We start from the raw sequence: 72,089 nt of genomic DNA, 5'->3' as shown, positions 1-72,089 counted from the left end.
GGTCCAGGTTAAGACACTACACTCCAAAAGCTGGGGGCCCACGGTTCAATCCCTGGTCAGGGAACTAGATCCCACATGCTGCAACTAAGAATCTACATTGTAAAAGAGCCCTTGTGCCTCAACTAAGACCAGAAGAAACCAAAATAAATAAACAAATATTAAAATACACACACACAATTCTAGATACTGTATCAACATAGTAACAATGCAAATGCATTGCATCTACCTGAAAATTAGCCTGCAGTCTGTCTCCAACCTCCCCTCTCACAGTCGCCCTTCTCCTGCTCTGCACTCTCACCCATCTAGCATCTCACTTTGGTGCACTGTCCTGGGGATAACAATTCAAGAATACATTCTTTCTGAGGAAGAGTCCTATAATAGCAAATCAGAGAGAAATTCAGCAAGAAATCTTAAACAAGGCAGCATTTTTATTGTCATCAAGGATACATATGGGCTTCCCTTGTGGCTCAGTTGGTAAAGAATCCGCCTGCAATGTGGGAGACCTGGGTTCAATCCCTCAGTCGGGAAAATCCCCTGGAGGAGGGCATGGCAACCCACTCCAGTATTCTTGCCTGAATAATGCCCATGGACAGAAGGAGCCTGGAGGGCTGCAGTCCATGGGGTGGCAAAAAGTCAGACATGACTGAGTGAATAAGCATGGCACACTTAGGCTACGTATAAATGCAGGGCTCAGAATTCAGTTTAAAATTCAAATGTGAAGTGGCTATCTATCAGAAGGATACATATTATTAACAGCATTATTTGAATTGAAAAATTACAGACTTCTTCTAACAGAAAGATTGATTTCCCTAACCGATTTTCCAGTGAGGATCAACTTTACCAATTAGTTCATATGGCAAACATCTTCCAAAACTTAAGTGAGCTTAATCTGCAGCCCTAAGATTTTGACAAAAATATAAAGTATGTATTCATTATATAATACACCAAAAATTATAAACCTTACAACTATTTATGAGAAAAAAATTTAATATCACTTTTAAGATGTATGACAATAACAATTTTTCAAAATCATTTTAAGGTTATTCTAGTAAAAAACAAGAATGTCAAGATAACTGGCTTACAAGATTAACTGAAGAGTATCTGCTAAGTGCATGGGGTATAGTGGTATGGAATAAGAAGTCCAAAGTGATTCCTAGATTTATAACCAGGAAATATAAATTTGAGATTAACCCAAAATTCATGTATGTTCACATAGAGAATTGACAACAATGCAAATAACTGCTGATGAGGGAAATTAACTTCGTCTTGTGTCTTCGCTATTGTCTTGTGTATTTGTAGTAATTTGCAATTACTGCCTTGTGAATTTATATTTGTAGTAACAAATGCATTTTAGTGTATCTGAGTATACATTTATATATTTTCTCTTTGAATTCTACTTTAAAATTGTTATATATCTTATTGTTTCCCTCATTATATAATAAGTATAATAATAAAAAGTGCATGTATGTTCATGGTTCATTAAGATACCTCTTAAATATTTTCCATTATACTTTATTAATTTTTTTTTTTTTCTGGCCACACCAGGAGGCTTGTGGGATCTTAGTTCTCCAACCAGGGATCAAACTCTAGGCCCCCAGCAGTAAGGACACTAAGTCCTAACCACTGAACCACCAGGAACTCCCTACTTTATTAAATTTTGGAGGAGATGGTATATATGGTTTAGAGGTGAAAAACTTTTCCCGTCTTCCTTTCTGGCTAACCTAATAATTAAATTGACATAAAGCAGATTAACAGGAGAGAAACAAATTTCATACATAAGGGAGCCCCAAAGATATGAAACACAAAGATAGTCAAGCAATTGAGGCTTATACACCACCCTCAGCTAAGGAGAAGGGGGAAGGGTCTGGGGTTTCAAAAGGGAGGGAGACAATTCCCAGGAAGATGAGAAGAGCAAGTGCTTGGTAAGCAACTGTTTGCCATACCATGTAGCTAAGTCTCTCTGATAAAAAGTTATCTTTGGTATTAGCTCTTTTTCTGCCATCAATCTAAATTCTTTTAGGCAGTTAAAGGGAAGGTAAACAGCTCTTTCAGAGTTTGTTGGGCCTTATCAACTCAAAATAATTCACATGCCAAAGTGATGTATTTTGGAGTCACTTATTCTGCTCCTCCTCAATGGTGATATTGGAAATTTTGGAGATCTGTGAAGGTCTTAAAATTTAACTTTCAAGAATATCTAAGGTCCACTATAGCTTACACGTTCACATTAATTCTGACTTCTGTTTTATAAAGAGGTCTAAGTTGCAGTTTTTATGTAATATCAAAGTTAACCAGAGAGGGAGAAAAAAAGTTTACCAGGAAATAAGGCATCCAGTCTTAAGTTAAAAATTAAAGGACTGGCTTGTGGTCCAAGATGCAATTTGTTACCTGGATTTACCCTTTCACCTTAAAGAACTCTGACCCTACTTCATTCCCTACAAAAATCACCACCAACCACCACACAAAATATATGGAACAACAATTTTCAAGATACTGGACATCCGCCAGTGAAGAACAGTGATCCCTGAGAGACTGGAAGCAATAAAGAGAGCTGTGCAATTAAATTCAGAGGGTTCCCAGGCTACTGCCCAGGGGAGGGAACTCAGGGGAAGCTGTCGGAGTCCCTGAGTTGAGGAAGTACTGAGAGTATGTGGGACAGAGTGCTAGAGGAGAGACCTGTACAGAGAAAGAGCTCTGGAGATCTGCGGAGGGTATTCAGAGTATTGGTTGGTGCCTTTGTGTGAGGAAGCTATCCCACAAATGCTGGGGAGAGAACTATCGAGAGAATGAGAGTAAGCAGCAATCAGCACTCCCAGAGAGCTGGGAAGACAGCCTGTTCCCAACAGCTTATATTGGGAAACCTCATGATTCACAGGGCACTGGGTAAAGTATTCAACAGTCTTTCTTCAGTAATGGGAGATAATTAGCCCTTGACTAATGGTTCTCAGGGAGGGGAAATTGTGCTCCATTCCCCCAGGGAACAATGTCTATAATATCTAGAGACGTTTTTGATTTGTAAGGACTAGGGGCAAGGTGCTACTAGCATTTAGTGGGGAGCCAAGGATGCTACTAAATATCTTGCCGTGACCAGGACAGCCCCCCTGATAACAAAGTATCACTTGGTCCAAAATATCAATAGTGCTGAGGCTGAGAAACCTTACTGTAGACTCAGCACTGCTCTTGTCCTTCCTAAGAAACCTTAAAAGCAAGACTCAAAAGGATCATACTGTTTCCAAGTAAATTAGCTGCATCCCAGAGCAAAGCTCAAGCTTTATAGGAATACAAAACTGTGGTACTTGACAGTGTAAAATTCACAGTGTCTGGTATTCAGTTCTTCCTCATTTAACAAAGATTACCAGGCATGCAGAGGTGCAGGAGAAAAACAGCCGATCGAAACCAATCGGAACTGACACAGACATAAGAAGTGGCATAAAATGACATTAAAAGTTAATACACCTAAATTCTATAAATTCAATAGGTTAAGCAGAGATATGGCAGATATAAAAAAAGACCCAAATCAAAATTTTAGAGATAAAAGTTACAATCTCTTAGATGAAAAATACACTGGATGGGACTTAATAGCAGATTACATATTTCAGAAGAAAAGATTCATTAGCTTGAAAGTATAGCAATATAAACTATCCAAAATGAAACAGAGATAAGAGAATTTTTAATGACACTCAAAAAGAAAAATACATCAGTGAGCTGTGAGACCATGTTAAATGACCTAATATCTAAGTACTTGGAGTCCTTAAAAGAAAGGGCAGAGAGGAGAGTACTGAAAATATAGCTGAAGAAATTACAGTCAAAAATTTTCCAGATTTGATGAAAACTATTAATCCACAGATCTAAGAATCCCAATGAATCCCCAAACACCGGAAATACTAAAAATATATCAAGGCACATCATAACCAGATTGTTTTTTTTTAAAGACAAGAAGAAAATCTTAGAAGCATCCAGAGGAAAAAAGATATCTCATATATAGACATAAATAAGGATGACATCAGATCTCTCATTGGGAATAATGCAAGCAATGCTTAATATTATGTGGCAGTCTGGATGGGAGGGTAGTTTGGGGAAGAATGTATACATGTATATATATGGCTGAGTCCCTTCGATGTTCACCTGAAACTATCAAAACATTCTTAAAAAGCTATGTGAGTGCTGCTTGCTCATCATGTCCAACTCCTTGTGACTCCATGCACTGTAGACTGCCGGGCTCCTCTGTCCATTCAGTTCAGTTCAGTTCAGTGGCTCAGTCATGTCTGACTCTTTGCGACCCCATGAATCGCAGCACGCCAGGCCTCCCTGTCCATCACCAACTCCCGGAGTTCACTCAGACTCACGTCCATCGAGTCCGTGATGCCATCCAGCCATCTCATCCTCTGTCGTCCCCTTCTCCTCCTGTCCCCCATCCCTCCCAGCATCAGAGTCTTCCAATGAGTCAACTCTTCGCATGAGGTGGCCAAAGCACTGGAGTTTCAGCTTTAGCATCATTCCTTCCAAAGAAATCCCAGGGCTGATCTCCTTCGGAATGGACTGGTTGGATGTCCTTGCAGTCCAAGGGACTCTCAAGAGTCTTCTCCAACACCACACTTCAAAATCATCAATTCTTCGGCACTCAGCCTTCTTCACAGTCCAACTCTCACATTCATACACAACTACTGGAAAAACCATAGCCTTGACTAGATGGACCTTAGTCCGCAAAGTAATGTCTCTGCTTTTCAATATGCTATCTAGGTTGGTTATAACTTTTCTTCCAAGGAGTAAGTGTCTTTTGATTTCATGGCTGCAATCACCATCTGCAGTGATTTTGGAGCCCCCCAAAATAAAGTCTGACACTGTTTCCACTGTTTCCCCATCTATTTCCCATGAAGTGATAGGACCGGATGCCACGATCTTCGTTTTCTGAATGTTGAGCTTTAACCAACTTGTTCACTCTCCTCTTTCACTTTCATCAAGAGGCTTTTGAGTTCCTCTTCACTTTCTGCCATAAGGGTGGTGTCATCTGCATATCTGAGGTTATTGACATTTCTCCCAGGATTCTCCAAACAAGAACACTGGAGTGGGTTGCCATTTCCTTCTCCAAGGGATCTTCCCAACCCAGGGATCAAACCTACATCTCCTAAGTCTCCTGCAATGGCAGGCAGATTCTTTATCCAATACAAAATTAAAAGTTTTTTTTTTTTTAAAGAAATTATGCAAGTGAGAATATAGTAGAGCAGTACCTTAAAAATACTGGGCAGGGCGGCGGGGGCGGGGGTGGGTACTGCAAATGCAGAATTCCATACTCAGCAAAAATTTTTCAAAAGTAACAGCAAAATAAAGGCATATTCAAACACATGAAAGCTGAAAGAATTCATCACCAAAGTACCCACTAGAAGACCCCCACACTACATACATAGATACATAGTACAAGAATATAAAGGAAGTCCTCAGGCAGACGAAAATGATACCAGATGGAAATCTGGATCTTCACAAATGAATGAAGAACCCTGGAAATGACAACTACATGGGTAAATTAATAAGATTTTTTTCTTATTTGAATTCTTTGAAAAATAAATGGCTGCCTAAACAAAATAGTCGCAATGTAATGTGAGGGGTTTTAATACCTAAAAAGGTAAAATGCATGATAAAAAGAGCATAAATGTCATGAGAGAAGAAACAACACTATTGCAAGGCTCTTACAGTAGGAATGGTCCTGCATCTATCAAAGAAACTGAATGTGTATAGTTGAAAACCCTCCCACAAAGTAAATGCCATGCCCAGGAGGCTTCACTAGTGAATTATGCCCAACATTTTTAAAGTCAATCAAGGTAATTCACAATAATAAACAAATTTAAAAAGAAAAAACACATGATCCTCTTAATAGATGCAGAAAAAACATTTGATTAAATCCAACATCCATTCCTAATAAAAACTCAGCACACAAGGAACTTTAGGTAGGATTTCTCCTTATGTTAATAAGCATCTACAACAAACACATAGCTAACATCATCTTTAATGGTGAAAGACTGAATACTTTCCCCCTAAGATCAGCAACAAGACAAGCATATCTGCTTTCATCATTCAACATTGTAGTGGAAGTTCTAGACAGTGCAATAAAGAAAAAAAAAAAAATAGAGCTGTCCAGATAGTAAAAGATGAAGTAAAACTCAGATAACATGATCATCTTTGTAAAAAACCTAACTGAAAATGAAAGTGAAGTCGCTCAGTCGTGTCCGACTCTTTCTGACCCCTTGGACTGTAGCCCACCAGGCTCCTACGTCCATGGGATTCTCCAGGCAAGAATACTGGAGTGGGTTGCTGTTTCCTTCTCCAGGGGATCTTCCCGACCTAGGGATCGAACCCAGGTCTCCTGCATTGCAGGCAGACACTTTAACCTCTGAGCCACCAGGGAAGCCCATAAAAAAAAATATAAGGAATCTATTAAAAACTTACTAGAACTAGTAAATGAATTTAAAGTTTACAGATATAAGATCAATATATTAAAAAGTAAGTGTATTTCTATATACAAGCAATGAACAATTAGGTATTGAAATTTTAAATGTTCTTACTAGCATCAATATATATAAACTTCCTAAACATATAAATATGACAAAAGATGTATAAAACCTGCACTACAAATTGCAGCTGAGGGAAATTACAGAAGATTTAAATAAATGAAGAAAAATAACTTGTTCATAAGAAAACTTGTTTAAAGACATAATTTGTTCATAAGAAGACTCAATTTGCTAAGATATCAATTCAAAACCCCAGCAGGTTTTTTGTAGATATTAACAAAATTATTCTAAAATTTATATGGAAATGCAAAATATCTAGAATAGTCAAAATAAAATTGATAAAGAACAAAGTTGAAAATAATTTCAAGACTAGTCACAACACTTCAGGAATCAAGATGGTATGATGTTAGTATTAAGAAAGGTAACTAGATCAAAGGTACAGAATAGAGAATGTAGACCAATACACAAAAGTGGATAACCAAAGAAGTCCCTGGCAGTCCACTGGTTAGGATCCCATGCTTTTACTGTAGAGGGCAAGGGTACAATCCCTGGTCAGGGATCTAAGATTCCATAAATCTTCTGGTGTGGTGAAAAAAAAAAAAAGGATAATCAAGTTTTTGATCCAGGAACAAGGACAACTGAATTGAGAAAAGAATGCATTTATTCATATAAAGACTTGTGCTCAGAGCAGTTTTATTTGTAATAGAGAAACACTGGAAACTACCTAAATGGTCATTGACAAGTGAATGGGAAAATTGTGGTACATCCAGACAATGAAATACTAATCAATAAAAAGGAACAAATTATTGATACAAACAACAACATGGATGAATCTCAAAAAAAAAAGAGTATATACTATATGATTCTATTTAAAACTTGAGAAAATGCAAGTTTTAAAGTGACAGCAGATCGGTGTTCACTTAGAGGGTAGGAGGAAGTTTACAAAGGACATGAGGGGAAAACTTGTGGGTGCAAGATAGGCTCATTATCTTGACTGCAGTGATGGTTCCATAGGTGTATGTGTTCATACATGTTAAGTCTCTTCAGTCATGTCAGACTCATGCGTGACCGTATGGACCATAGCCCGCCAGGCTCCTCTGCCCATGGGATTCCCTAGGCAAGAATACTGAAGTGGGTTGCCATACTCTCCTCCAAGGAATCTTCCCAACCAGGGATTGAACCCATGTCTCTTATGTCTCCTGCATCAGCAGGTGGGTTCTTTACCACTAGGGCCACCTGGGAAGCCCTCATAGGTGTATATGTGTATCAAAATTTACCAACTTGTATACTTTAAACCCTCATAGGTGTATATGTGTATCAAAATTTACCAGCTTGTATACTTTAAATACATGGGGTTTATTATAGGTCCCCATTTAACCTCAATAAAGCTGTTTACAATATTAAAGGAGAATGGTGAAAATACTATTGAGTTTCATACAGTTGACTTATTTTGTTATAGTTCTATCAAAAACGAGGAAGAAAAATTTATTCTTTATGTAAGCCACACAAACACCAAAGAAAAACTTTTCCATATCCACAGGCTACCAATTCTATTGCTAGATTGTCACTTTCCCCATCTCCCTCCAAACTTGGCCAGACATTTCATATGTGCTGTCAACATGAATAGCTCGGAAAAATACCTGGTGAAGGCTCTGGGTCAGAATGTGGGTGACTGGGCCATTGCTACTATCTGACACACGCGGAAGTTATACTGAGTATATCTGATCTAGGAGAGCTGTTGGTACCTTTACAATCTTAGCAGAGCTGGAGTCTACTTAGGGGTTTTGATGGATTCTAAGAGTACATCATGAGAAACACTGGGCTGGAAGAAACACATGCTGGAATAAAGATGGCTGGGAGAAATATCAATAACCTCAGATATGCAGATGACACCACCCTTATGGCAGAAAGTCAAGAGGAACTAAAAAGTCTCTTGATGAAAGTGAAAGAGGAGAGTGAAAAGTTGGCTTAAACTCAACATTCAGAAAGTGAAGATCATGGCATCCGGTTCCATCATTTCATGGGAAATAGATGGGAAACAGTAGAAACAGTGTCAGACTATTTTTGGGGGCTCCAAAATCACTGCAGATGGTGACTGCAGCCATGCAATTAAAAGACACTTACTTCTTGGAAGAAAAGTTATGACCAACAGAGATAGCATATTGAAAAGCAGAGACATTACTTTGCCAACAAAGGTCTGCCTAGTCAAGACTATGGTTTTTCCAGTGGTCATGTATGGATACGAGAGTTGGACTGTGAAGAAAGCTGAGCACCTAAGAATTGATGCTTTTGAAGTGTGGTGTTGGAGAAGACTCTTGAGAGTCCCTTGGACTGCAAGGAGATCCAACCAGTCCCTTCTGAAGGAGATCAGCCCTGGGTGTTCTTTGCAAGGAATGATGCTAAAGCCAAAACTCCAATACTTTGACCACCTCATGCAAAGAGTTGACTCATTGGAAAAGACTGATGCTGGGAGGGATTGGGGGCAGGAGGAAGAGAGCACAACAGAAGATGAGATGGCTGGATGGCATCACTGACTCGATGGATGTGAGTTTGAGTGAACTCCGGGAGTTGGTGATGGACAGGGAGGCCTGGTGTGCTGCGATTCATGAGGTAGAAAAAAGTCAGACACGACTGAGCGACTGAACTGAACTACATTGTAATTTTTACATATATACACTTTTAAGTTATCTGTATAAACTATCTTCTTATTTATTAACAGAAGTCATCTTGATGTATGGATTTGATTTATAATGTGCCACTTTCTGCACGCACCACGCGGAAAGACAATAGGATACTTTGGGCTCTTGCTGCCAAACAAGTATTGAAACAATTTGTGTGGGTTGTTAAAAGAAGTACTACAATTAACAGGACAATTTGGCACCATCCATGCCCCCAGGAAACTGGAGTACTGTATTGGAAAGGAGACAACTTAGGCAAACTGCTAAAATTACAGAACATCAACAGCCACCTCTTATGCCAAATCATCTTCAGTCTGAGTCATTCTTGCACACTTCATTTCTCAAATTCTGTCTGTCTCAGAATGGTATACCTTTACCCCCCAGTTAATGTTGTGGGTTTAAAGTACTGAGCTTTCTTTCCTACTGACAAACTGATGGAGAAGTTCATATAATCAAGGAAAACTGTTGTTGTTAAGTCACTCAGTCATGTTCAGCTCTTTTGTGACCCCATGGACTGTAGCCCGCCTGGCTCCTCTGACCATGGGATTTCCCAGGCAAGAATACCGGAGTGGGTTGTCATTTCCTTCAGGGGATCGTCACAACCCAGGGACTGAACCCTAGTCTCCTGCATTGGCAGGCAGATTCTTTATCACTGAGCCACCTGAGAAGCCCCAATCAAGCAAAATATCTGATTTTTATATAAAGATATTTTAAATAAAAATACTAATTGCTCACAAAAAAAAGTAGACTGAGGATCTCTGAACTTAGACCCAAACCCAAAGCCAAGTTTGTTTATCTCCGATAAATCTCTCCTGATGATTCCTCCAGTCCCACCTTTACTGTGTGAGTAGTTACAGAGCTGTGTTGGCAGAAAAACTTTGTGTACGGATGTTCTGGGGGTAAGCAATTCTAGTAACCCTTAAGACTTAAAACTAAGACTGTGGTATATTGGTGAATATTTAATAAGGTAAGAAAGGAAAGCCCTCAGTTGCAGTATCTGAATGAATACTCCCAGTCAGTCAGTTTTAAGCCACCACTGTGATGTGACCAAATGCAATATTTGGAAGGGGTGCCTAGTATTCCCACCATACAAATGTGACAGAGATAAATAACCTCAAGAGCACATACAACAGCAAAATATAATAAAAATAATTAAGCATTTTTTTTTACATTCTAAAAGAACTAATAATTTATTACAAAGCATAAATCAAACTATTGTTGGTATTTCATTATATTCCTAAAGAAATATTTAGTTTTGTACACCAGAATTAAAACAGCACTTATAATTATTTGTGGCTATGAAAAGGCAATCAACTTTCACTTAAAACTGTAATCAGTGATGAAATATACTTCAAGAACATAAACAGTTTTTAGTATCTAATACTGTCACCAGCGAAGCCCACAAACAATTCCCAGGAAATAAAATCTGGGTAGTAAAATAAAATCTAACCTTTCTCTTTTCCTTTGTGCTTAGTCTAGTTTCAGTTGCTCACACAGTGCCCCTCTGCAGAGATTTTACACCAGGCCCTTCAGACCAGAGTTCCTAGTGCAAAAAGGCTGTGCCCCTCACACCTCAGCTCCAGGAACCATATTTTTTTTTTTTTTTCCAGGAACCATATTTAGAAGCGCTGCAAGCAATATTGCAATTCAAGATAGCTATCAGGCCCAGGGGAGGTATGCTGCCCCTCCCCCACATCGCCTTCTGAAAGCCTGAGCTGCAAAAGTTGCGGGAGGTGCTTGCCAAGAACTCGCCCCCTCCCTGCTGACAAGAACCCTATGAAGCAGCCAGGCCAAACGCCTATGAGGAAGACCCAAGTACTCTAGAGCTGGAGCTCACACCTCCTTTTTTTATTTCCTTTGATTCTGAACCAGACTTGATCTCCTACTGGCTCCAAGATACCAGGCAGAAGAACCTTTATTGGGGACTGACTCAGGGGTGTTATAACAATACTTTCATTTTTAAAATATAACTTATTAACTGTAAGTTTATATAACTTACATTTTAAATAATGGAAGTGTTTGAGAACTGGCTAGCCAAATTCTTACCATTTTAACGAGTCTGTACAAGCCCCATTTCAACACATTACTAGCCTGGGGTCATTTTCTTTGCGAGCAAGATACAAGGTAACCTCAAATAACTTCTAATTAAGTGACTCCTACTGAAAGAGAAGTTCCTGGTGACAAGTAAAATTTGATATATTCTTTTTAATACAACAATGAAGAAATAAGAGGACAGGTACAGTTTAAAAGCATACAGTGTTACAGGGCTCCTCCCTTGGCTTAGTGGGTAAAGAATCCACCTGTAATACAGGGGACACAGGAGACCCAGCTGGATCCCTGGGTCAAGAAGATCCCCTGGAGGAGGAAATGGCAACCCACTCCAGTATTCTTGCCTGGAAAATTTCATGAACAGAGGGGCCCGGCAGGCAACAGTCTTCAGGGGTCACAAGGAGTCAGATAAGACTGAGTCACTAAGCACAAACCCACCCGCGGTGTTAGGTGGTGCCCTGGACTGGAGCTCAGTCATGTCTCCAGAGCTAAGAGGTGACTGCATCCTTCAGGTGTTGCTACAACTTCTATTTTTGAAAAAGTCAGACTTAAAGACTTTAATAGCTCTGCTCCCTTAAAGATGTGTGTGCAGGGGTGTGTGTGGGGGGCAGGGGGGGTGGTCTCCAAGAAAAATATTCTATTCCTACAATCTTCTGTGTGCACTCCTACCCGCCTGAGGGCTTAAGTCAGCTGCCGGCAGTGCAGTGCTAAGTCTCTTCAGTTCAGTTCAGTTCAGTTCAGTCTCTCAGTCATGTCCGACTCTCTGCGACCCCATGAATCACAGCACGCCAGGCCTCCCTGTCCATCACCAACTCCCGGAATTCACTCAGACTCATGTCCATTGAGTCAGTGATGCCATCCAGCCATCTCATCCTCTGTCATCCCCTTCTCCTCCTGCCCCCAATCCCTCCCAGCATCAGAGTCTTTTCCAGTGAGTCAACTCTTCGCATGAGGTGGCCAAAGTATTGGAGTTTCAGCTTTAGCATCATTCCTTCCAAAGAAATCCCAGGGTTGATCTCCTTCAGAATGAACTGGTTGGATCTCCCTGCAGTCCAAGGGACTCTCAAGAGTCTTCTCCAACACCACAGTTCAAAAGCATCAATTCTTTGGCGCTCAGCTTTCTTCACAGTTCAACTCTCACATCCATACATGACCACTGGAAAAACCATAGCCTTGACTAGATGGACCTTAGTCGGCAAAGTAATGTCTCTGCTTTTGAACATGCTATCTAGGTTGGTCATAACTTTTCTTCCAAGGAGTAAGCTTCTCTTAATTTCATGGCTGCAGTCACCATCTGCAGTGATTTTGGAGCCCCCAAAAATAAAGTCTGACACTGTTTCTACTGTTTCCCCATCTATTTCCCATGAAGTGATGGGACCAGATGCCATGATCTTCGTTTTCTGAATGTTGAGCTTTAAGCCAACTTTTTCACTCTCCACTTTCACTTTCATCAAGAGGCTTTTTAGTTCTTCACTTTCTGCCATAAGGGTGGTGTCATCTGCATATCTGAGGTTATTGATATTTCTCCCAGCAATCTTGATTCCAGCTTGTGTTTCTTCCAGTCCAGCGTTTCTCATGATGTATTCTGCATATAAGTTAAATAAGCAGGGTGACAATATGCAGCCTTTACGTACTCCTTTTCCTATTTGAAACCAGTCTGTTGTTCCATGTCCACTTCTAACTGTTGCTTCTTGACCTGCATACAGATTTCTCAAGAGGCAGGTCAGGTGGTCTGGTATTCCCATCTCTCTCAGAATTTTCCACAGTTTATTGTGATCCACACAGTCAAAGGCTTTGGCATAGTCAATAAAGCAGAAATAGATGTTTTTCTGGAAATCTCTTGCTTTTTCCATGATCCAGCGGATGTTGGCAACTTGATCTCTGGTTCCTCTTGCCTTTTTTAAAACCAGCTTGAACATCAGGAATTCATGGTTCATGTATTGCTGAAGACTGGCTTGGAGAATTTTGAGCATTACTTTACTAGCATGTGAGATGAGTGCAATTGTGCGGTAGTTTGAGCATTCTTTGGCATTGTCTTTCTTTGAGATTGGAATGAAAACTGACCTTTTCCATTCCTGTGTCCACTGCTGAGTTTTCCAAATGTGCTGGCATATTGAGTGCAGCACTTTCACAGCATCATCTTTCAGGATTTGAAGTAGCTGAACTGGAATGTCATCACCTCCACTACCTTTGTTCGTAGTGATGCTTTCTAAGGCCCACTTGACTTCACATTCAGGATGTCTGGCTCTAGATGAGTGATCACACCATCGTGATTATCTGGGTCATGAAGATCTTTTTTTTACAATTCTGTTGTGTATTCTTGCCACCTCTTCTTAATATCTTCTGCTTCTGTTAGGTCCATGCCATTTCTGTCCTTTATCGAGCCCATCTTTGCATGAAAAGTTCCCTTGGTATCTCTAATTTTCTTGAAGAGATCTCTAGTCTTTCCCAGTCTCTTCAGTCGTGTCCAACTCTTTTGCGCCCCCATGGACTGTAGCCCACCAGGCTCCTCTGCCCATGGGATTCTTTCTCCAGGCAAGAATACTGGAGTGGGTTGCCTTGCCCTCCTTCAGGGGATCTTCCCAATCCAAGGATGGAACCTGCGTCTCACGTTTCCTGCATTGGCGGGCGGGCTCTTTACCACTAGCGCCACCAGCGGCGGGAGGGAGAACTATTAGGAAACAGCCCAGAATTTGGCCCTCTAGCAAGAGATGGGGAAAAGACCAGGGAATCCTCACCAGCAGCGCTTAGGTGCCGGGGCTTGAGGGCTGAGCCATAGCCGCGGACCCGCACATCTGGCGTCCTCGCCCTCCCCAGGCCGCGCGGCCGCTGTTGCCGCTCTCCCCTCGGTCCAGTGGCCTTCACAAGTCTTCACAGTTTCCCCAGAAAAGGTTCAGGCGCGGCAGGACGGCTAAAGGGTTTACCCGACGCGGCGCCTGCCTTCAGGCCCCTCCCTCCCACTGCCCCTCCGAGACACGTGTCCCCTCCCCCCGGCGCGCCAGGCCCCGCCCTCACCTCGCCTCAGTTAAAGAGGAAGAGCAGCGGGTGGGTAGCTGCGTGAGTCAGCTTTTACCTCAGCCGGCGCGAGCCAGCTCCCTCGCTTCTGAGAGCCATGCTGAGGAGCTGCACCGCGGGACTTCGCTCGCTCTGGGCCCTGCGCGGCCGGCGGGAAGGCGCGGCCCGGCTATCGGCGGATCTGCAACCCGCGCGGGTGAGTCCAGGTTAGCCCGGCAGCGAAAATGGGCAGAAAGATAGAACTTCTTCGTCAGGAACTTAGCCTGTGATAAAGGGTATGCTGCTGCTACTGCTGCTAAGTCACTTCAGTCGTGTCCGACTCTGTGCGACCACATAGACAGCAGCCCAGTAGGCTCCTCTCTGCCTGGGATTCTCCAGGCAAGAATACTGGAGTGGGTTGCCATTTCCTTCTCCAATGCAGGAAAGTGAAAAGTGAAAGTGAAGTCGCTCAGTCGTGCCCGACTCTTAGCCACCCCCATGGACTGCAGCCTACCAGGCTCCTCCATCCATGGGATTTTCCAGGCAAGAGTGCTGGAGTGGGGTGCCATTGCCTTCTCCGAATAAGGAGTAATGTTCAGCTGTTTATCCCTTTCCTCAGCCAACTGACCTCAGAATGAAAGCTAACATTAGCTCCAAAGGGTATCAGTATTAACAAGGTCACCGGATCTTTCAGTCTTGAAAGTCAAGCCATAAGAAACGACAGGAGGGTGACACGGTTTTGAGGCAGTGTGCAGGATGCTTGAATCGCGTCAGCAAGTCAAAGTATACCACTACCACTAATAAAGAAGGGTTATGACTTAAGGAAGGTCACGGGCTTAAGAAAACACGTGGTAGAGTTGGAATCTGAACCTAAGCAGTCTGGCAAATAACCATTACCTTATACCCTCAGGAGGATCAGTTTCCTCAGGTTTAATACCTGATACAAGATTTACATGAGATAAGGCTATGTAACAGCGGTGTCTGGTGTTCAGTTCAGTTCAGTTCAGTTCAGTCGCTCAGTCGTATCCGACTCTTTGCAACCCCATGAATCGCAGCACGCCAGGCCTCCCCGTCCATCACCAACCCCCGGAGTTCACTCAGACCCATGTCCATCGAGTCAGTGATGCCATCCAGCCATCTCATCCTCTGTCGTCCCCTTCTCCTCCTGCCCCCAATCCCTCCCAGCATCAGAGTCTTTTCCAATGAGTCACCTCTTCACATGAGGTGGCCAAAGCACTGGAGTTTCAGCTTTAGCATCATTCCTTCCAAAGAAATGTCTGGCGTTAGTATTAAATAAATATTGTTGTTGTTAAGTCTCTAAGTCCTGTGACCCCATGGACTGTAGCCCGCCAGGCTCCTCTGGCCATGGGATTTCCCAGGCAAGAATACCGGAGTGAGTTGCCATTTCCTTCTCCAGATCTTCCTTATCCAGGGATGGACCTGCATCTCCTGCATTGGCTTCTTTACCCCTGAGCCACCAGGGATGCCCTAAATAAATATTGCCTGTTGGAGAACTGTTTCCTCCTCTATGTACCCTTAGTACTTTTCCCATTGTTTTTGTTGTTCAGTCCCTGTGGTATCTGACTCTTTGGGACCCCATGGACTGTAGCACACCAGGCTTCCTTGTCCTTCACAATCTCTCTCGGTTTGCTCAGACTCATGTCCATTGACTTGATGATGCCATCCAACCATCTTGTACTCTGTTGCCCCCTTCTCCTCCTGAATCTTTCCCAGGATCAGGGTCTTTTCCAATGACTTGACTTTTGCATCAGGTGGCCAAAGTATTGCAGCTTCAGCTTCAGCTTCAGCATCAGTCCTTCTAATGACTATTCAGGGTTAATTTCCTTTAGTATTGACTGGTTTAATCTCCTTGCTGACCAAGAGACTCTCAATAAATAAATATTGCCTGTTCTTGTATCCCTATGTTTTGATTCATTGATATATTCAATTAATATTAATCAAGCACTAACAATATGCCAGACATTGGTTTCTAATGCTGTAAAGATGAATAAGAAACAACCCTTTCAGAGAGCTCAAGTCTAATTTGGGAGAAAGAAATGAAAGTGCAAAATTTTTAAATAAATGTACTATGGGAAGTACTAAGGGTCCATAGAGGAGGGAACAACTCTGTTTTGAGCATGAACTAAAAGCTGTTGAACCTTGTTTTTATTTATTTTTTCAACTTAGGCATTTAGGCATTAGTATCATAAGTCATTCCCATGTTACAGTTTGAAAACACCAATACTAAGAGAACAGAGCACTGGATTCAGATAAATTATCTTTTAGTTATTTTTAAGTTATCTTTAAGCACATGAAAACTTTAAAAACAGGTGCAGGTGGAGGAGAGGAGACTCAGCAGGCTTCCTGAAAGGACAAAGACAAGAACAATAACATTTCACTTCAGTATAGCAATCCAAGATTTATCTACTAGAAAAAATAAGATTTTCTTTCTTATCATTTTCCACTCACCAATTAATACAAATATTTGCTGCCTCTCGCCAGCTATATCTAAGGAATATCTAAAAATAATAGTTTATAAGGCTATTGACTTAATTCTAGATAATTAAATTAAATTGTACTGCTTAGATTGCCCTCTCTGAAGGAGATCAGATAGGTGAAAATAATCATTTTAGGCCCTTATAGGACACACACAAATGGATTCCATTCATGATAGTTAAAACCATTTGAACATCTCTGAAAATGTTAAGTTTAAGAATTTTGAAACAATTGCTATACAGTACTTATTATTAAGCAGTCTACTTGAATTGAATAATGAAATAATATTCACCTTGGAAGATTCAAGGTAACTAATAATAATTTACAATAAAATTAGCTTCCCCAATTATTTTAATAGTAAAAATAATAAAGACAAGTAACATATTAAAATATTCAAGTCATAGTAAACAGTGAAAAATTTCAAGATGAAGTTTTTAGCAAAAAGAAAGGAGAGGCTGGTACCTTTTTATTTATTTGTTTGTTTGTTTATTTTGGTTGCACGGGGTCTTTGCTGCTGTGCCCAGGCTTTCTTGGGGCTTTTTCCTAGTTGTAGTGAGCGGGGGCTACGCTTGGTTGCAGAGCTCATGCTTCTCATTGCAGTGGCTTCTTTTGTTGTGAAGCACAGGCTCTAGTGTGTGTAGGCTTCAGTCATTGCAGCACACAGGCTCAGTAGTTGTGGCTCCCAGGCTCTAGCATGGGCTTAGTAGTTGTGACGCACTGGCTTAGTTGCTTAGCAGCATGTGGGATCTTTCTGGACCAGGGATCAAACCCATGTCCCCTGCATTGACAGGCAGATTCTTATCCACTGTACCACCAGGGAAGTCCAAGGGTGATACTTTTAATAGAAATATTAATTAGTATTGTAATAGGATTCTAATTATATTAGCTGTAGGGAATAAGTAATAATTGATGAAATGAGGATGTTTTTATTGATATTTATTTCCTCGATTACTTAAATTTTTCACTAGAAGTCTAAAAACTTGGGGTTGAGTATACAGAAGAGCATTAAGTATGGGCCATTTATAAGAGCAAAGACATCAAAAGAGTATTTTGAAGTTGTAGGCTCATTCCTAGGCTTATGCAGAACATACTTCTCTTTTCAACTTTGGGTTGAAAAATATCTACAAGACTGGTTGGGAGCCTCCAAATAGGGCTATCCAATAGTCATGTTTCCTTCTTCTGGGCCTTTTGCCTTCTGCCAGTTCTTCTCAATTTTCTAGAGACAGGAAATGATACTTCATTCCATTTATCACAATCTTAAGGCATTCAGGATTATCTTGAATAAGTGGTTCCGTTTGTACTGTTTTACTTAAATTCTTTGTTATAAGTGGAAACCTGACTTTGACAAGAAAAAGTGAAAGTCACTCAGTTGTGTCCTACTCTTTGCAACCCCATGGACTGTACAGTCCATGGAATTCTCCAGGCCAGAATACTAGAGTGGGTAGCCTATCCCTTCCCCAGCAGATCTTCCCGACCCAGGAATAGAACTGGGGTCTCCTGCATTGCAGGCGGATTCTTTACCAGCTGAGCTACCAGGGAAGCCCATAACAAGGATGTCAGCCATAAATGGCTGGCGATTAGGTTCACCGTATTTTAACCACCAGACTGTGTGCTGTGTGCTTAGTCACTCAGTTGTGTCCGACTCTTTGCGACCCCATGGACTGTAACAGGCCAGGCTCCTCTGTCCATGGAATTCTCCAGGCAAGAATACTGGAGTGAGTTGCCATGCCCTTCTCCAAGGGGTCTTTCCAACCCAGGGATCCAACCTAGGCCTCCAGCATTGCAGGTGGATTCTTTACTGTTTGAGCCATCAGGGAAGCCTGATCCTCTGCTCTCACAGTCAGAGTGTCCTGGGTGAGGAGATGTGTAACTCGCTTGGCATCAAGTTGCAGACATTCATCAGTTTTAAACAGTTCAACAAAATGCTGATGAATAAAGTCATCTGCTGTTGCTTTCAATTCGGGACAGTCTAGACACTCTGCTAGTACACTTAAACTGAGACAGTTTGAAGCATCAGCTTGTTCTTTCAAAAAATCAACACACAAACCTCCCTGGGGTCCAGTGGTTAAGAATCTGCCTGCCAATGAAGGGGACATGGGTTTGACCCCTACTCAGGGATGATTCCACATGCCGTGGGGTAACTGAGCCCATGCTCTGGAGTCCACAAGCTACAAGTTCTGAACCCACATGCCACAACTATTGAAGCCCAAGCACCCTGGATCCCATGCTCCGCAACAAGAGAAGCCATCTAAATGAGAAGCCCTGCTTACCTCAGCTAAAGAGTAGCCCCCACTAGCTGCAACTAGAGAAAGCCCACATGTAGCAACAAAGACCCAGCACAGCCAAAAAAAGAAATCAAATTTTCTTCACAGGTTCAATCTGGTACTAGTTTGCTGCATCTAACAAAGACTGAACATTGTTGCTATTCACAGAAATTCTCATGGTATAAGCAAATTCCACAAGTTATTTGATAACCTCAGGTGCAGCATCTTTGAGTTCTGTTTCAAAGGTCTTTGATTCAAGCATGTGAGTTGTGAGCATTAAGTTTTAAAAAATTAACTGGCTGCACCAAGGACAACATCATGAGGTATCTTTCTTTCCTGGACCATAAGAATCACATCACACAATGTTTTCTTTGTATTTATGTAGCTTGTCAACAAGGTTCTGCAGTCAGTTTCTCCCAGCATGATTTCAAGATGACCCTGGGTATAAATTCCCGGGTAGACTGTAGATTCAACTATAGTTGAGTAGTGAATTTAGATCACTGTTTCTGAATGTTATTCATGATACCCATGAAGCCAGCCAGTTTGGCAAATTTCTTCTCACCGGGGACTCTGTTTAACAAATACTGAGGCTGAGAGAGAGCCGCTGCAATGCCCTGCTCCCCAATGGGCAAGCAGACCACTGTAGTAGAACAAGGCCCAACCACCCCCTCAAGCTCTCCAGAGGCAACAACATGGGCTTTACGGCATTTCCCTTAGAACCAGAGCCCAGCCAACTTACTTTTAAAGAATAAAGAGTGCAGATCCATTATTAATCCTGTGTCATCACTAACTCAGTGGACATGAACTTGAGCAAACTCCAGGAGATAGTGGAGGACAGAGGAGCCTGGCATGTTGCAGTCCATGTGGTCATAGAGTCAGACATGACTTAGTGACTGAACCACACCACCATCTTATACGTTGGAAAAGAAAAATGTCCTGTGCTAATCTCACAACAAAGATAGATTCATTTCTTTAATTATATGTTGGTGTCTGGTAGTCTATGTTGAGAATATGTAACAATATTTACGGGCTTTGTAACAGTAGTATTTACAGGCTTTACAAATCATGCCTCTTTTGGTTCAGTAACTTAATCTTAAAAGGAGATACATTAATAAGTTGTAACTTATGCCCCGCTTGAAACACACATAATCAAACATCTAGCAAGACCTTTCCCCTATTCAGGGCAACAAAAAGTAGTGATTATCCCTCATGCACAGAGTCTGTGCTGTGAATTTATAGGTGCCTTTACTTCCAAGTATCACTTAGTTCTCATCTCCTAGAACTGAAACTTTCATTATTTTTATTTCTCACAATATCATAGTGTTCATCTGTGGTCCCAAACTCAACATTCCCCAAACTAAAATTAATGGTTCTGCTCCTACTTTCCACCTCCTGACATTCACACAAACATTAACAAAAACCTCCTCTTTCCTTTCCTCTGTCCACTCCAGTCTTCAAACCACAAGTCAGGAATTATCCAAAACTCTTCTACTTGCTCTTCCCCCATGATCAGTCAGTCTCTACAACCCTTGGTCCCAATATCCTAGATATCTCTTAAATCTTTTTCATTCCTTTCTAGTTCAGTTTCTGACCATATTTCCCCTGGATCTCTACAACAGTCTTTTAACTGGTTTCCTTACCATTGCTTCTCACCTTACAATTTATCCTTTACATCAGAGGGAGCTTTCTAAAACCTCAGTTCATGTTACTGCTTTGCTTAAAACACCCCAAGGCACTCCATAATGGAAAAAAAAGTACTTTGCCACTCAGTTGGCATGTATTTTTCATGAATCTTTAAAGACTCCTTTCCTTTAAACAGCTTCATCCTAGGCAATAACACGAAATCAAAGTGTGATGCACTATTTATGTCCTTTTATAATATTCATTTAAAAATACACGTGTTATTGTTGTTCTGCCACCTAAAATTGTCTTTCCTATTGACCTTTTGAAACATTAACCTAGAAGATGAAATCTAAGCTTTCGTTAAAGCCAAAGAGCCACTATAGTGTCACCCCTCTTTTGTTTTGCCATCCCCATCTTGCTACTGTTCTCTTTGTACCTTTTAGCCATAAAGGCTGAAATCCTAGCAGTTGCGCGTATTTCTCTGCCTTTGCTTGGAGCAGCCTGCCTGTTGTTTCTTTAGTGAACTTTTCATCCTTTAGAAAACATCTATATCAGTTCTCATCTTTTTGAAGTTTTCCCTAAAAGTCACTTCTTCTGTGTCTGTATCTACTTCTGTTGTAGCATTTTTCACACTCAAGGCTACAAGCACTCGAGGACTGGGTCTAAGTCTTCTCTCTTTGTTACCTGTACCTGGCCCAGAACCAGATCATATAGTAGGGCTCAAAAAAGTTTGTTGCAGGACTTTCCTGTCAGTCCAGTGGCTAAGATTCCACACTTCCACTGCAGGGGACATAGATTCCATCCCTGGTTGGGGAACTAAGATTCCACATACCATACAGTGTGGCCCTAAAAGGGAAAAACAAAAAAAGTTTGTTACATTTAGCTGAATCCCCTCAGACTTCAAAGTTAAAATCAGACAGGAGAAACTCCTAAACTCATTCTATGAGGCCGCCATCACTCTGATACCAAAATCAGACAAAGATGCTACCAAAAGAGAAAATTACAAGCCAATATCGTTGATGAACTTTGATGCAAAAATTTTAAACAGAATTGAACAACACATTTAAAAGATCATACATCATGGTCAAGTGGGCTTTATTCCAGGGGTGCAAGGATTCTTCAGTATATACAAATCAATGTGATACATCATATTCACAGAGTAAAAGATAAAAACCATATGATCATCTCAACAGATGATGAGAAAGCTTTTGATAAAATTTAACACTCATTTATCATAAAAAAAGTATTCTCCAGAAAGTAGGCATGGAAGGAAAATATTCAACATAATAAAGGCCATATATGACAAACCCAGAGTAAACATTATTCTCAACAGTGAAACCTGAAAACATTTCCTCTAAAATCAGGAACCAGACAAGGGTGCCCACTCTTACTACTATTATTCAGCATAGTTTGGGAAGTCCTGGCTGCTTCTCAATCAGAGAAGAAAAAGAAATAAAAGAAATCCAGGTTAGAAAAAACAGAAGTAAAACTCTTATTATTTGCAGATGAAATGAGACTATACATAGAAAGGCATAAGGATGCCACCAGAAAATTACTAGAGCTAACCAATGAATATAGTAATATCGCAGGATATAAAATTAACACGCAGAAGAACTCCCTTGCATTCCTATACACTAACAATGAAAAATCAGAAAGATAAATTAAGGAAACAATCCTATTCACCATTGCAACTAAAAGAATAAAATATCTAGGAAAATCTACCTAAAGAGATAAAAGATCAGTATGCAGAAAACTAACAAACAGTGATGAAAAAAAATCAAAGATGACACAAACAGATGGAGAGATATATCATGTTCTTGGATTGGAAGATTCAATATTGTGAAAATGACTATGCTACCTGAAGCAATCTATAAATTCAATGCAGTTCTATCAAACTACCAATGATATTTTTCACAGAACTAGGAAAAATAATTTTACAATTTGTATGGAAACACAGAAGACCCTGAATAGCCAAAGTAATCCTGAGACTGAAAAATGAAACTGGAGCAATCAACCTTCCTGACTTCAAACTATACAACAAAACTACATCAGGACAGTATGGCATTGGAACAAAAACAAATATAGACCGATGGAACAAGATAGAAAGCCCAGAAATGAATCCACCCACCTATAGACACCTTATCTTTGACAAAGGAGGCAAGAATATACAATTGAGAAAGGACAATATCTTCAATAAGTGGTGCCGGGAAAACTGGACAGCTACATGTAAAACACTGAAATTAAAATACTTCCTAACACCATACACAAAAATAAATTCAAAAGGAATTAAAGACCTATATGTAAGACTAGAAACTATAAAACTCTTAGAGGAAAGCATAGGCAGAACACTGTCTGACACAAATCACAGCAAGATCCTCTATGACCCACCTCCTAGAGTAATGGAAATAAAAACAAAAATAAATGGGACCTACTTAAAAGCTTTTGCACCGTGAAGGAAACTATAAACAAGGTGAAAAGACAGCCCTCAGAATGGAAGAAAACAATGGCAAATGAAACAACTGACAAAGGATTAATCTCTAAAATATATAAACAACTATTGCAGCTCCATACCAGAAAAACAAACAGTCCAATCAAAAAGTGGGCAGAAGACCTGAAGAGATATTTTTCTAAAGAAGACATACAAATGGCTAATAAACATGTGAAAAGATGCTCAACATTGCTCATTATTGAAGAAATGCAAATCAAAATTACAATGAGGTGTCACCTTTCACTGGTCAGAATGGCCATCAAAAAAAAATCTACAAACAGTAAATGCTAGAGAGGGTATAGAGAAAAGGAACCCTCTTGCACTGTTGATGGAATGTGAATTGATACAGACACTATGGAGAACAGTATGGAGGTTCCCTAAAAAAACTAGGAATAAAACTACCATATGACCCAGCAATCAGGCATATACCCTGAAGAAAACCATAACTGAAAAAGACACATGTACCCTAATGTTCACTGCAGCACCATTTACAATATCAGGACATGGAAGCAACCTTGGTGTCCATCAACAGATGAATGGATAAAGAAGCTGTGGTACATGTAACAATGGAATATTTCTTAGCTATAAAAAGGAATGTATTTGAGTCAGTTCTAATGAGGTAGATGAACCTAGAGCCTATTATACAGAGTGAAGTAAGTCAGAAAGAGAAAAATATGTAATAACACATATAGATGGAATCTAGAAAGATGGTACTGATGAATCTATTTGCAGGGCAGCCAAGGAGACACAGACATAAAGAACAAACTTGTGGACGCAGTAGAGAAAGGAGAGGATGAGACAAATTGAGAATAACATTGCAACATATACATTATCATATGTAAAATAGATAGTGAGAATTTGCTCTAAGATTCACGGAGCTTGAATCCATGCTCTGTGACAACCTAGAGGGATGGGATGGAGTGGGAAGTAGAAGGGAGGTTCAAGAGAGAGGGAACATATGTATACGTATGGCTGATTCATGTTGATCTGGGGCAGAAACCACAATATTATAAAGTAATTATCCTCCAATTAAAAATAAATATTTTAAAAAGTCAGGTGGAAGAGCCCAGGATCAAGGGAGTCATTCTAATTCCTAAAAGTCTTCTATTATCTCTATTGCACTGGTCCATAAAAGGATGCTAGAACTGATCAAACCTAGAGTTTCCTATTTTGAAGGAAAACTATAGATGAGGTAAACCCAAATTCACAACTCCAAAGCTTACACATGCTATTCTATCTCTCAGTTGAAAAGTATTGGTCAATACACACTAATTTATGACTAATTGTGTCTGTTATGTTACTTCCAGAATTTATGTACTTTAAAAACTACACAATTGGAACTAAATTCTAAGGAAATAATCCAAAGTAGAGAAAATACCATATTCATAATGTTCCAATGGTCCTTTTCATTTAAAGTAGCAAAACACTGGAAACAATTTACATGTACAATTTAAATGGTTGAGTAAAGTGTAGTATATCATTTTAAAGGACTATTTTTCTGCTGTTGAAAATGGTGATAACAGATTAAGGACATGAGAAAGTCAACACCAAAGCATTTTAAGTGATGAGGTAAAAGAAAAATTATATTTCTTACTGCGATTACAAGTATACTAAGAAAAGTTACAAAAACTTGGAGGAAATATATCAAAATTTTACCATTAGTTATATTAGTATGAAGAGATAATACATGGGTTAAAGTTCTTTTTGTTTGTTTTCCTTTTCTTTCCTTACCAAAATTTTTGAGCTGAAAACCATAGGAAAAAAAAAAAAAAGGTACAAGTATTGGGCAAGGGAGTGGAGTAGTCTCAGTCTTACTCATATTTCCCCTCAAGAAGTCAAGACTTTTTATAGCTAGGAAGTTTTTAGTTCCGTAGAGTTCTTAAGACAGGCTCCCTAAATTCTTACCATTTGATTAAGACCCAACCCTGAGGTCAACAGAAGCCTATTTGCCTGGTTATTCCATCACAGTAAGTATACCTCCCTGTACACTGGGTGTAGTCCGAGTGTTGTAGATACTTTGAATCTGAATGACTTGATAAGGATGACTGGAAGTAGAATACTACAGAGGTGATAGCTTCTGCAATCTTAATGTTCTAGGACTTCTGCACGAGTCACAATAACTGATTTTCCTTTGTGGTGCCTGTGGACATTTGCTTTGTTCAGCTCCCTAGGCGACACTTTGTCCCTCATCCACCAGGGCCCCTGTACCTTTCCACCTGCTGTGTGGGCACTGGTGTGGTTCAGTTCAGTTCAGTTCAGTTCAGTCGCTCAGTCGTGTCTGACTCTTTGTGACCCCATGAATCACAGCATGCCAGGCCTCCCTGTCCATCACCGTCTCCCGGAGTTCACTCAGACTCATGTCCATCGAGTCCGTGATGCTGTCCAGCTATCTCATCCTCTGTCGTCCCCTTCTCCTCCTGCCCCCAATCTCTCCCAGCATCAGAGTCTTTTCCAATGAGTCAACTCTTCACATGAGGTGTCCAAAGTACTGGAGCTTCAGCTTTAGCATCATTCCTTCCAAAGAAATTCCAGGGTTGATCCCCTTCAGAATGGACTGGTTGGGTCTCCTTGCAGTCCACGGGACTCTCAAGAGTCTTCTCCAACACCACAGTTCAAAAGCATCAATTCTTCGGCGCTCAGCCTTCTTCACAGTCCAACTCTCACATCCATATATGACCACTGGAAAAACCATAGCCTTGACTAGACGGACCTTAGTCGGCAAAGTAATGTCTCTGCTTTTGAATATACTATCTAGGTTGGTCATAACTTTTCTTCCAAGGAGTATGCGTCTTTTAATTTCATGGCTGCAATCACCATCTGCAGTGATTTTGGAGTCCAAAAAAATAAAGTCTGACACTGTCTCTACTGTTTCCCCATCTATTTCCCATGAAGTGATGGGACCAGATGCCATGATCTTCGTTTTCTGAATGTTGAGCTTTAAGCCAACTTTTTCACTCTCCTCTTTCACTTTCATCAAGAGGCTTTTAGCTCCTCTTCACTTTCTGCCATAAGGGTGGTGTCAGCAGTGCTGAATGCTACAGGGAAATAGCAGTCGTGGAAGCTGCGGTTATTGTGATGCCAAGAACTTTTCTCCTCCAACCTCCTCCTCCTCTTTCTTTGTGTTGTCTTTCTGTTCTCTTTCTGAAAGAACATTTAGCTCTTTCACCGACTTTGTTGCATAGTTCAGAAACCTGGGATTAGCTCTGGTATTTTTCCCCTTCCCTCACTCTCCTGTATCCAATTAGTCACCAACTGTGCTTCATGTACTCATAATTTTTCTGAGTTACTCCAGTAGCTTCCAGACAAGGCCCTCTCATTCCAATCTTGAAATCACTCTCACTATCTTTCGTATTATGACCAAATCTGATCTTGTCACTCCCTTGTTTAAAATCCCACCAAGTGCACTGCAGATACAATTCAAACCAGTCTCACAGTCAGGCCCTTGCTCCTCCCCTTGTACTGAAACAATGCCAAACTTGCTTGAGGCCTTGTTTCTTTTGTTTATTTACTTATTTGTTGACTGCACTGTTCTTGGCAGCACATAGGGCTTCTCTTAGTTCTAGCGCACTATTGCAGGGCTTCTCATTGCAGTCCACTATCATAGTTGCCCCTCGGCATGTAGGTTCTTAGTTCCCCAACCATGGATCAAACCAAGTCCCCTGCATTAGAAGGTAGACTCTTAACCACTGGACACCAGGTAAGTCCTGAGCCCTTAGTTTCATCATCTGTAAAATGGGGGTATAATTAGTACATACTTCATATGGTTGTTGTAAGGCCCCTCAAAACTGTTTCATGTCTCCTTGCCTTTGCACACAATATTCCTTTGCCTACAATATTCTATCTGGCTGATTTCTGCTTGTCTAATTGAATCTAGTGAAGATTCAAGTCAAAGGACCCCCTCCCTGATTACACAATCTGAGATGAATACCTCTCCCCTGTGCTCTGGCTTCCTGTGTGTTTCCCACTGGTAGCACCTTTTACATAGAGAAAAGTTGTCTGACCTTCATCTTTCTTTATCACCAATTTCTGGCTCACCTGTGCTTCATTAAGGTTTGAGAAAAAGAAGGGGCTCTGCAGACCTGGACTTAATACCAACTCTGCCACTAGCTAGTTAGATGACTTTGAGCAAATCATTTATCCTCTCAGTCTCCCATTTCTCCTAAGGAGGGAGGACCAGGTGATGCTAGAAATTTGTTTCCACTTCAAAATAATAAGCTTTAGGGAAGAGGAAAAGCAATAAGATAGTCTTAGAAAATAGAATATGTTATGAAATAGGATGTACCTTCCTTTACTCTCCTTTTTCTCCTTTTAGAGGTTGTTTTCTACTGAGAAAGCCGTTCATAAGGACTGGGCTCTCCCCAACCCCAGCTGGAGCAAGGACTTAAAACTCCTTTTTGACCAGTTTATGAAGAAATGTGAAGATGGCTCCTGGGAACGTTTGCCTTCATGTAAACATACATGTACTTATAAGAGTGAAGACTTCAAGACCTATTTCCTTGGTAGGAACAACTACTCTCCCATAACAGAATACTTAAATATCAACTATAAAACTAAGAACAGATAGAAGCACTAGTTATTACTTGAAAAAGGAAGGAGAAAAGTGCTATATGGTTGCTATATTCTCCAGTTTTATAGGCCAGAAATCTCAATAAATTTTGCAGATTGTGGGAGAGCATAAAGTCTATTGCCATTAGCAAGACTACCCCCACCATGGCATCATCATCAACATTAGCAGGAAGGGGCCCCAGAAAGCCTCCACCCTCCCACATTCTCATCACCTTTCTGTCTTGAGGCTGTCATCACTAAGCTTAATTTAATATTTATCCCAATATGTGGCTCTGTCCCCCTAGGAAGCTAAGAACACTCAAGTCACCCCCTCATCTCACAGACTCTAAACTCCCAAGGCAGACCACCCCACCTCCAACATACACACATTGCACTTCCTGTCTGTGTGTGTTTTAATTAATAGATTTTTTTTTTTTTTTTTTAGTAGTAGTTTCAGGTCTATTGGGCTTCCCTGGTGGCTCAGCGGTTAAAGCGTCTGCCTGGAATGTGGGAGACCTGGGTTCAATCCGTGGGTCGGGAAGATCCCCTGGAGAAGGAAATGGCAACCCACTCCAGTACTCTTGCATGGAGAATCCCATGGACGGAGGAGCCTGGTAGGCTACAGTCCATGGGGTCGCAAAGAGTCGGACACGACTGACCAACTTCACTTTCACTTTCTTTCACTTTCAGGTCTATAGTGAAAAAAGTGGAAAGTGCAGAGTTCTCAAATATCCCTTACTTCCCCCTGCCAGGTTCCCATTTATTAATATCTTGTGATAGTAAAGTATGTTTGTTATGATGATGAGACTGTATTGGTAACATGAACTTAAGCCCATAGTTTACATCAGGGCTCATTCTTTGTGTAATACTTTATGAAGTTTGACAAATGTATAATGACATGTATCATACTGAATAGTTCCACTGCCTTAAAAATTCACTGTGTTCCTTCTGTTCATTTCTCCTTCCTCCCTCCAAACCCTAGGTGACCACTGATCTTTTCACTCTCTCCATGATTTTGCCTCTTCCAAAACACATACAGTATGTAGTCTTTTCAGATTATTTTCTTTCACTTAATAATATGCATTTTTAGGGTATATATTTATTTTTTACATAGTACTTATCTCCATAAGACAATGCTTTGTGTTTTAACGGTTTCTCTCTCACCACTAGAGTGTTTGCTTTATAAGGGCAGAGATTTTGTGTGTGTTTTATTCCCCACTATATCTCCAGTGCTTAGAATAGTACCCGGTACATAGTAAGTGCCTTATACATGCTTGTAGGAAGAAGAGAAATAAGAAGGGAGGGAGGAAACACACACCAGGGAACCTGCTTAAGATGCTGTACTTGGTTTTTTGTTTCTTTTTTTACCTAACATCTCTGCCCTTCTGGAGTAATGAGAGACAAATCACTAAGTAATGAAAACAAAGTAAATCAGATGGTAATACATGCTGTGAAAAAAATAGATTCACTTTATTTTCTTTTAATTTAAATTTTATTTTTTTGCATTACAATACTGTATTGGTTTTGCCATACATTGACATGAATCCACCACAGGTGTACATGAGTTCCAACCCTGAACCCCCCCTCCCACCACCCTCCCCATATCATCTCTCTGGGTCATCCTAGTGTAGATGCACTTTAATAACAACAAAAGAGATTCCTCATACAGGAATTGGGAGGAACAATGTACAGCACCTTTTCTACCCATTGCTTTTTTTTTTTTTTTTAAAGGAAATTTATTAGCACATATACCTCCTGTATACCTGGGAGATAGCCAGGGGAAAGTAGTGAGTAACTCCCCTAGATGGTCTAAGCCACTGGGTTAAATACCATTTCAACTAAAGACAAAAGAAAAGGGTTGGGGATAGGAGGCAGTATGGGGAGATTACCAGGAAAAGATGTAAGTTGTTGCTTTCTCCCTTGAAAAGATTCTCTTGTGATACAGAGTTTTCCATCTCTTACTGATACAGAGATGGAGATTTCCTTTATATGTAAATTTCTGAGGTTATTGATATTTCTTCCTTGCAAAAAGTTAACGTCAGTTGTTTTGTAATAGAAAACAGGTTGGGAGCTTCCCTGGTGGCTCAGTTGGTAAAGAATCTGCCTCCAATGTGGGAGACCTGGGTTTGATCCCTGGGTTGGAAAGATTCCTTGGAGAAGGGAAATCTATACATTCCAGTATTCTGGCCTGGAGAATATCATGGATTGTATAGTCCAGTTCAGTTTAGTTCAGTCGCTCAGTCATGTCCGACTCTTTGTGACCTCATGGGTTGCAGCACACCAGGCCTCCCTGTCCATCACCAACTCCCAGAGTTTACCCAAACTCATGTCCATTGAGTCGGTGATGCCATCCAACCATCTCATCCTCTTTCATCTCCTTCTCCTGCCTTCAATCTTTCTGAGCCTCAGGGTCATTTCAAAAGAGTTAACTCTTTTCATCAGGTGGCCAAAGTACTGGAGTTTCAGCTTCAAGATCAGTCTTTCCAATTCAGGACTGATTTCCTTTAGGATGGACTGGTTGGATCTCCTTGCAGTCCAAGGGACGCTCAAGAGTCTTCTCCAACACCACAATTCAAAAACATCAATTCTTCAGCGCTCAGCTTTCTTTACAGTCCATCTCTCATATGCATACATGACTAGTGGAAAAACCATAGGCTTGACTAGATGGACCTTTGTTGGCAAAGTAATGTCTCTGCTTTTTAATAATGCTGTCTAGGTTGGTCATAACTTTTCTTCCAAGGAGTAAGTGTCTTTTAATTTCATGGCTGCAGTCACCATCTGCACTGATTTTGGAGCCCCCAAATAAAGTCTGACACTGTTCCCATTGTTTCTCCATCTATTTGCTATGAAGTGATGGGACCAGATGCCATGATCTTTGTTTTCTGAATGTTGAGCTTTAAGCCAACTTTTTCACTCTCCTCTTTCGCTTTCATTAAGAGACTCTTTAGTTCTTCTTCGCTTTCTGCCATAAGTGTGGAATCATCTGCATATCTGAGGTTATTGATATTTCTCTCGGCAATCTTGATTCCAGCTTATGCTTCATCCAGCCCAATGTTTCTCATGACGTACTCTGCATATAAGTTAAATAAGCAGCGTGACAATATAGAGCCTTGATGTACTCCTTTTCCTATTTGGTACCAGTCTGTTGTTCCATGTCCAGTTCTAACTGTTGCTTCTTGACCTGCAAACAGATTTCTCAGGAGTCAGGTCAGGTCTGGTATCCCCATCTCTTTCAGAATTTTCCACTGTTTATTGTGATCCACACAGTCAAAGGCTTTGGCATAGTCAATAAAGCAGAAATAGATGTTTTTCTGGAACTCTCTTGCTTTTTCCATGATCCAGTGGATGTTGGCAATTTGATCTCTGGTTCCTCTGCCTTTTCTAAATCCAGCTTGAACATCTGGAAGTTCAGGGTTCGTGTACTGCTGAAGCCTGGCTTGGAGAATTTTGAGCACTACTTTGCTAGCGTGTGAGATAAGTGCAATTGTCCAGTAGTTTGAGCATTCTTTGGCATTGCTTTTCTTTGGGATTGGGATGAAAACTGACCTTTTCCAGTCCTGTGGCCACTGCTGAGTTTTCTAAATTTACTGGCATAAATTGAGTACAGCACTTTCACAGCATCATCTTTTAGGATTTCAAAAAGCTCAACTGGAATTCCATCATCTCCACTAGCTTTTTTCGTAGTGATACTTCCTAAGGCCCACTTCACTTTCATTCCAGGATGTCTGACCCTAGTTGGGTGATCATACCATCGTGATGATCTGGGTTGTGAAGATCTTTTTTGTATAGTTCTGTGTATTCTTACCACCTCTTCTTAACATTTCTGCTTCTGTTATGTCCATACCATTTATTTCCTTTACTGTGCTCGTCTTTGCATGAAAAGTTCTCTTGGTATCTCTAATTTTCTTGAAGAGATCTCTACTCTTTCCCATCCTATTGTTTTCCTCTATTTCTTTGCATTGACCACAGAGGAAGGCTTTCTTATCTCTCCTTGCTATTCTTTGGAACTCTGCATTCAAATGGTATACCCTTTTCAACAGGGTATACCTTTTCTCCTTTGCCTTTCGCTTCCCTTCTTTTCATAGCTATTTGTAAGGCCTCCTCAGACAACCATTTGCCTTTTTGCATTTCTTTTTCTTGGGGATGGTCTTGATCACTGCCTCATGTACAATGTCACGAACCTCCGTCCATAGTTCTTCAGGCACACTGTCTATCAGATCTAGTCCCTTGAATCTATTTGTCACTTCCACTGTATAATCGTAAGGGATTTCATTTAGGTCATACCTGAATGATCTAGTGGTTTTCCCTACTTTCTTCAATTTAAGTCTGAATTTGGCAATAAGGAGCTCATAATCTGAGCCACAGTCAGCTCCTGGTCTTGTTTTTGCTGACTGTATAGAGCTTCTTCATCTTTGGCTGCAAAGAATATAATCAGTGTGATTTCAGTATTGACCATCTGGTGATGTCCATGTGTAGAGTCTTCTCTTGTGTTGTTGGAAGGTGTTTGCTATGACCAGTGTGTTCTCTTGGCAAAACTCTATTAGCCTTTGTCCTGCTTCATTCTATACTCCAAGGCCAAATTTGCCTGTTACTCCAGATGTTTCTTTTCTTTCTACTTCTGCATTCCAGTCCTGTATAATGAAAAGGACATCTTTTTTGGGTGTTAGTTCTAGAAGGTCTTGTAGCTCTTCATAGAACTGTTCAGCTTCTGCTTCTTCAATATTACTGTTTGGGGCATAGACTTGGATTACTGTGATATCAAATGGTTTGCCGTGGAAATGAACAGAGAGATCATTCTGTCGTTTTTGAGATTGCATCCAAGTATTGCATTCTGGACTCTTTTGTTTACTATGATGGTTAGTCCATTTCTTCTAAGGGATTCTTGCCCACAGTAGTAGATATAATGGTCATCTGAGTTAAATTCACCCATTACAGTCCATTTTAGTTTGCTGATTCCTAAAATGTCGATGTTCACTCTTACCATCTCCTGTTTGACCACTTCCAATTTGCCTTGATTCATAACCCTAACATTCCAGGTTCCTATGCGATATTGCTGTTTACAGCATCGGACTCTACCTCCATCACCAGTCACATCCACGACTGGGTGTGGTTTTTGCTTTGGCTCCATCTGTTCATTCTTTCTGGAGTTATTTCTCCACTGATCTCCAGTAGCATATTGGGTATATGTGTGTGTGTGTGTGTGTGTATGTATATATATATATATATATATATATATATATGCCTAAAATGTATACATTCTTTATTTTTAGAGTCAGCCTTTTTGGTTTCTTACTTGCAACACCCTTTGTATGTTCATTCAGCATCTGTTGAGGATCTGTGCTCTACAAAGCGTATTCCTGAAACAAGCCTTAGTGCACAGATAGGGCTCCTGACTTCATGAAGTTTTTACAAATATTTCTCATTTTATTCATTACCTTTCAATCATGTAAATGTATCTTTAGGGAGGTATTTGGGGATTGTGATGTTCTGGGGTTGTTTTCTTTTTTCTTTTGGCCATGTTGTGCAACTTGCTGTATCTTAGTTTCCCAACCAGGATTAGCACCCATGCCGCCTGCAGTGGGAACAGAGAGCCCAAACCACTGGGCAGCCAGGGACTTCCCATGATGCTTGTTTGTTTGTTTCAGGACCCCAAGTAGGCCCTTAATGTTGCCTGGCCATTGTATTTCATTTTCCCCTTGTCTCCTCACTCTCCTGCTCTCCTGGATGACTGTTTCCTACCTTCTTTTTCTCAAGCCTTACTCTTAGCTGCTCTTGTCTCCTGTTTCATAGAATCAAAGCAATCAGAAGACAATTTCCAAACAACCCCTGCTTCTTCCCTGTATCTGTGCCTGATGTTCTGCTTTGTCCTGTGGTGAGTGAAGTAGCCATACTCCAATGAGAGGTCAAGCTGTCGATGTGTGCACCATATCCCTTTGGCCTACTTAAGGACATCCCTTCTCTGCTACATCTTTCTCATTAGCGTGCAGACATGCCGCATCTCAGTTTCTTTCTTCCTAGTCTCTCTTAAACCCTCTCCAGGCAGACTCTCACTCACACCACTCCATCAGAACTACTGTCACCCATGACCTTCGTGTTGCTAACACCAGTGACCTCACTTAGCTTTTGGCACAGCTGACGACTCTTTTCTCCTTGAATGTGGCTTTCAAGACGCCACATTCTTCTATTTCACTGCCTCTTGCCTTTTAGTTTCTTTTGCCAGTTCCTCCTTGTCCTCAAACTTGGTGTTAGGATGCCCCATGTCTCCAACCTTAGTACTCCTTGCTTCACTATACTCTGTTGATAATCTCATTCAGTCACATGGCTTTAGAGGCCATCCAAAAGATAGCTTCCTAATCTAATGGTTGAAATTTAGTGAGTGGGTTCAAATTTTGCTTCCACAATTTAAAGCTGGGTTACCTTGGGCAAGTTACTTTACCTTTCCTTGCCTCAGTTTCCTCATGGCATTTGCTGAGTACTTCAGTATTTGCTGAAGGAATGAAACAAAAATAAAACCACCTTTACCAATAAAAATGGTAATTTAAAGTTTCTTTATAGAACTACCAGTATAGAGAGAAATAAGAATTAACTGTTTTACAAATGAGGGGGAAATTTAGCAGTTTGTAGTACTAATTCCATTCTAACTATTGAACACCTCACACAGTTAATTGAATATACTTAACCAGTGCAGTTTGGCTTCTATGCTAATAGCTCTACTTCAATTTCTTCACTTAAGCCACTAGCAACCTAATTGTCAAATTTGATGGACATTTTTCAGTCCTTACTGTGCTCAATCTAGCTATTAATTTCATTCTCCTTGAAATGTTTTGTCTGTTGGCTTTCACAAACTTCTCTGAGCAATTTTCCCTTTCTCCTTCTATCCACTCCGTAAATATCAGTGGTTTCCGGGGGTCAGTTCCCACATGTTTCTGCTCATCCTTTCATCCAACCTAACTACCCTCTCTTGCCTGAAACTTGACCCTCTCAGACTAGGGAGGAGTTTGAGGTCCTCTCTTCTACCCACACTTGCTTTCAAATCATTACTTCCTCTGCTTCTTAGAAAACCCCCATTCCTTTTGAGGTTTATACCTTCTGACTTTATCACCCTCAGCTTCCTCTTCTTGTAGCTGTCATCCAACCTCTCCCTCATATGTTGAGCATTTCAGCGCCTGGTTAACTGTCTTCCTCTCTACCTAGTTCCATACACCATTCTCGGCAACCCAGCATCCACATCATGGCTACTCGCTTTATTTACCTCCTCAGAAACTTTCTTTTGCACAGCCCCAGCAACACACTCCCATAGACATCTTGAGCCTTTTCGTCTTCAGAAAATGCACAACCTCCAAATTCACACATTTAGACATCCTTTTTTTGACTACAACCTTTTTCCTACCAGCTTACTTGTGCAAACGCCCTACAGAAAAAATTATTTGGCCTCATTAAGACTGTCATCTCATCAAGTCCTCTACTTTCTCACTATCTCCATAGCCCTCTTTTATCTGAACTTCTTTAGCGTACTTGTATGGGATAACCCCAGCCCTGGATGAATCCAGCCATCTGCCACCACTTACTCGCACAAGCCCTCACATAGCTGGAGAAAATCACCCCTTGACTCAGAAAATTTTGGTGGTTGTGATTTGATAGTGTTTCTGTGATCTTCTCACTCATCTTTTTTTTTTTAATATGCTCTCTTTTTTTAATTTTTATTTATTTATTCAGTTTTGGTTATGCTGGGTCTTCGTTGCTGTGTGTGCTTTTCTCTAGTTGAGGTGTGGGCTTTTCTCTAGTTGCAGCAAGCAGGGGCTACTCTTTGTTGCAGTACGCAGGCTTCTCTTGTTGCAGAGCACGAGCTCCATGGCCCACAGGGTTCACTAGTTGCAGAGTGTGGGCTCTAGATCACAGGCTTAGGTGGCACACGGGCTTAGTTGCTCCTTGGCATGTGGGATCTTCCCCAGCAGGGGTCACACCTGTGTGCCCTGCATTGGCAGGTGGATTCTTTTACCAGTGAGCCACCAGGGAAGCCCCTCACTCATCTTTCTTATCGGCCTCCTTTCATCCCGCTGGCAGAGATTCTGAATGCAAATTTTTATCATGTTACTCCTCTGCTACCTTCAGTGTTATCTCATGTATTAAAAGACCGGTTCTTCTCAGATTTTAACATGAATATGAAGCAGCTGGGAATCTTGTTAAACTGTAGGTTCAGCTTCAGTAGGTCAGGAATAGAGCCCAAGAGCCTGCATTTCTAACAGACTCTCCCACCATCTTTTTTTTTTTCCCCTTTTTTATGAGGTAACCTCAATGTTTAGTAACCTAGACCAGAAGTTTTGAAATCCTAAGTCAAAAATTAGAAAGACTTGAGTACTTGGGCCATCTCATGCGAAGAGTTGACTCATTGGAAAAGACTCTGATGCTGGGGGGGATTGGGGGCAGGAGGAGAAGGGGACGACAGAGGATGAGATGGCTGGATGGCATCACTGACTTGATGGACGTGAGTCTGAGTGAACTCCAGGAGTTGGTGATGGACAGGGAGGCCTGGCGTGCTGCGATTCATGGGGTCGCAAAGAGTCGGACACGACTGAGCGACTGAACCGAACCGAACAGATGCTTATCTTATCCTGAAGTCCCAGAATGTCAGAGTTGAAACAAACGTTAGGGGTCATTTAGATTTATCTACTTGCTGTATGGATAAAGTATGGAGAAAGGAGCAAATTCTAGGCCAAAGCTAAGTCACAAAAAATTTTCTGACTCCCAGGACAAGACTCTTTCTACTGTGCCATGAGACTGATTATCAATTTTAAGTTTCTTTGGCTCTTTAAATCATTCAATTTGTCAACAACTGCTAGAATGAACATAGTGTGTGCCTATGTGCCAGTTGTTGAGCACATGGAGTCCAAAAGACAGGGTGTCTGCCACCAAATGCTCAAGGCATAAATAACAGGCATCCTTTCTTGTCTTCCCCACTTCTCCCAGATCTTCTCATCTCATATCCTTTTCCAAGTTTGTAAATGTAAATCTTGCAGCAATAAAGGAAACAACATTATACATAGCAAATCATGATGAGCTGTAAAAGAAAGCTGAGAGTTTGGGGAATTAAATCTTAAAATGGATATGAAAGAAAAAATATGCCCTTCCCTCAGAGCAGTAGTTTTTAGTCTTTATTTTGAAGTTACCTACATTTTGACTCACAACCCAGAGCACACAACTTGTGCACAGTTGTGTAACTGAGAAAACATATCTAAATGAGTACACTAGTATTTATCCAGGATATATGTGAAGCATGAGGATTTTTTTTTTTAAGTTTCTTTTTAAAGTCTTACAACCCACTAACTTGATTTCATGAACCATAATTGTTCTGACCCTGAGTTTCAGACTCAAGCATCATAATCACATTGAATATTGGGTTGAACTGGCTCAGTTTCTGATTCAGTATGATATCTATCTTCTGCTCAGGTTAAACTCATGTCTGCAAGGAATACTTCTCTACTATTACATTCCTCACTTTCTTTAAATCCCATTTAAACTGCACTTATTTGCAGAAGGATTTCTGTCTGTATTTTATTATATTATTCCATATTCCCTTCACATTTATGTACTGTATTTCCTGATTGCCATGTGTTAGTACTTTGTTTTGATTTCATTTATTTTTTACTGTGTCCCCACTTAGACCAATTCCACAGGAGCAAATATCCTGTATTCTGTTTCTTTGGAACTCTCCCATCCCCTTCGATTTTGCACCTGGCTGGCATTTTAATCAATCATCCGCTGACTGGTGATTCTCGCAGGGAACAGATATTTGCCTCTGACATGGTGTTTTTCTCATACCTGTTTCTCATGTGTGCATCCATCTGGTTGCCCTGCAGACCCACAGCTTGTGGAAGGAGAAGGATTATCACAGGCCCAGCTCTTCACCAGAGGCTTTGAGGACGGCCTGGGCTTTGAATATGTGATATTCAATAATAATGATGAGAAAAGGACAGTTTGCTTGTTTCAAGGAGGTCCTTATCTGCAAGGAATACCTGGGTAAGAATGATAGCCTAGAAATGTGGATCTAAGAGAGTATCTTACAGTAACACCTTGTATCAATGGACTACAATAAAGGCATTCAAGTGGTAATATAGACATATACATATATTTACTGACATGGATATATATATATATATATATATATAGAGAGAGAGAGAGAGATGTAAATTATTGAATGACAAAAGCATAGGACATAGTGCAAGCATATAATTTTAGAGAGTATCATTAACATGTTAATAATGGTTTGTCATTAGATGGCCTTATAGGCTTCCCTGAAGGTGGCTCAGCAGTAAAGAATCCACCTGCAATGCAAGTGATATGGGCTTGATCCCTGGGTCAGGAAGATCCCCTGGAAGAGGGCATGGCAACCCACTCTAGTATTCTTGTCTGGAGAATCCCAGGGATAGAGGAGCCTAGTGGGCTACAGTCCATGGAGTCACAAAGAGTCAGACACGACTGAGTGACTTAGCACACTTTCATCTAGATATATGCCCAAGAGTGGGATTGCTGGATCATATGGTAACTCTATTTTTAGTTTTCTAAGGATCCTCCATACTGTTCTCCTCAGTGGCTGTACCAACTTGCATTCCCCCCAACAGTATAGGAGAGTTCCCTTCTTTGACCTAGCAACAGCAGCAGATGGCCTTATAATCTTTAGTTTCTTTTTCTTCTGTTTGTCTGCATTTCCTAAATTTTTAAACAATGATATATATAGTTAGTTTGATAAAAACATAAATTTCCTAAATTGCATTTTAGCTTTTTGCTTACTTGTGACCTGATTATTATTAGGTTCTAGCTTTGTTACAAATACTACAGTATTATGCTATGAACAAAACAAAGGTGTGAAGAACATGAACATAATTTGATATTTAGTACCTTGAACATGAACTATTAAATAAGTGGAACTTTCAGAAATAAATTATATTGGATGCTTGGATAATTTTTGTCTCTGAAAGGGCTGTTCTCAGAACTTCTGAATACCTTTCTCGTTTCCTCCTGTTGTACCTAGATTCCTTCATGGAGGTGCCATAGCAACAATGATAGATGTTGCTTTTGGTTCGTGTGCAGCTATATCAGGAGGAGCTGTCATGACTGCAAATCTCAACATCAATTTTAAAAGGTAAATTCATGGGTATTCTTTACTTCTTAGGTGTCATAAGTTGGATTCCCCAGCAGCAGACCCTGAGAAAAGGATTTCTATGCAAGAAAGAAAGTACTCCGAGAGGAAACTAGCTAGGGCATGGGAGAAGGACAGGCAAGGAAGTCACCCAAAGTTAGGCTCTCAGTCCTGCAAAGGGTAGCTTCATCCTGAACATGCAAAGAATTCCAGAGTGAAATGTGTACCTCGGGATTGTCCCTACCTCAGGCAAGGGAGCTGGAGTCTTCATATTTTCTCACACATTCATCATAAGAAAAGAACTACCCTGGGACCATAAATTCCCAAGTACTTCTTGCTCACAGTCTTTGAGCAGAGCAGGCTCTCAGAAAAGTATCCAAAAAGCAAAGGGAAAAAAGGATTGGAAAGAATCTGAGTGAAGCACGAAATACCACTACATAACAAAACATAAGTTTTACATAACATTACACAAAGAAATAAAAGGGCAGCAAGAAAAGTTTGGTATCCATCAAAAACAAAGCTCAGCATGATCTTAATTCTTCAATTATGCAGCTATACCTCTACAGTTAATCAAATATTATGGATATTGGCATAAGCATAGAGAAGGGGCAGAACAGAGTTTAAAAACAGAGGTTAGTAGAGACGAGCTCCAAACAAGGTTCTGAGGGTTATTATTTCACACAGTAGGAAGCATGTAGGTAACAAAACATCTCCGTATTATATCACAGAGAGTTGGATGGCTTCTGTGGCAGTCATCAGGGAGCCATGGCTCATAGATTATGGGTTTATTTACTTTAAGTAATACTTATCCAGGTATGTCCTACTCAGGGCATTCTATAGAAAAAGACTGTTCCCCCTAGCATGTATCATTAGTCTATTTCAGGGGTCAGCATAACTTTTTCTACAAATCTTTTATGCTTTATGGGCCATACAGTCTCGGCAGCTACTCAACTCTGCCAGCATAGCACAAAAGCAACCGCAGACAATACATAAATAAATGGGTATAGCTGTGTTCCAATAAAATTTTATTTTTAAAACAGGTAGCTGGCCAATGAGACATACTTTGCCAACTCCTGGTCTAATTACCTGCAGGCCCAGGGGAAAAAATTAGTCAGAGTCACTTGCCTCCTGGGAGTGTTCCTCTTTGCTCCCCACAATACACACACACACACATGCAGGGCCATTTGCCTCCTGGGAGTGTTTCTCTTTGCCTCCCACAACACACACACCAAAAAATTGGAGGCCAGCTGCTTTAACTTCCTCCTCCCCAACTGCCAATAATAGTAACTTCAAAATAAAAATAACTTAAACAAGATAGAAACTTATGTGAAAGAAATCTAGTATGGCAGCTCCAGAGATGCAGGCTCTTCCCAGCTCATCTTTTCACAGTTCAGAGTGGCAATAAGAGCTGTCATCACATGTCCTGCACAGCAGGATTGAGTAATAAGGATAGAGGTGTCTTCTCTCTTTCCAAGAGACTTCCTGTAAGTACTGTGGAACACACCCATTTAATCTCATTAGCATTAAAGGAGATTGGGAAAGTGGTTCCTTAACTGCTGTCACTGTCACCCCAGTTAAACTCAGTGTCATCAACTAACACAACTACAGACATTTTTAAAAATTTTTATTTTTTGTCTTCGTTGCTGCACAAGGGCTTTCTCTTGTTGCGGCAAGCAGCGGGGGCTACTCTTTAGTTGCAATATGCAGGCCTCTCATTGCAGTGGCTTCTCTTGTTGCAGAGCATGGGCTCTGGGACACACAGGCTTCAGTAAGTTGTGGCTTATGAGCTTAGCTGCCCTGGCAGCAAGTGGAATCTTCCCAGACCAGGTATCAAACCCATGTCCTTTGCATTGGCAGGTAGATTCTTAACCACTGGACCACCTGAAAGTCCACAACTATAGACATGTTAATAAATCCACACATAAATAATACAATATAAATTATTTTAAATACTAAAGCACTAATTAAAAACATAATTGGATTTAACTAAACATCAAATTAGTTTCTTCTAATTATCAAATTATCTCAGCGATTACAAATCTTATTATTTCATCTACACTTAACCTTGCATTTCCCAGGTGGCACTAAGGTAAAGAACCTGTCTACCAATGCAGGAGACATAAAAGACTTGGGTTCGATTCCTGGATTGGGAAGGACCCCTGGAGGAGGGCATGGTAACTCACTCCAGTATTCACGCCTAGAGAATCCCATGGACAGAGGAGGCTGGCAGGCTGCGGTCCGTAGGGTTGCAAAGAGTTGGACAAAACTGAAGTGACTTAGCATACATGCACATTCCCATTTGCACAGAATTTTTTAAGTTTGATGTGTTCCCCTTTTTTTTTAATTTTGTTGTCTCTGTCTTTGGTGTCATATCCAAGAAATCATTGCTGAACCAACATCATGAAGCTTTTCTCCAATGTTTTCTTTTAGGAGTTTTATAGTTTTAGGTCTTTCATATAGGTCTTCAGTCCTTTTCACATTATTTTTTTTATATGTGGTTTAAGGTAAGAGTCCAGCTTCATTCTTCTGCTCGTGGATATCCAGTTTTCCCAGCACTATTTTTTTAAGAGACCGTGCTTTCCACATTGAGTTCTTTTGGTCACTTGTAGAAAATCATTTGACCATATATGTGAGGGTTTATTTTTAGGCTTTCTGTGCTATTCCATTGATCTATATAGTCTGTCTTTAGCCAGTACCACACTATCTTGATTATTGTAGCTCAAACTACCGCACAATTGCACTCATCTCACATGCTAGTAAAGTAATGCTCAAAATTCTCCAAGCCAGGCTTCAGCAATACATGAACCGTGAACTCCCTGATGTTCAAGCTGGTTTTAGAAAAGGCAGAGGAACCAGAGATCAAATTGCCAACATCTGCTGGATCATTGAAAAGCAAGAGAGTTCCAGAAAAACATCTATTTCTGCCTTATTGACTATGCCAAAACCTTTGACTGTGTGGATCACAATAAACTGAGGAAAATTCTGAAAGAGATGGGAATATCAGACCACCTGACCTGCCTGTTGAGAAATCTGTATGCAGGTCAGGAAGCAACAGTTAGAACTGGACATGGAACAACAGACTGGTTTCATATAGGAAAAGGAGTACATCAAGGCTGTATATTGTCACCCTGCTTATTTAACTTCTATGCAGAGTACATCATGAGAAACGCTGGACTGGAAGAAACACAAGCTGGAATCAAGATTGCCGGGAGAAATAGCAATAACCTCAGATATGCAGATGACACCATGGTTATGGCAGAAAGTGAAGAGGACCTAAAAGCCTCTTGATGAAAGTGAAAGAGGAGAGTGAAAAAGTTGGCTTAAAGCTCAACATTCAGAAAACGAAGATCATGGCATATGGTCCCATCACTCCATGGGAAATAGATGGGGAAACAGTGGAAACAGTGTCAGACTTTTGTTTTGGGGGGGCTCCAAAATCACTGCAGATGGTGACTGCAGCCATGAAATTAAAAGACGCTTACTCCTTGGAAGAAAAGTTATGACCAAACCTAGATAGTATATTCAAAAGCAGAGACATTACTTTGCCAACTAAGGTCCGTCTAATCAAGGCTATGGTTTTTCCAGTGGTCATGTATGGATGTGAGAGTTGGACTGTGAAGAAGGCTGAGCACCGAAGAATTGATGCTTTTGAACTGTGATGTTGGAGAAGACTCTTGAGAGTCCCTTGGACTGCAAGGAGGTCCAGCCAGTCCATTCTGAAGGAGATCAGCCCTGGGATTTCTTTGGAAGGAATGATGCTAAAGCTGAAACTCCAATACTTTGGCCACCTCATGCGAAGAGTTGACTCACTGGAAAAGACTCTGATGCTGGGAAGGATTGGGGGCAGGAGGAGAAGGGGATGACAGAGGATGAGCTGGCTGGATGGCATCACTGACTCGATGGACGTGGGTCTGAGTGAACTCCGGGAGTTGGTGATGGACAGGGAGGCCTGGCGTGCTGTGATTCATGGGGTCCTCAAAGAGTCAGACACTACTAAGCAACTGAACTGAACTGATAATGTGTTTTGAAATCAAGAAGTGTGAGATTTCCAACTTTTTCCTTCTTTTTCAAGATTGTTTTGGCTCTTTGGAGTCCCTTGAGATTCACGTAAACTTTAGGTGGATTTTTCTTTTTCTACGAAAAATGTCATTGAGGAGAGAACAAGATGGCAGAAAAGCAGGTGGACGTGAAGAACATCTCTCTCACGGATACATCAGGAATACACCTTCAGACACAGAAGTGCATGCAGCACACCAGCTGAGAGCAGATGGGAGTACTTGACCAGCAGAAAAGAATATATAGAACCACGCAAAACTTGGTAGGATGAAGGAACTAGGGGAAGTAGGACTGGACCTGCCCTCGGTGGGTGGCAGAACTGAGGCAGGTGTCCGATCCCCACACTTGGGCAATTGTCTGAGTCAGAGGAGAAACGTTTAAGGCTGAGAGTAAGGCAGCTGCTTTGTAGCAGCCTAAATGGAATGAGAATCAGACAGTCCTTGCCACTGCCATACGCACCCCAGACAGGGATGCAGGTCCCCTGGAAGGCGCAGAGGCTGGGAGCTGGAGTTGTGGAGCAATCCCAGGGCGAGGGCTGCTGTTGACTGTGGAGAGACCAAGGGGAGGTGAGGAAGGAGACTGTGGTGGGAAATACCTGTGGAGGAAAGCCGGGCAGCCATGGAAGCCAGGCGATACTGCTGAGTCACACGTGGCAGGTGGAGCCATCACTGTCGCCTCTCTCTCCCCATACGTCAGCATTGGCAGCTGAACAATAGAGAGGCTGGCCCATCAAACGCCTGACACACTGAACTCCAGAGTAGGACCCCACCCTGGGTGCTCCTTTAAGTGACTGATACGCCAAACTACAGAGTAGGACCCCAGCCAAGGGGGCCCTCTATGTGCCTGATGTGCCGAACAACAGAGAAGGGCCCCAGGTAAGGGAGCAAGCACTCTAAGTGCCTGAATGGATGGAGCTACAGAGAAAGACTGGCCAAAGAGGCCTTCTGATCGCCAGCTATAAGAGACTCGAAAAAAACTCTTGAGAGTGCCATAACTCCTGTGGTGGAGGCGGTTCATGTCCCTGCACACTTGGTGCTGCCAGGGTCCCTGTAAGCCAAACAGCTACGCCACCTTCATGCTCAACTCTTACCGGGGCAGAGCTGCCACAGACCAAAAAAGTCTTGCATCTATGCGCACAGGGTTGCTTCGGTCCTGTCCAACTCTTTGCACCCCTGTGGACTGTAGCCTGCCAGGCTTCTCTGTCAGGGGGGTTCTCCAACCAAGAATACTGGAGTGTATTGGCCAATACTGGTTGCCATACCCTTCTAGAGCACTGTATTTCCTGCTGCCCTAGCCGCCAACTCCCCTGAGTATCCGGTGCTGCCAGAACCCCTGTGACCCAAGCAGCTGCATCATCTTTACACCTGGCCCTCACAGGGGCAAACCCAAGTCCTCCAGGGCAGCCTCAGGAGCAAACCCCAGTGGATGACCCACATGTAGAGGTGGAAATAAAACCACAGTTGAAACCCAGAGGCAGTGTGGCTACAGAAGAAGACCCAAAACCTTCCCACCAGATATACAAGCTGCAGATTAAATCTACACAATCAACTAGGCAGACTCTGTGTCTATGAAATATATAAAAGGACACTGAGAGCTCCCACAAAAGAAAATGCACTAGTTCTGATAGCTGTGGACATTGGAGACAAGAACACACAGGAGTAGGACCAAATTAGAATCTGAGCTGCCCCTACAGCAGGTCCTGAGACCAGCACAGTGTTGGAGGGCATCCTAGGTGAGGTGGACTGTGACTCCCAAAGGGGGAAAGGACTCTGACACCAGTGACTCAAGCAAAACATGTATTATTCTTATGTTTTGACTTATTCCGTAGATTCTTTTGGATTTTTTTTCTCCCTTTTATAGTTGTCAATTTTATTGGCATTATGAAATCTAATTAAGCTTCTGAGCTTTTTTTTTCCTCAGTCACATTTTTTATTGTTGTTTTAAACCTCTGCCTCTATGTTGGGCTTTTGCAGTTCTGGGGAGTTTTCCTTTTTTTGTTGTTGTTTTCTCTTTTCTCTTTTTTTTTAATTTCAATTTTTTATTTTTTAAACCTATTACTATTTTTCTACATTTATTCTTTTGTTTCCTTTTCCTACTGTTCTTTTCCCCTTGCAGTTAAGTTCAGTTCAGTCACTCAGTCGTGTCCAGCTCTTTGTGACCCCATGGACTGCAGCACGCCAGGCCTCGCTGTCCATCACCAACTCCCAGAGTTTACTCAAACTCATGTCCATTGAGTCAGTGATGCCCTCCAACCATCTCATCCTCTGTCGTCCTCTTCGCCTCCTGCCTTCAATCTTCCCAGTATCAGGGTCTTTTCAAATGAGTCAGCTCTTCTCATCACATGGCCAAAGTATTGGAGTTTTAGCTTCAACATCAATCCTTCCAATGAATATTCAGGACTGATTTCCTTTAAGATTGCCTGGTTTGATCTCCTTGCAGTCCAAGGGACTCTCAAGAGTTTTTTCCAACACCACAGTTGAAAAGCATCAATTCTTCAGCGCTCAGCTTTCTTTATAGTCCAGCTCTCACATCCATACATGACCACAGGAAAAACCATAGGCTTGACTAGATGGACCTTTGTTGGCAAAAGTAATGTCTCTGCTTTTTCATATGCTGTCTAGGTTGGTCATAACTTTTCTTCCAAGGAGTAAGCATCTCTTAATTTCATGGCTGCAGTCACCATCTGCCACTGCAGATGGAGCCCCCCAAAATTAAGTCTGAAACTGTTTCCACTGTTTCCCCATCTATTTCCCGTGGAGTGATGGGACTGGATGCCATGATCTTCGTTTTCTGAATGTTGAGCTTTAAGCCAAATTTTTCACTCTCCTCCTTCACTTTCATCAAGAGGCTTTTGAGTTCCTCTTCACTTTCTGCCATAAGGGTGGTGTCATCTGCATATCTGAGGTTATTGCTATTTCTCCCGGCAATCTTGATTCCAGCTTGTGTTTCTTCCAGTCCAGCGTTTCTCATGATGTACTCTGCATATAAGTTAAATAAGCAGGGTGACAATATACAGCCTTGACATACTCCTTTCCCGATTTGGAACCAATCTGTTAGTTCCATGTCCAATTCTAACTGTTGCTTCCTGACCTGCATACAGATTTCTCAAGAGGCAGGTCAGGTGGTCTGGTATCCTCATCTCTTTCAGAATTTTCCATAGTTTGTGGTGATCCACACAGTCAAAGGCTTTGGCATAGTCAATAAAGCAGAAATAGATGTTTTTCTGGAACTCTCTTGCTTTTTTGATAATCCAACGGATGTTGGCAGTTTGATCTCTGGTTCCTCTGCCTTTTTGAAATCTAGCTTGAACATCTGGAAGTTCAGGGTCACGTACTGTTGAAGCCTGGCTTGGAGAATTTTGAGCATTACTTTACTAGCATGTGAGATAAGTGCAATTGTGTGGCAGTTTGAGCATTCTTTGGCATTGCCTTTCTTTGGGATTGGAATAAATACTGACCTTTTCTAGTCCTATGTCCACTGCTGAGTTTTCCAAATTTGCTGGCATATTGAGTGCAGCACTTTCACAACATCATCTTTCAGGATTTGAAATAGCTCAACTGGAATTCCATCACCTCCACTAGCTTTGTTCATAGTGATGCTTCCTAACGCATCTTGACATCTCATTCCAGGATGTCTGGCCCTAGTTGAGTGATCACACCGTCATGGTTATCTGGGTCTGTATTCTTACCACCTCTTTTGATATCTTCTGCTTCTGTTAGAGCCATACCATTTCTGTCCTTTATTGAGCCCATCTTTGCATGAAGTGTTACTTTGGTATCTCTAATTTTCTTGAAGAGATCTCTAGTCTTTCCCATTCTATTGTTTTCCTCTATTTCTTTGCACTGATCACTGAGGAAGACTTTCTTGTCTCTCCTTGCTATTCTATGGAACTCTGCACTTAAATGGGTATATCTTTCCTTTTCTCCTTTGCTTTTCCCTTCTCTTCTTTTCACAGTTATTTGTAAGGCCTCCTCAGGCAGCCATTTTGCTTTTTTGCATTTCCTTTTCTTGGGAATGGTCTTGATCCCTGTCTCCTGTACAATGTCACAAACCTCCATCCATAGTTCATCAGGCACTCTATTAGATCTAATCCCTTGAATCTGTCACTTCCACTGTATAATCATTAAGGGATTTGATTCAGGTCATACCTGAATGGTCTAGTGGTCTTCCCTACTTTCTTCAATTTAAGTCTGAATTTGGCAATAAGGAGTTCATAATCTGAGCCACAGTCAGCTCCTGGTCTAGTTTTTGCTGGCTGTATAGAGCTTCTCCATCTTTGGCTGCAATCTGATTTTGATATTGACCATCTGGTGAAAATAAAACTAACAAATTGACCCAGTGAATAAAGGAAACCAAAAATTATATCTACCAATTAAGAACAAAACTAAAACACAAACTGGAAAACAAAACTAAAGCAAGGTGCCAAATGGGAAATAAAGCAATGAAAATAAAACTAACAAATATGTTGAGAGGAAAGGAAAGAAAGAAAAGAAAGAATAGATATGCAATAGTTAGTTTTGTTCTTAACTGGTAGATATAATTTTTGGTTTTCTTTGTTCACTGGGTCAATCTACTGACTTTATTTCTGTTGGACTGTTTTGATTTTGCTAATGGGTATATAAATGCTGAGCTGGAAGAAGCACAAGCTGGAATGAAGATTGCTGGGAGAAATATCAATAACCTCAGATATGCAGATGACACCACCCTTATGGCAGAAAGTGAAGAAGACCTAAAAAGCCTCTTGATGAAAGTGAAAGCAGAGAGTGAAAAAGTTGGCTTAAAACTCAACATTCAGAAAATTAAGATCATGGCATCTGGTCCCATCACTTCATGGGATATAAATGGGGAAACAGTGGAAACAGTGTCAGACTTTATTTTGGGCGGCTCCAAAATCACTGCAGATGGTGATTGCAGCCATGAAATTATAAGACGCTTACTCCTTGGAAGGAAAGTTATGACCAACCTAGATAGCATATTGAAAAGCAGAGACATTACTTTGCCAACAAAGGTCCATCTAGTCAAGGCTATGGTTTTTCCTGTGGTCATGTATGGATGTGAGAGCTGGACTATAAAGAAAGCTGAGCGCTGAAGAATTGATGCTTTTCAACTGTGGTGTTGGAGAAGACTCTTGAGAGTCCCTTGGACTGCAAGGAGGTCCAACCAGTCCATCCTAAAGGAGATGAGTCCTGAATGTTCTTTGGAAGGATTGATGCTGAAGCTGAAACTCCAATACTTTGGCCACCTCCTGCGAAGAGTTGACTCATTGCAAAAGACTGATGCTGGGAGGGATTGGGGGCCGGAGGAGAAGGGGACGACAGAGGATGAGATGGCTGGATGGCATCACCGACTCAATGGATATGAGTTTGAGTGAACGCCGGGAGTTGGTGATGGATAGGGAGGCCTGGCATGCTGCGATTCATGGGGTCGCAAAGAGTCGGACACGACTGAGTGACTGAACTGAACTAATGGGCGTATATGTATATGTTTATATTCAGTCACACTTTTTATTGTTGTTATAAACCTCTGTCTCTATGTTGGGCTTTTGCAGTTCTGTGGAGTTTTCCTTTTTTTTCTCTCTCTCTCTTTTATAACTCTAATTTTTTTAAACCTATTATATTTTTTCTATGTTCATTCCTTTGTTTGCCTTTCCTACTATTCTTTTCCCCTTGCAGTTAATCTTTAATGTATATAAATCTTCTTCATCTACCTCTGTTTAACTTTGCATGTCTATTCTTTCTTATTTTTTCCTTTCTTTCCTTTCCTCTCAACATATTTGTTAGTTTTGTTTTCATTTCTTTATTCCCCGCTTGGCACCTTGCTTTAGTTTTATCTTCCAGTTTGTGCTTTAGTTAGTTTTGTTTTTAACAGGTAAATACATTTTTTTATTTCATTTGTTCTCCAGGTCAGATAACTGTACTGTATTTTTATGGACTGTTTTGACTTTGCTTTTGGATATATATGTATACTCCATTATTTTAATTACCATTTGCCTGATTTTGTAACTGCCATTTGTCTGGGGTTCATCTTTGCTTCAGAGAAGGCGATGGCACCCCACTCCAGTACTCTTGTCTGAAAAATTCCATGGATGGAGGAGCCTGGTAGGCTGCAGTCCATGGGGTCGCAAAGAGTTGGACACGACTGAGTGACTGCACTTTCACTTTTCACTTTCATACATTGGAGAAGGAAATGGCAACCCACTCCAGTGTTCTTGCCTGGAGAATCCCAGGGACGGGGGAGCCTGGTGGGCTGCCGTCTATGGGGTCACACAGAGTCGGACACGACTGAAACGACTTAGCAGCATCTTTGCTTTCTCATTTTGGGGTATTTGTTTTAATCTTACTTAGTGCCATAGCAAACCACTTGTGGAATCTTCATTCCTGACCAGAGATCAAACCCTGTGCCTTTGGAGTGGGAGCACTGACTCCAAGACCCTAGACTCCCAGAGAACTAACCCTAGGGAGTATCAAATAGTGAAAGCTCACACAAAGGAAACCACTTGAATACAAGACCCAGCATCACCCAACCACCAGTAGCACCCTGTGCAGGATGCCTCATCCAAACAACAAACAAAACAAAAATATAAGCCCAGTGATCAGTAGACAGGATCACCACCTCACTCAACCTTGCCCAGCAGAGGCAAAACAAACAAACAAAAAACTCAGCACAAATCTCACCCTGTACAAAGCTTACACAAAGCACTGGACCAAACTTAGGAAGGCAGAAACCAAAAGGAAGGAAGAATTCAGCGTTGAAGCCTGGGTAAAGGAGACCTCAAACACACACACACAAAAAAAATAGTGAAAAGGCACAGAAATACTATACAAATGAAGGAAAAAGTAGAAACACAAAGTCCAAATAAATGAAGAAGAAATAGTCAAAATATCAGAAAAAGAATTCAGAATAATGATAGTAAAGATGTTCAAAAACCTTAAAAACACAATAGAGAAAAATGCCATTGACATTTTAATGGGGATTGCCCTGAATCTGAAGATTGCTTGGGGTAGTAATGACATCTTAAAAATATTGAGTCTTCATTATCAGAGAAATGCAAATCAAAACCACAATGAGGTACCATCTCATGCCGGTCAGAATGGCTGCTATCCAAAAGTCTAGAAACAATAAATGCTGGAGAGTGTGTGGGGAAAAAGGAACCCTCTTACACTGTTGGTGGGAATGCAAACTAGTGTAGCCACTATGGAGAACAGTGTGGAGATTCCTTAAAAAACTGGAAATGGAACTGCCATACAACCCAGCAATCCCACTGCTGGGCATACACACTGAGGAAACCAGAATTGAAAGAGACACGTGTACCCCAATGTTCATCGCAGCACTGTTTATAATAGCCAGGACATGGAAGCAACCTAGATGTCCATTGGCAGAAAAATGGATAAGAAAGCTGTGATACACATACACAATGGAATATTATTCAGCTATTAAAAAGAATGCATTTGAATCAGTTCTAATGAGGTGAATGAGACTAAAGCCTATTATACAGAGCGAAGTAAGCCAGAAAGAAAAACACCGATACAGTATACTAACGCATATATATGGAATTTAGAAGGATGGTAACGATGACCCTATATGCGAGACAGCAAAAGAGACACAGATGTAAAGAACAGACTTTTGGACTTTGTGGGAGGAGGCGAGGGTGGGATGATTTGAGAGAATAGCATTGAAACATGTGTATTATCATATGTGAAAAAGATCACCAGTCCAAGTTCCATGCATGAGACAGGGTGCTCAGGGCTGGTGCACTGGGATGACCCTGAGGGATGGGATGGGGAGGAAGGTGGGAGGGAAGGTCAGGATGGGGAACACATGTACACCCATGGCTGATTCATTGAATGTATGTCAAAAACCACCACAATATTGTAAAGTAATTAGCCTCCAATTAAATATATATATATATATATATATAGAGAGAGAGAGAGAGAGAGAGTCTTCTAACTAATGAACACAAGATGTCTTTCCATTTATTTGTGTCTTTAATTTCTTAGTCTTCTGTCTCCTTGATTAAGGTTATTTCTAAGTATTTTATTCTTATTGATGTTGTTTTTAATGAAAGTGTTTTCTCAGTTTCTTTTTTAGATTGTTCATGGTTCATGTATAAAAATGCAATTGATTTTTTATGTTGATTTTATATCCTGCAACTTTGCTGAATTTGTTCATTAGTTCTAACCGTTTTTCTGTGGAATCTTTGGGCGTTTCTACAGATAAGACCATTTCACCTGTGAACAAAGATTATGTACTTCTTCCTTTCTGATTTGTCTGCCTTTCCTTTCTTTTTCTTGCCTAACTACTCAGGCTAGACTTCTAGTACTTTGTTAAATAGAAATGGCAAAAGTAGACATCTTTATCTTCTTCCAAATCTTCGAGGAAAAGTATCAGTCTTTAAACTATTGTGTATGGTATTAGCGATAGGCTTTTCATATGTGGCCTTTATGATGTTGAGATAGTTTCTTCTTATTCCTAGTTGTACCTTAGATTTTTAACCCCTCACCCAGATTGTCACTGTACCTCACTCTCTTGTTTAACCCTGTGTCTCATCAACCAACTCTCTGCCTCACTTGAGTGAACCAAATTAAACTTAGAATAAATTTGTCGAATTCTACCCAAAAGCAAAATGTGATTTTGATAGCAGTTATGTTGACTTTAAAGATTAATTTGGGAGAAATTGTCATCCTTACATGTAGTCAATATTTTATATCATTTATGACTAAAAATTAGATCCTAGAAATGGCTTTCCTAACATGAGATATATTTTAAATTAAATTTTTAGTGTTTTTCCTTGCTTCACAGTTTTTGAAATATTTTTCTATGTTTACATAAAGGTGAAGAATACAGTACAACCTCACCTGTCAAAAAAGGGGGGGTTTCATCTGGAAACAAGTTCAGCAGAGTATTTATTTGGATTACAGTTTAGCACAAGTGTTTGAGTGTTGAGCACACGCAACCTGCCAGGTCTTATACCTAGTCCTTGTCTCATCCAACATATTCACATAAATCAGTTACTTTGTTATTTATTTGTTATTCACAATTGGAAAATGTACTGAAAATAAGTTTTACCTGAAATCACATGGATAGAGAGAATCCAGCCAGGGTCAGAACTCAAGTCTTCTAAGTCTGGTACTTGACACTACAATGTACAACCTCCATTCTCTTCTGATGATTAAAGATCAGAATAAAGCATTGGATTATATAAGTAGTCTAGAAGTTAATATTTATCAGATCCTGTATTTTGTATGAAGTTGTTAGATTCATAATAATAATAGTAACAATTAAAAAAAACATGCTTAATCAATTGATGGCCCTAATTTATAGTGTCGGTTTCAGGTGTCTTAATCTACCCTTCTGCTTCTAACAAGCAAAACTACTTCCTTCTTTTTATACTGGTTCTGGTCTTCACTGATGTGTGGGCTTTCCTCTAGCTGTGGTGAGCTGGGGCCGCGCTCTAGCTGTAGTGTGCAGGCTTCTCATCGCAGTGGCTTCTCTTGTTGCTGAGCACAGGTTCTAGGGCACACGGGCTCAGTAGTTGTGGTTTCCAGGCCCTAAAGCACTGGCTCAATAGTTGTGGCGCACAGGCTGAGTTGCTCCACGGCATGTGGGATCTTCCTGATATCCAGAACTGAACCCATGTCTCCTATATTGGCAGGTGGATTCTTTACCACTGAGACACCAGGGAAACTTGCAAACCTGCTTCTTAATCATCCCAAATACTTTTCAACCTCCTGGTCCAAATGTCACACTTGGTTTATTTCCTTGTGCTTAGTACATTAAGATAACTAGACAAAGAAGCTAATGAGTAGGGCTGACTAGGCAGCCAAAAGGATTAAGGTCTCAACATTTCTATAATCCATTCATGGTATATTGGTTGGGAAGTTCTAGATTAGACTTATTCACGCAACAGAGCAGACCAGAAATTCTGAAGGACATTCCTCGTTGAGAACAGCTAGATCCTGTGCCAAAATGTAGGGAAATAAACCACCATAAGTGAGAATCAGCAGAAACAATAAACAATGGACTTGGACTCTTAGGGGCTTAAGATAGCATGATAATTAGATATATAGTATAAAATAATTATGTATGAGATGTTTAAAGAAATAAAAGATGAAATCACAAAGAGAAAGCGACACAAAGCTATAAAAATTAACAGGTTTGCCACAGAACCTAAAACCTATAGAAATGAAAACATCATGTTTAAAAACAGAAGCATCTCAGCAGATAGATTAAAGGGCTATCTAAACACAGCTGAAAGTGAACAGAAATAAAGAACTGAAAAAATCAAACTGAATTCAGAGCAAATAGAAAAATAAGTGAAAAACAAGAGAGGTTAAGCTAAGAGGACAAGTGAAAAGTCTTAATGTGCTGTGGCGCCCCACTCCAGTACTCTTGCCTGGAAAATCCCATAGACGGAGGAGCCTGGTAGGCTGCAGCCCATGGGGTCGCTGAGGGTCGGACATGACTGAGCGACTTCACTTTCACTTTTCACTTTCATGCATTGGAGAAGGAAACAGCAACCCACTCCAGTGTTCTTGCCTGGAGAATCCCAGGGATGGGGGAGCCTGGCGGGCTGCTGTCTATGGGGTCGCACAGAGTCAGACACGACTGAAGTGACTTAGCAGCAGCAGCAGCAGCAGCAGCTGTGGTTGCAGTTCCAGAAGACAGCAGAGTGATGGAAAAGATCTAATATTTGAAGAGATAATGAGTGAGTATATTCTAGAACTAAAGAAAATCATGAGCCATAGATACAGAAAGTACAACTTATATCAAGAAATATAAATAAAAATAAATCTGTATCTTCCGAAATTACAGAATGCTAAAGGCAAAGTGATCTAAAAGCAGTCAGAGATAAAAGACAGGATTCTCGTAACAGTAGTCTTGCCTCTTAGAAACAGTGTACTTCTTTTCAGCAACAGTGCATGTGAGAAGATATAAAATATCTTCAGAGTGCTGAAAGAAACATGTAACTTAGAATCATGCTCTTGGCAAAACTAAACTTCAAAAATGAGGACAAAATAAAGCCATTTTTACTTAAACAAAAATGGGAAACGTTTACAAACAGGACAATACCTAGGGAACTTCTAAGGAATATACTTCAGAAAGAAGAGAAGTAATACCACCAGACAGGAGGATGAAAGAAAGAATAATGAGCAAATATATCAATAAATATGTTGATAATATACATCTCCACAAAATCTATATATAAGTAGTAATAATGGCTATATTTTGGGGATTTCAAAAAAGGACAGCTAAAAGACTGAACAAAAATAGTATGGGGACTTCCTTGATGGTCCAGTGGTTGAGACTTGAGCTCCCAGTGGAGGGGAACTAAGATCCCACATGCTTTGTCCAATAAATAAATAAAATTTAAAAAACATTTAAAAAAATAGTATGTAGTTTGGGGATGGGATAAACATAGGTAAACATAATTAATCTTTGTATTTTTCAGTGGCAAAAGTGATTAAAATAATAATGAATTTTGTCAAAGGCCTTCTCTGCATCTATTGAGATAATCATATGGTTTTTATTTTTCAATTTGTTAATGTGGTGAATTACATTGATTGATTTGCGGATATTGAAGAATCCTTGCATCCCTGGGATAAAGCCCACTTGGTCATGGTGTATGATCTTTTTAATGTGTTGTTGGATTCTGATTGCTAGAATTTTGTTGAGGATTTTTGCATCTATGTTCATCAGAGATATTGGCCTGTAGTTTTCTTTTTTTGTGACATCTTTGTCAGGTTTTGGTATTAGGGTGATGGTGGCCTCATAGAATGAGTTTGGAAGTTTACCTTCCTCTGCAATTTTCTGGAAGAGTTTGAGGAGGACAGGTGTTAGCTCTTCTCGAAATTTTTGGTAGAATTCAGCTGTGAAGCCGTCTGGACCTGGGCTTTTGTTTGCTGGAAGATTTCTGATTACAGTATCAATTTCCGTGCTTGTGATGGGTCTGTTAAGATTTTCTATTTCTTCCTGGTTCAGTTTTGGAAAATTGTACTTTTCTAAGAATTTGTCCATTTCTTCCACGTTGTCCATTTTATTGGCATACAACTGCTGATAGTAGTCTCTTATGATCCTTTGTATTTCTGTGTTGTCTGTTGTGATCTCTCCATTTTCATTTCTAATTTTATTGATTTGATTTTTCTCTCTTTGCTTCTTGATGAGTCTGGCTAATGGTTTGTCAATTTTATTTATCCTTTCAAAGAACCAGCATTTGGCTTTGTTGATTTTTGCTATGGTCTCTTTTGTTTCTTTTGCATTTATTTCTGCCCTAATTTTTAAGATTTCTTTCCTTCTACTAACTCTGGGGTTCTCCAACTCTTCCTTTTCTAGTTGCTTTAGTTGTAGAGTTAGGTTATTTATTTGACTTGTTTCTAGTTTCTTGAGGTATGCCTGTATTGCTATGAACTTTCCTCTTAGCACTGCTTTTATAGTGTCCCACAGGTTTTGGGTTGTTGTGTTTTCATTTTCATTCGTTTCTATGCATATTTTGATTTCTTTTTGATTTCTTCTGTGATTTGTTGGTTATTCAGAAGTGTGTTGTTCAACCTCCATATGTTGGAATTTTTAATAGTTCTTCTCCTGTAATTGAGATCTAATCTTAATGCATTATGGTCAGAAAAGATGCTTGGAATGATTTCGATTTTTTTGAATTTATCAAGTTTAGATTTATGGCCCAGGATGTGATCTATCCTGGAGAAGGTTCCATGAGCACTTGAAAAAAAGGTGAAATTCATTGTTTTGGGGTGAAATGTCCTATAGATATCAATTAGGTCTAACTGATCTAATGTATCATTTAAAGTTTGCGTTTCTTTGTTAATTTTCTGTTTAGTTGATCTGTCCATAGGTGTGAGTGGGGTATTAAAGTCTCCCACTATTATTGTGTTATTGTTGATTTCCCTTTCATACTTGTTAGCATTTGTCTTACATATTGTGGTGCTCCTATATTGGGTGCATATATATTTATAATTGTTATATCTTCTTCTTGGATTGTTCCTTTGATCATTATGTAGTGGCCTTCTTTGTCTCTTTTCACAGCCTTTGTTTTAAAGTCTATTTTATCGGATATGAGTATTGCCACTCCTGCTTTCTTTTGGTCTCTATTTGCGTGGTATATCTTTTTCCAGCCCTTCACTTTCAGTCTGTATGTGTCCCTTGTTTTGAGGTGGGTCTCTTGTAAGCAGCATATAGAGGGGTCTTGTTTTTGTATCCATTCGGCCAGTCTTAACAAAGGAAAATATAAGCAAGGTGAAAAGACAGCCTTCTGAATGGGAGAAAATAATAGCAAATGAAGCAACTGACAAACAACTAATCTCAAAAATATACAAGCAACTTATGCAGCTCAATTCCAGAAAAATAAACGACCCAATCAAAAAATGGGCCAAAGAACTAAATAGACATTTCTCCAAAGAAGACATACGGATGGCTAACAAACACATGAAAAGATGCTCAACTTCACTCATTATTAGAGAAATGCAAATCAAAACCACAATGAGGTACCACTTCACACCAGTCAGAATGGCTGCGATCCAAAAATCTGCAAGCAATAATTGCTGGAGAGGGTGTGGAGAAAAGGGAACCCTCCTACACTGTTGGTGGGAATGCAAACTAGTACAGCCACTATGGAGAACAGTGTGGAGATTCCTTAAAAAATTGCAAATAGAACTACCTTATGACCCAGCAATCCCACTGCTGGGCATACACACCGAGGAAACCAGAATTGAAAGAGACACATGTACCCCAATGTTCATCGCAGCACTGTTTATAATAGCCAGGACATGGAAACAACCTAGATGTCCATCAGCAGATGAATGGATAAGAAAGCTGTGGCACATATACACAATGGAGTATTACTCAGCCGTAAAAAAGAATTCATTTGAATCAGTTCTGATGAGATGGATGAAACTGGAGCCAATTATACAGAGTGAAGTAAGCCAGAAAGAAAAACACCAATACAGTATACTAACACATATATATGGAATTTAGGAAGATGGCAATGACGACCCTGTATGCAAGACAGGGAAAGAGATACAGATGTGTATAACGGACTTTTAGACTCAGAGGGAGAGGGAGAGGGTGGGATGATTTGGGAGAATGACATTCTAACATGTATACTATCATGTGAATTGAATCGCCAGTCTATGTCTGACGCAGGATGCAGCATGCTTGGGGCTGGTGCATGGGGATGACCCAGAAAGATGTTATGGGGAGGGAGGTGGGAGGGGGGTTCATGTTTGGGAATGCATGTAAGAATTAAAGATTTTAAAATTTAAAAAATAAAAAACAAAAAAAAAAAATAATAAAAAAATAAAATAATAATGAAAAAATGAGTGTATATAGTTAAAGCCTAACCAGTAGAAGAGTCAAAACCAAATAACTATATAAATAAATAGAAATTTTTAATTTTTTGAAATTCAAGAAAGGGAGAGGAAGCATCATTAGAGTCAAATAGAATACCAAAATAAGATGGTAGAAATAGCTCTTAATGAAACACTAAGTACACTAACTATAAATGGACCAAACCATCAGTTCAAAGAAAGAAATTATAAAATTGACTTTTACAATACAAAAAGCTATAAACTGTTTATATGAGACATATCTAAAACATGACACAGAAAATGGAAGGGAAAATATGCTAGGCAAAAGAAAGTGGAGTAGCCCTGGAAAAAAATAAATTATCAAAAATTAATATTGGGGATAGAGGAGACTACTTCATAATAATGAGATTCAATTCAGTAGTGATAGTAACAATTCTAATCCAGTATGTATATAATAAAATAACTTTAAAGTTAGTAGATTCTTAGGAATAAATTAATCTATTTTCATAGTGGGAGATTCCAGCAAGCTGTTCTCAATAATTAACAAGCAGACAAAAAAAAAGAAAAAAATTTGAACACCTCAAAATAACAAGTATGATTTATTGGACATATGTTGAACCCTATATTCAGTAATTAGAGAAAAATATACTTTCTGCTTAGGCATTCTTGGAAAATTTACAAAAAACAATCAGGATTAGTCCATAGATTAAATCTCAATATATTGTAAAGAATCAAGATATTATAGGCCAAGTTTTCAATGTAGTAAATTAGTTGGGATAGCACTAGGTACATTTATAACCTTTAACGTTTTGCCTGATTAAATCAATAGACTTTTTGTTTGCATTGTCTTATGTGTGAAAGTTAGTAAAGGACCCACCCCTGAAATGATTCAAAGACCTGGATCCTTCCTGGGTGTGGCTTCTCTATCCTCTGGCCTCAATGACTTCTTTGTTCAATTATTCAGGCTTTCTAACCCTTTTTTTTGGGGGGGGTTTTTTTTTTTTTTGGTCAACTTCAATAACTTTTTTTTTGCAACTTTTTCCATTTCATCTGAGTTTTTAAATTTATTAACATGAAATTATTAATAGGGTTCTCAATTTTTCTTACCTCAGTTAAGTACTTAGTTATGTCTTTTTTGGTCCCAGTTCAGCCAGTTGAGTTCAGTCAGTCAGTCGTGTCTGACTCTTTGCAACCCCATGTACTGCAGCACGCCAGGCCTCCCTGTCCATCCCCAACTCCCGGAGCTTACTCAAACTCATGTCCATCAAGTTGCTGATGCCATCCAACCATCTCATCCTCTGTCGTCCCCTTCTCCTCCTGCCTTCAATCTTTCCCAGCATCAGGATCTTTTCCCATGAATTGGCTCTTCCCATCAGGTGGCCAAAGTATTGGACCTTCAGCTTCAGCATCAGTCGTTCCAATGAATATTCAGGACTGATTTCCTTTAGGATGGACTGGTTGGATCTCCTTGCAGTCCAAGGGACTCGCAAGAGTCTTCTCCAACACCATAGTTCAAAAGCATCAGCACTCAGCTTTCTTTATAGTCACATCAATATATGACCAGTGGAAAAACCATAGCTTTGACTAGATGGACCTTTGTTGGCAAAGTAATGTCTCTGCTTTTTAATAATGGTATCTAGGTTGGTCATATCTTTTGTTCCAAGGAGCAAGTGTCTTTTAATTTCATGGCTGCAGTCACCATCTACAGTGATTTTGGAGCCCAAAATAAAGTCTCTCACTGTTTCCGTTGTCTCCCCCATGTATTTCCCATGAAGTGATGGGACCAGATGCCATGATCTTAGTTTTCTGAATGTTGAGCTTTAAGCCAACTTTTTCACTCTCCTCTCTCACTTTCATCAAGAGGCACTTTACTTCTTTGCTTTCTGCCATAAGGGTGGTGTCATCTGCATATCTGAGGTTTTTTATATTTCTCTCAGCTCTCTTGATTTCAGCTTGTGCTTCATCCAGCCCAGTGTTTCTGATGATGTATTCTGCATATAAGTTAATAAGCAGGGAGATAATATACAGCCTTGATGTACTTCTTTCCCAATTTGGAACCAGTCTGTTGTTCCATGTTCAGTTCTAACTGTTGCTTCCTGACCTGCATACAGATTTCTCAGGAGGCATCAGGTGGTCTGGCATTCCCATCTCTTTAAGAATTTTCCACAGTTTATTGTGATCCACACAGTCAAAGGCTTTGGCTTGTCAATAAAGCAGTAGATGTTTTTCCGCTTTATTTATTTATGCTCTCTCTGTTTTCTTGATCTGTTTGTCAGATTCACCATTTAACTTTTTAAGCCTCTCTGTTGTATACGTGTGTTTTCCCTTTTACTTTTAAAATTTGCTTGTATCTCTATTATCTTTCTTTTTGCTTCTAACACACATCTAAGTAAGTTGTCTAATAAAACCAAATAAATAAAATTATATGAAGCCTGTTTTTTATGCCAATCAAGCTTATCTGTGCCTAAATATTAGTTGCACTAAGAAAATTATATTTTATAAAGTTATATTATTTTGTATTTCTCCTTTCTCTTACTCTCTCTTATTAAACAAGGAACTTTTCATTCTAAGGGACAGACCTCTTAATTCACAACAGTGCAAGGAAAAAAGGAACGTATTGGCTTGCATGGTGGAGAAGACAGATATGTCTGGATGCAGGCATTCAATGATGCCATTAAGAATCTGTGCCTGTGTCTCAGCCACACTTTCCTTTAAACCTTCTCCATCCTTGGGTAGCCTTTCCCAATTTAGTGCCACAGCTAACAGGCAGGCTTATATCTTGCAAGCCTAGCAACTCAAGCAGAAAAAGAACCCAGCCCCAAGGGCTCCAGCACAAGTTCCAGGGTTGATAGTCTCAGCTTATGCTCATATGCACAACCAGTCACTGTTGGAGGGGGTCAGGGGGTATGGGGGATAAAAGTCAGCTGTCAACCCTAGTCAACATACGTGGGTTAAAAATGGGGCTGATTCCCCAAAGAAAAGGGAGTGTTGGTGTGTGGATGAGTGGTGAGAGGTAGAACAGATGGATAAATGAAAGGAGTGATGTTAGTAGGAAAGGAAGATGCTGAGCAGGCAAGACCACCTAATGTCCCCTGGGTCTTAGTAAATACTGGGGTGGCAAAGCTCAGTTTTTTCATCAAGAAGTTCAGGAAAAGCTAATGGGAGCAAAAACTGGACAGAAGGGTAATCAGAATGTTCATTTCCTTTCCACATGGAGTAGTTCCTTCATCCACATGATGGTACTACAGGAACGTAAAACACATCTCCCTGCTCTACTTTGTGTTTCTATCAACTAAAATTTTACCTTTAAAGAGATAACGTTTTTCACTACAGCACTTTCTCTAAGATTCCCAGAATTGACTATAGACACATATAGCCAGTAGACACATATAGCTATATAAATTAATTGAAACTAAAAGACGCTTACTCCTTGGAAGGAAAGTTATGACCAACCTATACAGCATATTGAAAAGCAGTGACAGTACTTTGCCAACAAAGGTCCATCTAGTCAAGGCTATGGTTTTTCCAGTGGGCATGTATGGATGTGAGAGTTGGACTACAAAGAAAGCTGAGTGCCAAAGAATTGATGCTTTTGAACTATGGTGTTGGAGAAGACTCTTGAGAGTCCCTTGGACTGCAAAGAGATCCAACCAGTCCGTCCTAAAGGAAGTCGGTCCTGAATATTCACTGGAAGGACTGATGCTGAAGCTGAAACTCCAATACTTTGGCTACCTGATGTGAAGAGCTGACTCATTTGAAAAGATCTTGATGCTGGGAAAGATTGAGGGCAGGAAGAGAAGAGGACAAAAGAGGATGAGATGGTTGGATGGCATCACCGACTCAATGGACATGGGTTTGGGTGAACTCCGGGAGTTGGTGATGGACAGTGAGGTCTGGCATGCTGCAGTTCATGGGGTCACAAAGAGTCAGACACTACTGAGCGACTGAACTGAATTGAAACTAAACTAGTTTAAAGATTTATTTTCTCATTCACAATAGCCATATTTTGAATGCTCAGTAGCCATCTCTGGCAACCATGTTGGACAGCTCAGCTGTGGCCCATCGTTTCTGTCATCACTTACAGTTCTGTTGGACAGCTCTGACTTAGCACATTAAGCCAATACCAGCAATTTGTTATTCAGTGTCTTTCTAGTGACAGTTACTCTAAAGCAGATTGGGTGAGAAATTTTGATTATGACAGAGAAAATGAGACACGCTGACTAGGACCATTCCATGGTCCTATTTTCATTTCTTTAAAGGATTTCAGCTCCCTTCAGATGGGACAGTCCCTGCCATCACCGAGCTGGAATCCCTGGTGATCTCTTTGAACGTAACCCACAACAGCAGGCTGGGACTGGATGCCCAAGAGCCACCTGAGCGCAGTTGTGCTTGGGAGCAAGGGAGTGTGAGTGGCTGGTGATGTCAGCCCCACTTTAGGAGCAGTTTATCTAAGACAGTCAGTACCCATTGATACCCAAATGTCATAAATTTCCACCCCTGTCATGCACTTGATCATCTCTCAGTGTTACATAAATCTGATAAAAACGGATTTTTTTTTCCTTTTTTGTTCTGCAGACCTGTCCCTCTTTGTTCTGTTGTTGTGATACATAGCCAACTTGATAAACTTGAGGGGAGGAAACTGTTTGTTTCCTGTAATGTTCGAAGTGTTGATGAGAAGACTCTATACTCAGAGGCAACAGGTAAGAAGCTGCCACTTGCTATTTTAAGTTTGGTTTCAGCTGTTTGGGGTGTTTTTGTTTGGGGAGGGGTGGAGTTGGTTTGGTTTGTTTTGGTTTTTTAACCCATGCATGCCTAGAAATTCTTAATTCTGAGAACAAGCTATTCTTACTCATTGTTTGCCAGTATCTCTCAAAATTATAGTCATGAGCCTCGTGACCCATCTTCAGGGTTTTATTCCAAAGGTGTACTAACATGTGTTCAACATTACAACGTGTGTAAGGTTGCTCTGTTGTTCTTTAGTTGCTAAGTCTTATCTGACTTAATTGCGACCCCATGGACCCCCTGCCAGGCTCCTCTGTCCATGGGATTCTCCAGGCAAGGTTGCCGTTTCCTTCTCTAGGGGATCTTCCCGACCCAGGGATTGAACTCACGTCTCCTGCTTGGCAGGCAGATCCTTTACCACTGAGCCACCTGGGAAGCCCCTAAGGTTGCTCTAGAGCTCTAGTATTTGTGCTGCTCGTGCAGTGTCATTTGACCTGGCCAAACATAGATGTCTGTCAATAGGAGACTAGGTAAAGAGACCACAGTTCATCCATATACTATATCGTGTGTGGGGAAAAAAAATTATTGTGGAAGGAAATGGCAAGCAACTCCAGCATTCTTGCCTGGGAAATCCCATGTACCGAGAAACCTGGCAGGCTACAGTCCATGGGGTCACAAAGAGTCGGACACAACTGAGCAATTAAACAACAAATAAGAATAAGGGAACTCTTTTGGTCTGATACGGAGCTATATGTCATTACTATATACTGAACGAAAAATACAGGATACAGGACAGTGACTGTAGTTGTGCTATCATTAGCACAGAAAAAGGAGAGAGGTTCTTCCCATTCTCTTCCCTTTTTCTTCTTCCTTCCATTTCACCCCTTCCTGTCTTCTTAAATATTTCTAAAGCTATGAGGGAGAGTCGGGGTGGGGTGTGGTAGGCTCAGGGGTGAGGGCAGGGCCGTGGGGAGGGATGGTTACAACAGCCCGTCGCTGTCTAGGAACCTGAGTGGAGTTAAGGATGTCGGCACAGGGCAGTGGCCCAGCACAGGGTGTCAGAGTCCAAGTAGGGAAAGGGTAGAGTTCACATGGGGAGCAGCATGGGTGTCGAAGCCCGCAGGGAAAGGGTAGCATCTGCACAGGCTGGGAACCAGGTTTCTCACATCAGAGGAGTTCCAGATATGGAAAAAGTGCAAATGAGGATGAACCCTATGGTCCTGGATTGGAGTTGGAGATATTGGACATGGATATTTTCTGTCTTTTGCTCTTGCAAATACTGTTGTAATCAGTAACTTTGTATATCGTCAGCTCTCACAGGGTCTTTGCAAGTGATGGGTCCTGGAAGCCTCATCTTCAGTAGCTTCAGACTTAGAAAAGTTAATTTAGATACCCAATACTTTTTATCTGTTTTTTTTTTCTTTTTATTTAAATGGAGCTCAGATTCACATGTTTGGGTTAGTCAGAATCCGTGATGTAGGATATATACAGTCATTATTCGTATTTACATGAAAGGCAATCTTTTACTTACTCATTCACTAATGTGTTTATTTTTTCTAATTTAATAACAAACATCTTGAAATTTTCAATCAAACAAGAACCAGACTCTTAATAGTATTATATCCCTACCTAATTACTTTTCCCCATCTCATCCTTCTATTTTTCCTTCAGAAGTAACTATGATCTTGAATTTTGTGGTTTTCATTCCTTTATACCTTATTTTGTTAAGTTTTATTAAGAATATATGTGTGTCTAAGTAATATATTGTTTAGGTATTTGTTTTTGAACTTTGTAGAAAAGAGATTGTACTGTCTGTGCTTTTCTGGGATTTTTTTTTTTTTTTCCCACTCAGCTTCAAATAACTGAAGTTCACGCATGTTGGTTCTGTAGCTTGTTCTTTACGACAGTATAATATTCCATTGTGTGACTGTACCACAATGAATTTATCTCCCCCTTTAATGGTGGAAGTCTGACTATTATGAATGGGGCTACTATGAACATTCTTATTCATGTCTTCTGCTAGTATATATGGGCAAGAGCTTGGCCTATACTTAGGAGTGAAATTTCTGGGTTGTGGGGTATAAGAGTGTTCAGCCTTACAGAGGAATGCCAGATTATTTTCTCAAGCTGTAGCAAATTACATTCCCACCAGCAATAGATAAGATTCTCTTGATCTCTATTTTTTCCAGCAATTGATAAAATCAAACTTCTTGATTTTTGCCAATCAAATGGTTGTAAAATGGTATATCAGTGTGATCTTAAGTTGCATTTTCCTGATATATTTATTAATCATATTTGTCTCCCATTCTGCAAAATTCCTATTTGTTCAGCCTCTGTTGTTTTTTCTCACTTTTTTAATTGGTATAGGAATTTTTTGTCTATATTTTTATTAAACTAATCTTTTTGTTGACTGTATAAGCTGCACATATCTCCTAGAATATGTAAGTTGCCTTTTATTTGCTATGTTATCTTTTTATGAACAGAAGTTTTTGATGTAAATATATTCGCATTTATTAAATTTTTTCCTTTACAGTTAATGCTTTTGTGTCTTGTTTAAGAAATTCATTTTTCCCTTAAGTATCAGCTTTTGCAAGAATGATGGCTAAAAGAAGCAGGAGGAAGATCATGAATAATTTGAATCCACAGTTAATTTAAACCCCATCCCAGGCTGTGGTTTGTGCTTCCTGTCTCACTAAACCTTTCAGTATCATAAAGGTACCGGATGGCTCAGTTGTAATTTTACTTCCTTTCACCTTCTTGACTATCTCTAATGGAAGTGGTAAAGAACCATGAAATGACCAAGAGGTAGACGACTTGGTTACCCAGGAGTTGCTAATACAGTGTTGTGATAGTCAAAAGTTGATTCTTAATTTAGCTAAAAAATGAGAGTATGCAGATATCCTGAGAGTACCAATATGAATCAAAGTGCTTTCCTTTGTGTGTATTTATATATTTCTACTTGTAGAAGTTTCATCACGTTAAAGTCAGTTGACTTATAATCATCTCCTTCTATTTTGTTTAGGTTTATTTATAAAGCTGGATCCTAAGAAAAGTTCAACATAAAAGAATTCCATAGCAGTCTGCATAAGGCTGCCTCTCCTCCAGAAGAAGCAGTTGTCTCCAGTCCTGCTCTTGTCATCCACTGTTGAATCCCCATCAGCCAAAACCTGCTAACCCGGACCTTCCTAAATAAGTCTTTTGAATTCCATTCCAGGAGCTCCATTTCCACCTTCCAAACTTTTTTTAACACAGAGACACTCCCTGTGAGAGGATCAGCAATTCTTTCTGTCTCCTTAGGATGAGTGTCTGGCTCTCCTAAAATTTGAGTGGGCTCCTTAAGCTTGCTCAGGTGTGATGTCTAATCCATTGCAGACAAGAGGAAAAATTCATACTGAAACTTTTACCACAAACTTGGAAATGCCAGAAAACTGAAGAAAGGAATGAATATGTGGGTACATGAGTGTGTGTGTGTGTGTGTGTGTGTGTGTGTGGTGTGTATGCATTATAAATTACAAAACTAGCTTTGTTGTATCTAAACGAATCTTCTAGGCTACAGTAGGAAACAACCAGTTTCTACAGAATCAGACCCTTCACCTCTGTTGTCTTGGAGTCTAGGGATTAAACTTGTACCATTTTAACATAGACCGTGTTATTGTCTCTCACCAGTAGCATGGTTTATCATCACTGGAAGGAGCCTGTATTCATTTCCTAAGTGTCTTAATCCATTTGGACTTCTATAACAAAATGCCACAGGTCAGGTAGCTTGTAAAAAACAGAAATTTATTGCTCACAGTTAAAATGAGTTAAAATGGAAAGTCCCAAGATCAGGATGCCAGTATGTTCACCTTCTGATGTGCCCACTTACTAGTTCGTATTTGGTAACTTTTCACTGTGTCCTTACATGGTGGAAGGAGCTAGAGATCTCTCTGGATCTTTTTATAAGGACACTAATCACGTTCTTCAAGGCTTCACCTTAAGCACTTCCCAAAAGCCCTGCCTACTGTTACCATCATATTAGGCATTAGGATTTCAACACATGAATTGGGCCAGCCCAGGGTGAGGCAATCCAATAATTCAGACCATAACATTAAGGCTGCCATCATGAAGTACCGCACACTAGGTGGCTTAGAACAACAGAAACTCATTGTCTCATGGGTCTGGAGACTTTAAATCCAAAGTCGAGGTATCAGCAAGGCTGTGCTCCCTCTGAAGGTCTAGGGAAGGGATGATTCCATGCTCTCTCCTAGCTTCTGGTTGCCTCATGCCGCCTTTGGCTTGTAGGTGCATCACCCCACCTTCAAATGGCATTCTCATGTGTGTCTTTGCATCATTTTCCCTCTGTCCATGTTTCCCCTCTTTATAAGGATACCAGTCATATTGGGAGGGTCCACCTTAACAACCTAGTTTTAATTTGATTACCTCTATAATTGATTACCCCTATAATTGATTACCCAAGATGGGCGGGTCATGGTGGAGAGGTGGGACAGAATATGGTCCACTGGAGAAGGGAATGGCAAACCACTTCAGTATTCTTGCCTTGAGAACCCCATGAACAGTATGAAAAGGCAAAATGATAGGATACTGAAAGAGGAACTCCCCAGGTCAGTAGGTGCCCAATATGCTACTGGAGATCAGTGGAGAAATAACTCCAGAAAGAATGAAGGGATGGAGCCAAAGCAAAAACAATACCCAGCTGTGGATGTGACTGGTGATAGAAGCAAGGTCTGATGCTGTAAAAAGCAATATTGCATAGGAACCTGGAATGTTAGGTCCGTGAATCAAGGCAAATTGGAAGTGGTCAAACAGGAGATGGCAAGAGTGAATGTCGACATTCTAGGAATCAGCAAACTAAAATGGACTGGAATGGGTGAATCTAACTCAGATGACATTATATCTACTACTATGGGCAGGAATCCCTTAGAAGAAATGGAGTAGCCATCATGGTCAACAAAAGAGTCCGAAATGCAGTACTTAGATGCAATCTCAAAAACGACAGAATGATCTCTGTTCGTTTCCAAGGCAAACCATTCAATATCACAGTAATCCAAGTCTATGCCCCAACCAGTAACGCTGAAGAAGCTGAAGTTGAATGGTTCTATGAACACCTACAAGACCTTTTAGAACTAACACCTACAAAAGATGTCCTTTTCGTTATAGGGGACTGGAATGCAAACATAGGAAGTCATAAAACACCTGAGTTAACAGGCAAATTTGGCCTTGGAATATGGAATGAAGCAGGACAAAGGCTAATAAAGTTTGGCCAAGAGAACACACTGGTCATAGCAAACACCCTCTTCCAACAACACAAGAGAAGACTCTACACGTGGACTTCACCAGATGGTCAACACCGAAATCACATTGATTACATTCTTTACAGCCAAAGATGGAGAAGCTCTATACAGTCAGCGAAAACAAGACCAGAAGCTGACTGTGGCTCAGATCATGAACTCCTTATTGCCAAATTCAGACTTAAATTGAAGAAAGTGGGGAAAAGCACTAGACCATTCAGATATGACCTAAATCAAATCCCTTATGATTAAACAGTGGAAGTGAGAAATAGATTTAAGGGCCTAGATCTGATAGATAGAGTGCCTGATGAACTATGGAATGAGGTTTGTGACATTGTACAGGAGACAGGGATCAAGACCATCCCCATGGAAAAGAAACGCAAAAAAAGCAAAATGGCTGTCTGGGGACACCTTACAAATAGCTGTGAAAAGAAGAGAAGTGAAAAGCAAAGGAGAAAAGGAAAGATATAAGCATCTGAATGCAGCGTTCCAAAGAATAGCAAGAAGAGATAAGAAAGCCTTCCTCAGAGATCAATGCAAAGAAATAGAGGAAAACAACAGAATGGGAAAGACTAGAGATCTCTTCAAGAAAATTAGAGATACCAAGGGAACATTTCATGCAAAGATGGGCTCAATAAAGGACAGAAATGGTATGGACCTAACAGAAGCAGAAGATACTAAGAAGAGGTGGCAAGAATACACAGAACTGTACAAAAAAGATCTTCAAAACCAAGATAATCATGATGATGTGATCACTCACCTAGAGCCAGACATCCTGGAATGTGAAGTCAAGTGGGCCTTAAGAAGCATCACTACGAACAAAGCTAGTGGAGGTGATGGAATTCCAGTTGAGCTATTTCAGATCCTAAAAGATGATGTTGTGAAAGTGCTGCACTCAATATGCCAGCAAATTTGGAAGACTCATCAGTGGCCACAGGACTGGAAAAGGTCAGTTTACATTCCAATCCCAAAGAAAGGCAATGCCAAAGAATGCTCAAACTACCGCACAATTGCACTCATCTCACACGTAGTAAAGCAATGCTCAAAATTCTCCAAGCCAGGCTTCAGCAATATGTGAACCGTGAACTTCCAGATGTTCAAGCTGGTTTTAGAAAAGGCAGAAGAACCAGAGATCAAATTGCCAACATCTGCTGGATCATTGAAAAAGTAAGAGAGTTCCAGAAAAACATCTATTTCTGCTTTATTGACTATGCCAAAGCCTTTAGCTGTGTAAATCACAATAAATTGTGGAAAATTCTGAAGGAGATGGGAATATCAGACCACCTGACCTGCCTCTTGAGAAACCTATGTGCAGGTCAGGAAGCAACAGTTAGAACTGGACATGGAACAACAGACTGGTTCCAAATAGGAAAAGAAACTAAGATCATGGCATGTGGTCCCATCACTTCATGGTAAATAGATGGGGAACAGTGGAAACAGTGTCAGACTTTATTTTGGTGACTGCAGCCATGAAATTACATGACCAACCTAGACAGCATATTGAAAGCAGAGACATTACTTTGCCAACTAAGGTCCATCTAGTCAAGGCTATGGTTTTCCTGTGGTCATGTATGGATGCGCGAGTTGGACTGTGAAAGCTGAGCACCGAGAAGACTCTTGAGAGTCCCTTAGACTGCAAGGAGATCCAACCAGTCCATTCTAAAGGAGATCAGTCCTGGGTGTTCTTTGGAAGGAATGATGCTAAAGCTGAAACTCCAATACTTTGGCCACCTCATGTGAAGAGTTGACTCATTGGAAAAGACTCTGATGCTGGGAGAGATTAAGGGCAGGAGGAGAAGTGGACGACAGAGGATGAGATGGCTGGATGGCATCACTGACTCAAGGGATGTGAGTCTGGGTGAACTCTGGGAGTTGGTGATGGACAGGGAGGACTGGCGTGCTACGATTCATGGGGTCGCAAAGAGTCGGACACTACTGAGTGACTGAACTGAACCTCTATAAAGACCATATTTCCAAATAAGGTCACATTATAAGGTACTGGGAGGGTTAGGACTTCACCATAACTTTTTAGGGGTAGGGGACACAATTCAAACCATAACAGAACTTAAGACAAGAATAAAAGTAAATTGAGAAACTAATGTTCTAGAAAATATATTCTGTTTCCAGTAGATTGAGTTGAATCTATTGCAGGCAATGGATTCTTTGGGCTTCAGTTTCTTGCTTGTTTTCTCCTTATTGAAAGTTTAGGCTGAACTGAGATCACCATTTTCAAAGGTCAAACTGGTTCAGTATTGACCATTTCCTATGGCTTAACCTAATAACTTCAAAATACCTGTGGGGGCTTCCCCAGTGGCTTCCTGGCGGCTCAGTCATGTAGAATCTGCCTGCCAATGCAGGAGATATGGGTTTGATCCCACATTCCTCAGAGCAGTTAAGGCCGTGTGCCACGACCTTTGAGCCTGTGCTCTAGAGCCCAGGAGCTGCAGTTATTGAGTCAACACACTGCAGCTACTGCAGCCCACATGCTCTACAGCCCATGTTCCACAACAAGAGAAGCCAGCACATTGAAAGGAAGAGTAGCTCCCGCTCACCACAACTAGAGAAAGTCCTCACACCAATGAAGACCCAGCATAACCAAAAAGAAATAAGTAAATAAAAGTTTTGAAAAAAGAAATATCTTTGTGGTACCCTAGCCAGTCATCCTTCCACAGGTATGAGATCAGCTGGACTCCTCTACTTCCAGAGCTGACTGATCCTGGGATGGCCAAGTCTCCTGTCCTAGAAGCTCTGTCTCTAGGGCCCACCTGAAGTTCCCAAACTCCAAGAAAAGCCCCAGCAGATGACTCACTGTGGAGGCGAGGCTGGCAGTTTCATCCCCCTGGAAACTCAGAGAGGGCTTGCGAAAGTGTCAGGGAAGTGCCTGGGCTTGCAGCTCTGCAGTTTACATGTCTGGCAACAGCCACCCTTTCTGCCCAGTCTTCCTTCCATCCAATCCTAGGACTACAGAGACAGGGCTTTTATGACAGCTCTGTCTCACAGCTTGCTTTCAAGGACACTAGGCATGTTAAAAATGTGAAGCTGAAAGAACAAGCCAGCACTGCCATCTATTCTCAATTAGTACAATTTAGACAGTGAAAGTACTTAATCATTTGGTCAGACTTACAAAGCTTGGGTAAAGAACCCGCCTGCCAATGCAGAAAACATAGGAAATGAGAGTTGGATCCCTGGGTCAGGAAGATCCCCTGGAGGAGGTCATGGCAATCCACTCCAGTGTTCTTGCCTGGAGAATCCTGTATACAGGGGAGCCTGGCGGGCTACAGTCCATAGGGTCACTAGAGTCAACACAACTGAAGCGACTTAGCATGCACGCAAGAAACTGCTACAACACTCCAGACCTTCATCCAAGGGAAAAGAAACTAACAGGAAGAATGCCAAATGACTGGTTTCTCTTCTTTCTATCAGATATGCTCATATCTCCATTTCTAGCCATTGTGCAGTTTTAGTTCTGACACTACTTTGTCTATGTCCAAGGTACATGGCAGCATATGAGTGAAACTACACCACATAACTAAGGGAAAAGCTCAGAAGCTGTTAACACAGGGTTTCCCCCATAGCCAGTGAGGCCAAAATGGGTTCCCTGTTTTGCAACAGACTGTTCCTAGGCTTGACCAAGCCCTGGCATTCCTGCCCTTACCAGATTCTTACTTTGATGAATACATAAGATTAGCAAAAGGTGGCTCAACAGAAAGGAGGTAAGAGCACAACTGTTGCAACCTTCCCTCCATTACTAGCTTGCTGTATAACCCATGCAGTTGTTCCTCACTGCCCATTTCCCCTCTACACTGGATGGAAAATAACATTTTGAATGAAGATCAGGAATAGATGCTGGTCAGGGTTAAAATATCCTTGAACTATCAGTGCAAACATAACAAGGCAGTGAGTTTTTGCTCTTAACCCCATGCTTCTAAATGTCTAAGAAGCATTACTGGAGAAATAAAAAATAATGGAAAATAAAGGTAACTTTTTTCCTCTAATTGGAAAGTGGATGGAAACAAAGAGAAGTCAAGAAAAACTTACTCTTTATTAAGCAACTTCCTGTCCCCTGTGTTGCCCACCCCATTACCTTCTCAGGACCCTGACATTCCCTCTACCCTAGGGAGCTGTAAAGTCAAGTTGGTGTTCTACTAATGACCAGCCACCATGGAGCCCTAGCAAAACATTTCAGTGCCAACTATAATGGTAGGAACAAGGTAATCTCCTTCAAATTCATATCACTGAAAATAAACCATGGACTTTTCTTCTCGGGAAGGGTTCAAATTTATTCTGATAGTATTCAACACAGAATTGTAGGATTGGCTCATTCTTCTTAAGTGTAGATTTAAAATTAGGTGGACTGCAGACAAAGGTACCACAAGAAAAAGAAAAACACCAAAAGATTAATATCCTTTTTGAATATGGTTACAAACATTCTCAACAAGACAGAAGTAAACTGAATTTCAACAGCACATTTATAAGATTATATACACCATGGCCACGGGGGTTGATCCCAGAAACCCAACAATAGTTCAACATAAGAAAATCAGTAATAGAACAAAGGCATAAAGCTACATGATCATCTCAATAGATGCAGAAGTCATTTGACAAAATTCAATATCTTTTCATGACAAATATACCATAAAATAGGAATAGAAAATAACTTCATTAACATAGTAAAGGGCACCTATGAAAAATCCACAGCTATCATACTGAATAGTGAAAGACTGAAAGTTTTCCCCTTTAACTCAGAAACAAACAAAAAAGGATTCATACTTTTACTACTGCTATTCTAAGTAAAACAAAAGTCTTAGACAGTAATTGAACAAGAAAAATAAAAGGCATCCAAATTGGAAAGGAAGAAGTAAAGCTATTTTTAGATGATACGGGTTTATACATAGACAATGCCAAAGAATCTACCAAAAAACAAGCTATAGCTA

At 40.5% G+C, this 72,089-nt stretch overlaps 1 protein-coding gene across 2 annotated transcripts; it reads left to right on the top strand.

The window, feature by feature from the left end:
- Window positions 1-14,282: 14,282 nt before the first annotated feature.
- Window positions 14,283-65,509, top strand: THEM4 (thioesterase superfamily member 4). 2 transcript variants are annotated; one of them, XM_027975113.3, is made up of 6 exons: window positions 14,283-14,438; window positions 27,405-27,591; window positions 37,495-37,654; window positions 38,667-38,777; window positions 61,721-61,845; window positions 64,890-65,509. In XM_027975113.3, exons 1-6 carry the CDS (start codon window positions 14,340-14,342, stop codon window positions 64,928-64,930), a joined length of 723 nt encoding a protein of 240 aa, XP_027830914.1. In that variant the 5' UTR covers window positions 14,283-14,339; the 3' UTR covers window positions 64,931-65,509. The 2 variants fall into 2 exon arrangements, with proteins under 2 accessions (XP_027830914.1, XP_060270307.1); XM_060414324.1 differs by having other exon boundaries at window positions 61,721-65,509.
- Window positions 65,510-72,089: the final 6,580 nt, after the last annotated feature.

This window comes from Ovis aries, chromosome 1 (assembly GCF_016772045.2).
Source record: "Ovis aries strain OAR_USU_Benz2616 breed Rambouillet chromosome 1, ARS-UI_Ramb_v3.0, whole genome shotgun sequence".
NCBI lineage: Eukaryota > Metazoa > Chordata > Mammalia > Artiodactyla > Bovidae > Ovis > Ovis aries.
Note: the sequence above shows the minus strand (reverse complement) of the source record. Positions and strands in the feature narration are given on the sequence as shown.

Excerpts from the sequence above, each read along its gene's own strand:
- THEM4 (XM_060414324.1), top strand. The coding sequence starts at position 14,340 with ATGCTGAGGAGCTGCACCGCGGGACTTCGCTCGCTCTGGGCCCTGCGC. Across the intron at positions 27,592-37,494 it reads CTTCAAGACCTATTTCCTTG|ACCCACAGCTTGTGGAAGGA; the intron begins GTAGGAACAACT and ends GTTGCCCTGCAG. Across the intron at positions 38,778-61,720 it reads CTCAACATCAATTTTAAAAG|ACCTGTCCCTCTTTGTTCTG; the intron begins GTAAATTCATGG and ends TTTGTTCTGCAG.